This window comes from Aythya marila (assembly GCF_965140915.1).
Source record: "Aythya marila genome assembly, chromosome: Z".
Lineage (NCBI taxonomy): Eukaryota > Metazoa > Chordata > Aves > Anseriformes > Anatidae > Aythya > Aythya marila.
Window position 1 is genome coordinate 8,450,229 of NC_139080.1, and position 71,916 is coordinate 8,522,144.

At 46.1% G+C, this 71,916-nt stretch overlaps 2 protein-coding genes across 2 annotated transcripts; both read right to left on the minus strand.

The window, feature by feature from the left end:
- Positions 1-2,006: 2,006 nt before the first annotated feature.
- On the minus strand, positions 2,007-6,715 carry LYPD8 (LY6/PLAUR domain containing 8; the record flags this gene model as incomplete). The annotated part of the gene is given in 5 exon segments (XM_082782806.1): positions 2,007-2,233; positions 4,343-4,418; positions 4,422-4,457; positions 4,459-4,490; positions 6,712-6,715. Coding segments are annotated over 5 exon segments (375 nt in total).
- Positions 6,716-33,958: 27,243 nt separating this feature from the next.
- LOC309889995 (aquaporin-3-like) lies at positions 33,959-47,581 on the minus strand. Its single transcript, XM_082783317.1, has 6 exons — positions 47,418-47,581; positions 38,543-38,669; positions 38,235-38,372; positions 37,222-37,340; positions 36,283-36,500; positions 33,959-35,583 (listed from the first exon to the last, which is right to left on the minus strand). The coding sequence occupies exons 1-6, from the start codon at positions 47,523-47,525 to the stop codon at positions 35,415-35,417; spliced, it is 879 nt and encodes a 292-aa protein (XP_082639443.1). The 5' UTR covers positions 47,526-47,581; the 3' UTR covers positions 33,959-35,414.
- Between the last annotated feature and the right edge of the window lie 24,335 nt (positions 47,582-71,916).

Consider the following 71,916-nt stretch of genomic DNA (forward strand, 5'->3'; position numbering starts at 1 on the left):
GAACAAACTTATGTCAAATGCAGGACCTGAGTGCATCCATCACATCTTCCTTATCCTCCCCTAAATACCACCCCAGTACCATGGTTCTTTAGATACATCTCATCCAAGTCTTTTCCAGGCTGAATAAAACTTAGCTTTTCCATCCTGATAATACCACAGGTAAAAGGGGAGCAAACTCAACAAGGAGTGAAGGGTTGAACCACTGAAGTGGATCAAGATCTGCCATGGGGAATGCCACAGACAGCAAGGTCTTCATGAACATGCAGGAGATGCGTTCAGGGATAAGGTACTTACATGGGTAGAGATTTTTTTTAATTCCAGGGAGTTATCAGATCTGGAAAAATGCTGAAAGAGTGAGTTGCTCCACTATCAGCATATTGCTACACCATGAAGCAGGAGCTGTATTCCCTCTCTAACATCCACAGTGTAATTGCACAGCCTCTGTAAATAATTAACTGAGCCTAACCAGACTCTTTTCCCTGCATTAAATCCATATTATTAGTTCACTTCCCACCCCAAAATTTAATTTTCACTCACAGACTCACATCCCTTTATTATTATAGATAATATGAAATCCAAATAATTCAGTGGGAATATTAGAAAGAAGTTTCATCCTGTTTGAGAAGATAAAGTCTGGGGGAGACTGAAATTATGAGAACATTTAGTCCCCATGCTACAAGTTAAAAGCTGATGACATATATATTCATGCATATATAAGTGTGTGTAATCATCTCACTGCTGCCACATATTGTGGTCTGGTTTCAGCAGCCAAGGCTTTCCACAGGGCTTTCTGCCACAGCTTTGAATTAGGAGATAAAATTCATTTCTGATCACTGTAACTCCATGTCCAAAACACTGCACTGTGAGCCAGAGCTAGTAAGCACAGTCATAATCGTGCATTTTGCTTAATAATCCCGTAGTCTTCTCCAGAAATAGGCCACCCTTTTCTAGTAGGTTTCACTCATCTGGGAACAGATGGATAGCAAGATGCCGAAGTACACTCCTACATGCTACACCCCAGCAACTCCCAGAGCTCCCATCATTTTATCCTTCTGCCCACAGCCCATACTACTTCCCAGGCACAGCGTTGCTGCCCAATGTGCTATTTTGCTTTGATACCTTTGTGTGGGACCAACCTGAGGAGAGCTAGCAGGACAGACAGTGGCTGGAGCAGAACAGCTAGGTGGTGGGGAATGTAGAAGCAGGCGGCTAAGCCAACTGTGGGTGTAGTCTGACCAACAGAAGGCAATAGGCACTGCACTACAGATTTCCATTACTTGGACCACTGTAGCAAGTTGCCTGCTTTATGAAATCAACCCTTCTTAAGGTAAGTACTTATTCTGGATAATCCTGAAACCTAAAATAAAACATGATAGAGTGTCTGGTAAAGCAAGAACAACCACCAGGAGAAAGACTCTTGCCAGGAGCAGTTTGCTTGCAGCAAAAGGCCACTGATTCCTCTCTGAAATGGAGACTACTTCAGGGCTGCCTGTAGGCCACCAGCAGCCATCTGAGCTGAGGGACTCCTCTTACCCTAGACAAATACAGTATAAGGGAGGCAAAAAGAGGCAAGCTAGCTCTCTAATCAATTTGAACTTCTCAGGAACTCACCTCCAGTCCTTTCCACAGCTTGAAAGAGTGGTTACCCAAACACAGAGGACTTATCCTGAAACAGTGGATGTAGACTCTAATGCTGTCTTGAGAGGTCCTGTTGCCTGTAGTGTGTGAGCACGTTATGTACTCACCCTAGATCCCAGTGTGGACAAAGCACTCAAAGAACAAAACACAGAACCAATCAAAATTGAACATATGCAGATTTAAATCATATAAATCAATGAGGAGACAAAAGAAGTATAAGTACTGTCTCTATTCTGTAAAATTATAAAAATAAAAATAAATAAATAAAAGCTAATATGAAAAAAAACTCCCCATGCAGAAGAAGCCACAGCAAATGAGTTGGTGCCAACCACTGCTGGAGCTCATAGAAAGCTTTGCATAGGTCAGTCCTAGAGAGAGTCAGAAAAGTAACTTCTCCAAGATATCACGACAGGGAGAAAAAGAGTTTGTGGAGGGGCAAGCCAAGAAACCAGTCTTTCCAAAGCATAAGTTGGTTTGCTTTGGAACGGCTTCATTTTCATGTCCATCATCCCCAGATTGTTTTTTCCATTTCCATTTCCTACAACATTGTTTTCAGAAATGGTGGTGCAGCCCTTCTTGGCAGCTTTCAGAGACAGTCCACCCAAGCAGCAGCAGAAGTACATGCCACATGTCAGGGGAAACATTCTCCACAGCTATTCCCTCCCTGACCACTGAAGCCCCCTCCATTTCCACCCCAAGTACTGCCCATTCCTCCCCTGAATGTGTCTGAAGGTCACCTTGGTTATCTAGAAATACAAAGGGTTCAGGGTTTGTCTTTTCTTTCTTTCTGAGGAATAAAGACAATTTCTTTTTTTTTTTTTTCTTTTTTTTTTAATTTACAGATTTGAAAAAACTGAAAAGCTTTTAAATTGTTTTCTTCCATGTAAAGATTTTTCCCTTCAAACCTTGCCTAGCTTCCTAAAGAAGTCAGAGCTGTGTGACAGCACTGCAGCTGTTAATTGTCACCTTCTTTCTTTGACCCTCTCATGAAATTTGAGCTGAATGACTATTTTTCAGCCAAACTTGATACAGGGGTGAGAAGTCTCAAAGGCATTACAAGCTGAGCCATTTGTTTAGATAAGTCCAGCCTCTAAGGCCTTACACCATTTAGCCAAAGCAACAGAGAAACCTTTCTCTCATCCACGAAGGGAGAGCCTGAAACCTGAACTTGTCTTTTGCTCGCACCAGAGCATCTACCTGAGAAAGAGACTTTAAGAAAGAGACTTTAAAGTGTTATAGTTGCACAGAGATGTCCATGTCTATCCCACAGAAGACAAGTGACCTGAATCTCAGCCTGGAGAAAGCAAGGCAACCTTATCTCAAGTCAATAACTTCCAGAGCTCCTTGTTAAAATAGACTTTTTTTTCTCCCACTCTGTAAATGGTACTTTTCCAAAAGCTTAGGCCTGCTGTGCCAGACTAAACACCTGTGAAGAAAATTCCTGTAGGTTAACAATTCCAAGCAGTTTTGCAGTGAAATTACCTAACTGCCTACAGCTCTGGACACCCAGCAGGTCAGACAGGCTGCGTGTGATCTTCCGATCAGTGCTGGATGCCCTGCTCCCTGTTCAGATGCACTCACTCCCATTGCTTTCTTTTGCTCATATTTTCCAGGTCTGGCATATTCTGCTGGACATTTTTATTTCCAATACAAATAATGTATACAGACACTTCATTAGTTCCTCAGATTGCTTTGTTCTTCCTACACCATCGTTTCCTCTATGTGGCTCATCACACCACACAGATTTCCTCTATTTACAGTCAATTCAAGACAAGTTAAGAGCCTTTTTTAATTTCAGTTGTACATAGTTTGCACCAATCTATTTCCATTTCTGTGACTACAAAAATTGTTTTTTCTTTTGTGTTGACTTTGCAAAACACTTTCTAATTCAGAGTTTGGACAAAATAGATGTAAAGCACATAGCAAAGACCTTCAGCCCTCTTACCATGACTTGGCAGCATCATCATCTCAGAGTAAGGCCATAACCATATGCAAGTTTTTGTGGTTTTGTTTGTTTGTGGTTTTGTTTGTACGTGTGTGTGTTTTTCCCACTCTGCTTTCACAGCAGATGTTGCTAACCTTTATTTCCACATTATCTGTCTTGCCTGATGGATCATGGGTGGGACTGCCTGGAGATGTGGAAGTCTTTTACCTGCAGCAGGGAAGGGGTACCCAGACCCCAAAGGCTCAGCTGCAGTGTTCAAGGGGAAGGACCTGTCCCTCGCTCTGTAGGAGCACAGGCACCACTACAACAGTCTTGTCCCCACAATATCTATAAGCTAATGAGCTATAGCTCATAAGAAAGCCAATAGCTCTATATTGATTTCACCCAAACCAGCAAGTGGGTAACTGGTTTAAATCCAGATTCATCTTCACACATTCTAGCTTGGGCCATAAAATTCAGGGTGTTGGCCAAGTTTATTACACGTCCATATACCAGATTGCTTCACAATTCCAGTTCTGCTCTTCACCTCAGGTATGTCATATTACAGGGAATCCCAGCAGTTATCTGTGTGAGATGGGGAAAAAGAAAGACAAAAAATCACATCTTTTCCAACTTTAAACACGACCCTTTTCAGATTTGCATCTCTTGTTCTGTTTTCTCCTTCACACTTTTCACCCATTTTTATTTCTCTATGATTCTTCCTCTTAAACTGTGTTTACCGGTTCAACCAAAAATATGAGACAACCCCAAACAAAAGACAGTTATCAGAATTAATTAACCCAGCCAGATCGACACACTGGGTTTTGGATCCAGTGCAGTCTACAATTTTGTTACCTCACTGGAAGGAGTCCACTCTGTAGCAGGCAGGACATTGGGTGTCCATTGGACACGTTGGCCTCTGGTGGCACTGCAAGGAAAGAGATGGACCTTAATTGATTTTAATGAGGAAGGGAGAGAGAAAAGCCAGGTGATGGCTCAGCCTTATCTTGGGTCGAGCAGGTAGAGAGGGGATGCTGATAAGCCAAAAGGGAGCTTACGTGAGACAGATGTTGACCAACAGGTATCGCCCACACAGCAGGTCAAGTAGCTTCCATCCAATTGCCATCCCCCTGCAATGAAGACGAGGGCAGCACCAAGTCATTAACCACAAGGTAATTTCTTCCCCTTTCTTTGGTTCCTACAGCAGGAACTGCTAAGCAGCCAGTGGGTCTGAGGACAGCAAAGCCACCCAGAAGCAGCACCAATGAAAAATGAAATGTCTGTGTATCTTTCCCCAGCCTAGAGTATACATCCTGTGGGGAAAGACTGCTTTGCCTGGGGTCTATCAGGTATGTCTCCAGTTCAGACTTCATTTAAACAACCTTCAGCCACTGCCATACATATGGATGAAGGATAAGAAACCATTTGAACAGTCCCGTTGTGCTCTCACCATTACACCAAAAGAAGTAAACTGTAGCAAGGGCCAGCTGGGAATTTTCCTTGGGGTTGAGTTTTTGCTGGATAGCTTCCCATCTCCCTTCCCATCAGACAGTCAGGAGCTGTCATGCCTCAAGTACAGCAGCAGAACAGTGAGCTTCCTTCCCAAGCTGGCATGCAGCTTCTGTTTGCAAAATGACTGCCAATGTACACCTTGGAGCAGGCTCGGTCAGGGTTTCTAGGGGATGAATATGTCAAAGCTGCAGAGCGGGTCCTCCAAGGTGCAGGTTTTAATACCAAACATGTGGGAGCTGATAAGAAATTATTCTATTGTTCCTTTGGGCTTTAAATCAAACCACTTAAATGAGAGAAACCATTGACGTGTCTGTCAGACAGCCTGGTCGCAGCTTAGGTGATGTTCTAGCAGGTTTTCCGTGCCCTGGGATCCAAAGACAAACTAATGCTAAGCATCAGTGGCCAGTTTGCTATTAGTCCTACAGTTCCCTGTGCCATGAGCAGCTTTTATCAGGATGTGCTGCCTCACCCTACCCAGAAAACATCCTCTGTGCTCCTCTCCTACAGCAGGTAGGACACAGCCAGTTAGTTTGTGGTCCTCCAGGATTTTTCTGCATTGACAGCAGGCACACTGAAATGCTGTAGTGCCTCCTCTCCTTCACTACCAGCCCTGGCTGCTCTTTGCACTCCTTGCTCCAGGCAGAGTTTTTGCTGTGTGGCGCAGCAGGGCACTGGGATCATCTGGCCTCTAGACAACAACACAAACAAGTACTCCACAGTAGGAACATGCTACAAACATAGGGGGGTAACAAATCACAAATATGAGGTGCAAGGACCTTCCAGATCTCACCCAATAGAGCTGCCCAGGACAGCTTTAGCCCAGGGCAAGGGCTGCACCATGCAGCAGGAAAAGCCAGTTATCTGCGGAGGGAGTCTCACCTTGAGCCTGGCAGGGTTAGGTGTTTGGTGAAGAGCAGAGAGGGTTTCACTACTGAGGTTTCCTACCGCTGCATAAGTGAGCTAAGCACCTTTCCTGGCTCTACCAAAGACTTCCTGCAAGTCCGTAGAGAAAAAAACACAGAAGTCACAGATGTTTCTACTCACTCTTTTGTTCTGATTTTCTGTTTCTCCCTCCCACCTTATTGCCTGCTTTTCCCATTTGGGACTAACTTCTTAAGAGGAAAAGTGGTCTCATGCCACTTCCAAATACATTGAGTGTTCCAGTGGGGCCTCTTCTTAGCTAAGCCCAGGGCACTATGAAAATGGAAATTTGTGCAATTACTCTGGATAAAAGCCTAGGTCCCCCAGCACCCAGAAAGCTGGCAACACAAGAAAACCAGGGAGAACAGCCTCCTCACCTTGAATTTCATTTTCAACTCAGAAATGGTCTTATGCCACAGGAGGTACATAATGAAACCAAACTTCTGACTGCAGCCTGTCTAGGATTACAATTCATTCCTTGCTCATCTTAAACTCAGACTGGATATAACCCTGTCCCCAGACAGGCTGGGGTCCTTGGATCAACATGTTCGTGCCCTTTAACTATATGTGGGACTGCAGGTACAGATAGAGGGATGGGTGGATGTAGCTGGTGATTTTAATTTCATAGCCTTTCATTTAAGATGATTATTGAAGTGCCTGGGGGGTTCTCTGAACGACATGACTGCACTAGTCCCACTGAATTACATTGAACTCACCCATTTCCCATCTCCCACGGAGGGAGGGTGTGAAACTGCAGCCTCTTGGTGTGCATTTTTAGAGAGGAAACCAATGGCAGCAAGGAGCAGCCACGACCTACAGCAATAAAAGACCTAGCAAACGAAAGAAGGTGGAAACAACGAAGGTGCTCAGGGGACAGCTAGTCATAGTGCCATGTATCTGCAAAATCAGAGGCTGGATAGGAGAAACTATCACTGGCAGCTGAGGTTAAGCACCAGGGGAATCTTCTAACAGTGAGAACGGTGAAGTACTGCAGCTGATCACCTAGGTTCTCCCAAGCCACTCTGGATAGCTTGGGAAAACAGGCGAGGCAAATAATTATTAGGGAACTATTGAAGTTGATGGGATCCTGCTGTAGGGCTGGGAGACAGATTAGAAACTCTCTCTCAAGATCCTTTCTAAATCGGCTCCTATACTTTAATGGTTTAACGGTGTGCATGAAGCACCTGTCCTCTGTAGCATGCCCACATTTACAGAAGTGGAGGAGGGTGACAAACTGCTAGTTCACAGTGGTACTCTAGAGGGAGATGAGGCAGAGGCCAGAGAAATTTGGCAGGCAAAGTTAGAAATCCAAGACTGAAAATAACACTGGCAGGAAGGTGAGAAAGAGGGAACACATAGAAAAGACAAGTTCAGCAAAAGACAGATCTCAGTCTAGGCTAGAGCATTTACAAAACTCAACAAGGAACTTGCCACACAGAAAATGCCAGTGGTTTCCAGAGCCCAAACATAAAGATTGGTCATCAAAGCATTAAGCTAATGAATCTGGTTTACATCACAGCCAAAGAACCCAAGTCAAAAAGCCCTAGAAGAAGTAATAAAAGTGGCAAACGTGGAGTGGAAAATGGACTTGCATAGGAAGCTGGGGCTGGATGCGAGCACTGCAGCTGCCAGGCCTCCTTGTTCACCTTCACTGTGGCTCCAAGGGATGGTAGTGCGGTGACAGAGGCTGGGAAGCCAGCACACTGCATTGTGCAATTGCAAATAAAACCAAGAAGCAGAGCAGAGGCTTTTGAAATGCGGCTTCTCTGGTGGAGAACAGTACTGGTCCTCAGCACTCAGTGTCCACTTGTGGCAGTTTTGAGGTAGATCTGGGGCTGCATGTGGCTGCAGAGCCCTGTACCCACAGTGGCTCTAACATCACCAGTAGGAGAGAACAGGTCTAACAGCATCCCAAAAGCCCAGGCACAGTTTCTGTGGGAGAGATAGAGCAGAGGTGTCTCCCATAGCTCCTTTTACCGGAGATGCTAGAGAACAGAACCTCAACATGTTGGAACAATTCAACAGTGAAGTCATCTGTAGCCCATAAAAAAATAAAAAATAAAAAAAAATGTGGAAGAAGAATCAAACCCACCCATTTTCTGAGCCAACGGCTTGTTCTCCAGCCCAATGGGAGAGATTGGCAAAACCTGCCAAGCTGGTTCACCAGGCAAGGTCGTGCAAGATCGACACCCTAACCACACCATAAGGGATTAGTGTACCAGGGATTAGAGTGCCTGTCTCAAAGGACAAGGGCAGGAGTAATCCCACTGTTTGCTTGCTGGAGACAGACTGAAAAAGCTTTTAACGATTATTTGCCTCTGCTCTTCATTGTACAAATTAGTAAAGCAGCCAGGTGGTGGGAGGTCGATGTCAATCTAATTCCCACTCCTGATTAGGATCTTCCCAGCAGCCCAAGAAGCAGCCCCCCAGCTGCGTTTGCCCCCAGAATTTTACCACCCCAGGGCAGACCAGAGAGGTGGGGATCTGTTGTCCTTTCCCACCTGTTGCTGATTCAGGATCACTGCTTGATACTGGAGCAAAGGATGGAGGACTGGTGACAACCAGATGGTTTACAGGAGCAAAGCTATCCCTGCCTGTATGGGAGCAGCAACCAGACCACATGCCATCTCCTGCCAGACATTCGAAAGGAGCCTTTTTCCCTAGAAAAGAGCCCAACTGCATACACAAGCTTGCATCCCCAAGGATCCCCATATCACACGTGGGTGCTTGCGGTCCCAAGGGCTTGTCAGCGAGGAGGTTAGCATGTGCCTGGAGAGAGCAGCTGTAACAGGGTGCTAATTGATGCACATTAATTTCCCAAGAGGATTCCTCCGAGCACAGCCCTTTATTCTCCTTGGAAGTGATGCTGCTGTTACTAATGGGGTACCAGCAATGATGTAGGAGGGAACCAGGCTCCAAAACAGAGCTCAGGTGGAGCCCCACAGGGGGCTGCAATACCAGTCGGGTCCCCCAGGGCAAGGGGATCTCTGACAGCTCAGAGCCACCGCTGGCTGCACTGAGCCCTGTCCTGGCACCATCCCAGCCGTGGGCTCCCTCCTGCCTCCAGACCTGCCTGGAAATGTCCTTCCCTTCCCAGATCATCCCCTTAAGAACAGCACTCCCGACAGCAAAGGATTTGGTAATCAGGGAAGAGATGCTGGAAGCTAGAATTAATATGATCATGTGATTTTAATAAAATCTCTATTTAAATACGTTCTTCCATGGCTAAAAAAAAAAAAAAAAAAAAAAAAAAAAAACAAAAAAACAAGATATTTGACATTATCACACATGTGCAACAACACCAGAGTGAAAATATATATAATTAAATGACTGAATATAATCAAATTGCATAACTTCATTTTTTTCCAGAGATCTAGATGTTTAAAGGAGTACAGGAGACATTTTATTTTACCTTTGATCCAACACCATTTATAGTAACAAAAGCATTAACACTGATGGATTTTGGTATCATGGCTAGCAATTACCTTTTCAATTGAAATAATTACTAGGGAATCCAGCTGCTTTTCAGGCATCCTGGAAAGAAGATAGATTTGCATGCACGTTAGCATGTCGAATGAGTCGTCTGCTCCTGCAAGCAACATCATCATCAAGCAATCAAGACAACAGCAACTACTTAATCATATCCACTGGTGATGATGTAAAAAGTAAATCCCTATTAGCCATTTGTATTTCACCCTCCCCTTCAGCGTCAGCACATGACTTAGTTAATATTTGCCAGCAACAAAATCTCTTGTTTGCTTAGAGAGTTCCGGGCTGTTGGCTGAGACAGTTGTCTGATGGTCTTAACTGGTCCACTAAGATAAAGCTAAAGGTGCTCTAAAATTAGAACCCTCAAAATGGAATAGAAATCCAGAATTTTAGAATCATAGAATCATAGAATCATAGAATATCCTGAGTTGGAAGGGACCCTTAAGGATCATCAAGTCCAACTCTTGACACCGCACAGGTCTACCCAAAAGTTCAGACCATGTGCCTAAGTTCACAGTCCAATCTCTTCTTAAATTCAGACAGGCTCGGTGCAGTGACCACTTCCCTGGGGAGCCTGTTCCAGTGTGCAACCACCCTCTCTGTGAAGAACCCCCTCCTGACGTCCAGCCTAAATTTCCCCTGCCTCAGCTTAACCCCGTTCTCGCGGGTCCTGTCACTGGTGTTAATGGAGAAAAGGTCTCCTGCCTCTCGACACCCCCTTACGAGGAAGTTGTAGACTGTGATGAGGTCTCCCCTCAGCCTCCTCTTCTCCAGGCTGAACAGGCCCAGTGACCTCAGCCGTTCCTCGTACGTCTTCCCCTCAAGGCCTTTCACCATCTTCGTAGCCCTCCTCTGGACACTTTCCAACAGTTTCATGTCCTTAGGGATCCTTTCATGTCCTTTAGGGATCACTTCTACATGGGCACTCAAGTAAGTTGTGTCCACTCTGCACCTTGGGAAATTGGCTTGACTGTGAGTCTTATGTAACCTGACTTCACATGGATTAAAGGCTCTGGCTTTTCTAAATGGCTTTCTTGTCTGCTGCTTTCATTAAAAGGAGCCCCCTGCTCCGTACAGATGAAGCCTGGGTTTGGTGATGAAGGTCCCAAGTCCCGTGAAGCACAAGTAGCTGCCTTTTGCATCATGCTGGAATTTGTGAATGAAGCAATGAACAGAACAAGAATTTATAAACTTGCTCTAAAAGCCTAACTTTGTGGAGAAAAGAAAAAAAGAAAAAAAAAAAAAAGAAAAAAAAAAAAGCCAGCCAAAATCAACCTGGAGAGGAGGCATCTATGGATCACAGGCACTGGGCTGATCAAAGATTTATTCAGCCCTTGACTCATCCACTCCTTCCCCCCAGCTATCCGTTTCTCCCATCTGGACTCCTCTGGCACAGGAAGCCTCCTTAGAGCAGACTATGAGATACTGGTAAATAGGAGATGTGTAATGGTAAAGGGATTTGGGTTTGCTCTTGACTGCCTTTATTATTAAAAGTGTGACTTTATCACTTTCCCACACCTGTCTTCCCACTCAGTCAATTACGAACTGAGTCCCACCGGCAGGAAACAAGATCTTATCATGAAAAGTAGTAGTCAGAGCTGCGTAAGACCTGCCTTAGAAATGGGCAAGTGCAGCCAGATCAGAAATCCAAAAAATAAATGTGTTACCAATCGGCCAAAGACAAAAGTCTAGGCTGTGGCTACAGACTTTCCCCCCGGTAGGAAGTATTTGCATGTAGGCTTTTCTTTGAACCACTACACCGATGGAGCTGCTCTGTTTGTACTGGAGGTCTTTGAAGTCTGAAGACCCAGACAACCTCATTTCCCACCTGTTCTTAAATTGAAGTGATCTGGAACCGAGTGAACCCTGATTACAGGTTTAGGCATCATCTCTCTGAGACGTGTGACCTCACTCTGCCAGTGTCATTCCTTTCTATTGCAGGATTTTTCCTGTGTGTGCAATGCACGTGTCATTTCTAATAAGACCAGGTGTTGTGCACTTATTGGTGCCAGCCTTTTTCCAGTGCCTTATCACGAAGCATGGCACATTGCATAAGGAAAATCCCAGAAAGCCATGCCCTGCAGCACCAAGAGACATGCTCCCAACTCTCCGAGTGATGTTCATCTTTCCCATCACTTCCCATCCAACATTATTCATTGTGTGATAAGCATCATCCAGACGAGTGTGTCATACAGCACTAAGAGCAGGTTTGATCAAAACCTGCATTGGTTCAGGCAGATTTTCTAGTCAACAGTGACTTTCAAAAAACAAAAGCTGTTGCTTTTAGAGCTGAAGAAAACATATTTTTTGTTTTTCCGTTTTATTACACATTTATGGGAAAACATGTCTGGTGGGCCCCCAGGCAACTCTTTGACTAAGTTGTAATGCTGTGGGATGTTCAAATACTACATCAAACATGAGAAAAATATCTAGAAACAGCAAACAGTGAATGGCAAGAGGGAGAGATCCAAGTAAACCTCCACAGTACCCAGCATGGATGTGCCTGCAGTAGCTCAGCGTGAGCTGGTACAGATCAGAGCACAGCACTGTGCAGAGATGTCATGTTTGGGTCATGCAAGCAAGTTGGGTGTGGAGGTGCTACCCTGATCTCCAGGATCCACAGCAAGCAAAGGGAGCTGTCCTGTGTGGCGTGGAGATGCTCCCACAGCAGCCTTCTTTCTTGTTAGAGCAATGGTCAGGGAGTCAGGCACCAGAAGCAGCTGCTGGTGGCCAGTGTCCAGAGCTGCGTCAGAAACATAGCAAATGGCTTTATCGTTGTTTTCCATAAACTGGACAGATTAGAAAAGACCAGGCAGAAGTGATGGGTGGGAAGACATGAGTAAACTTGCTAGGGACAATTGAAGACTTCCATGGATGCCGTGCTCCTATGGGGTCCTACCTATTCATACGTGATCTGGGGTTTCTCAGTTCCTAACAAACAGCCTGGCTGTGAGGCTAACAATCAAGGAGCAAGGAGTTCTCTCCAGAATAATATATGGTAATAAATACATTTTCACACGTAAGCCCTCACTCTGCTATAGCAACCAAAAAGATACTGGTTTCAGCAAGTCAGGAGACTAGGCTGCAATTTATCCTGGGGTCCTTTCCAACACATTTGTTTATATGAAATTAAAGATTTACAACAAACATATGTTCCAATAAAAAGTTTCTTAACATATCAGTGACATAGATGCAAACAAAATCCCTCTAAACATGGTCTTTAATCAGTCTGCTCCACATCTTCAAACCTGGGATATTATAAATATACCTGATATGGGTGATGTACTGATAAATGGATGGGGTTTGTTTGTCTTTTAGGCCTCAAGGAACCATCTGAGAAACCACAACATTTTAATGAGCCTACCCCAAAGACATTGGGTTTTATGGAAACAGATTAGAAGAATATTACTTTACAACTTAATCATGCAGTATAATGAGTAAATAAAAAATAATAGCATACAGATAAGACATGGGAAATTCCTGTTATGGTGGTATGAAATGTATGGAAATGATAATTAGATGGATACAGAATGAAAGTAAAAACAAATGTGAAAGAAGAAAGGCAGAAATGTAAAATGGGGATTGTAAGATTATTAAAAGACTAGGGCAGTTCCCTATTAGGACAAAAATGTCCTCCCTAATATAACTTTTTCAAGAAAGTTTTTGGCATCTTTATATATGAACACACTCTGTTCATGCGAAGATGAGCTTCACCAGGGCAGCCACACAGTGCCTCAGGGGATGATGACACTATGGGAGCTCTGGCCATGTATAAGAAATTTTCATTGTGACCTGCCTGGAAGGTGATGAAACAGGGTCGGTACAGACCAGCCAGCATAAGCCAGGGCAGCGAGTAGCCCAACCTTCAGACCCAGCAGCTGAACTTGTGCTGTGGGGCATGGCTTAGGGGTCAGGTCAGGGAATGATTTCTGGAGACTTGTCTCTGGTTGGACTGAACACTGAGAAATGGTGCTTCTCTCATTACCACCTGTCTGCTTTACTGTGACATGGGAGTTCAGATTAATGCAAGTGGGCAAAAAGCTCAGAAAATCTTGACATGAAGAGCCAACACTTCATGATGCCTTAATTATGGATGCACCTGTATTTTGAAGGACTACTCTGAATATAGCTGCATCCTTAAAAAAGAGAGCAACATCACTGGTGACAAATTTGCATGTGCAGCTCCATCTGCAGAAACAAAAGAGGGCAAAAAGAAAGGTAAAAGGAAAGATGAAGCTGGGACTTTGAGAAAAACATATACAATGTTGCTATCAGACAACTCAAGAATGAATTAAGAAATAGATGTCTGTGCACAACCCAGCAGTGGGATCTGGACTTCCAAACCAGTACACAAGCCCTGTCTGTTTTGTGGCTGAAGATCAGGAGAGGCGTTATGTTTGGGGGCAGCGCAGTGGTGGAGATGGCATGGGAACGTGGACATGGCCATTGAGAGAGGGCTCAAATGCAGGTATCTGCTACGTGCACCCTTTGAATTGCCGCGCTAAGCTGCTGTTATGGGTTTGCTTAGTTCCTGTGTTGGATTTGACAGCCACATGTGGGTTTTTCAGACACCGTAGGGCATTTCAAATGGCATCTAAATGCATGAGTCTTAGCCTACAAGAAGAATCCCTGTTGCTCCTGTGCATTGTGTTATCCCCAGCGGCTCTACAATGTTCCCTGTGTCAGGTGATCCAAAGTTATTAAACCCACGGATTCACAAGATGCTATGATAGTGTTTTGCCTTATAATAATCCCTACAGAAATAAAACTGCAGCAAGATCCAGTCATGCCAGCACTGTATACATGTGTAGAAAGAGGCAAGACCAGGTCCTAAATGCTTTAACGAATAGACCTGAACACAAAAAACTAAGTGACTTGCTCATGGTCTCACAGACAGGAGAAGTAACCTGCTGAAAGTGATCCTGCAAAGGCACTGCTGCCTTTGCTTATAATGCTCATTCCCTGTGACACCCCCTTTGCAGTGACAATTCCTCACAGCAGGGTTAGAGACACCAAGACTGCTCTCCTGCTCTGAAAGCAAGGCACAGGTGAGGCAAGACACACAACATTCATTATGCTAGGGTTGATCCAGCTACACCAATCTAAACACATCTGTTGTTACACTACCTGTTGCTTTTGCATTCCAGATAGGTTTGCACCCATCAAGACCTGCTATTTATGAACGAGGTGGAAACTAGCTGCAGAAGCACAGGTCTTGACCTGCTTTTTGTCTGTGCCAAAGAACAGATGTTTCCTCCCATACTGTCCTGTCAGAGCTGAGATGTTCTTGTGGATGGAGATGGGTAGGCAGAAATCCAGCCCTCTCTGTACACATCAAAGAGCTGCGGCAAGGGGTTCAAGAGGGCTCTGAATACCAGAACATAAAAGCTGTAGCCACGTGAAGCAAAGCTCTGGCACAGCAGAAGTTGACACTGCTGTCAGAAATGTATTCCAAGGATTACCTCTGACCTGGCAAGCTTTGTCCAGATCAGACCCAGCACAGTGTGTCTGCACTATGTTGTCTCTAGGTCAGATCAGATGTCTCCTGACCTCACTGAGCCCATAGTATCACACCATGGCAGCCAAACCGAGATCGCTGCTTCTCTCTGCAATGCAGAGGGCACTACGGTAAGGCCACGTGGCAAGCTGGCAGGGACAGAGAGGACAAGGTTTAGCTAAGGTTTTACTAATTCTGTTTTCAATGTGGTGTGTGCTGTGTGTATAAAAATATACCTGCTGCCTAAAGCCTACATCACGCATCCTGGCTAATTGAATTGAAATTTATTCAGAACTCAAACCTGGTTTTGTTCAAATTCATGTTGTGTCAGGATCCAGCAGCACCCAGACATGGATGCACACTGCTCATCCCCATCATTCCTTGGCTCTTCTGGTGGCTGGCCTTTGGGGAGGTGCGTGCATCTCCCTCGTGGACAGGACAATTCAGTGGTCCTCCTGCAAGGGAGGTGAAAAGATCAATTTCTTGTCATGCAGGGCTGAACTGAAGTCACTCCACACTTGGAAACTCAAATAAGTGAGAGAACTCTCATGACATCCCCATTCCAGGAATGAACTAGTGATTCTGATTTCATAGACCTTCCTATGCCTCAGGCTGTCCAGGTTTTGGCTTTCTATGCATTCAGAGCTAAGAACATGATGGTTAAGCTTGCCACCAGTAACACAATGTGCATATAACATTGGCTCTCCTCCTGAGCTGAGCTGACATCCACATCAAGAGAAAGGAGGCCCTGGCTTCTCCTTTTGCTCCCCATGATGGTACCACAATGTCATGGCCAACGGAAACTTTTTCCTCTTACAGACTCTAAAGGAATAAACCACAGCCCTCTGCAGACAGAAGAACCAACTTCTGCGAGGGAGGATAAGGAACAGCAGCAAAAAATAAATAAATAAATAAATCAAAGCTGGGATTAAAACTCAGCAATCTTGGACAACAGGCCAGTGCCTACTGATCCAAAGCACTTTTGCCCCCAGGGAAAATTGCTGCCTAATTAATATCACTCATACGTGGCCTCTGCCAAGGCTGCAGCTGGCAAGATTGCACTTTACCACGAGCATCCTGCTGGCAAAGCCCCATGTTTTCCACTGCCCAGAAGGCCATGTCTCTCTTCATTTCAGGGATACCTTCCCCCACCAGTGGGCTGCTCCTGCCCTGTTGAGAGCCCCCACCCAGCACACTAACCCCTGCAGAGTTTGCTTCCACTTCCACTAGAGAAAGGAGCTGATTCTCTTATGCAATATTTAACAAGCCCTCGAAGCCAGAGATGTTTTTCTACATGCTTCAGCCTACAGCACAAGTGCAAGACTCAACTAGCCCAGAATTTTCACAAGGCATCTCCAAATGAATCATTACTACCAAGTTATATGATTACTTAACATACTGTACGCATAACTGGATGAAACCAGCTCTCTCCCCTCTCTTCTTTCTCCTTCGTCCAATATCCCCAATTATCTTCATCTATTGAAGCCAAGCTCCTTTCAATACCTTGAGCTTGCCAGGGAGAGCTGTCCCAGCTTGCTAGCTGAATTATAACACACCCTCCAAATAAGACTCTGGCTCAGAAATCGCTTAAGTGAGAATATCCCTTAAATGAATAACAAGGAGAGCACGGTTGGATGAGTAATTGATTCAATTTGGATTGAAATGGAAAAATCTAGTCGGGTCCCACTCTCGGTTTTCTCCTCCCATACTTGCACAGACAAAACACCTGCAGCAGGTTTGTTCTCAGGGCTCGGAGATGAGTTGAAGGCTCTGGGCTGTCTTTCCTTCAGAGGGTGACTGGCTTGGGGTCACCAAGCAGCTGTCCTCTTAAGAGAGAGCAGATAGCCATGGGACAGAAGCAAGGGAATGCACGGGTTTACAGGAGGTAGTCCTTCTGCCTGGGGGGATAGCTGGGGGGCTGTTATTCAGTGGGAATATGCTCAGACCTTCAAGACTCGACTGTAAGCTGTAAGACTGGGAATAACCCCAAGGCAGCCAAGCAATGGGCTGAGCGTCATCCATTTTCCCTTAAAATTCACAGGTTATCATGCTCCCAGGGACAGTGGCTGCCCTGGGACAGGGACTGAGCAGTCACAGCCTGGGCATGATTTTTGGAAAGAAGGTAGTGGCTGCTGTCAACTGGAGAAGGGGACAACCAGCAGGGAGTCAGGTTCCCCGGGGTGGGGAGAAAATAGGAGAACGTTGGCACTGCAAGGCAGGTGAGGAGATGTCCATTTTTCCACTTGGTAGGAGAATTGTAGTGGTACAATTCCTCATGCCAAAGGGGAGGAAAGATGAGATGCATCCATCTGTGCCTCCATGCAGCACACTAAGGATCTAAAAGCAAAGATAGGGACCTGGTATGGAGTGGCTGTCACAGACTTCTTGCCCTGCCTTGACCTACCTGGGGCTGTAGGATGTCTGGTAAATCTTTCAGTAAATGCACGTGCAGCACCTGGCAGAGAGGAACGCAGCGAGGCTGCCAATTTATTAAGAAAAATAATAAACACGGTAGATATGATCTCAAAGAACATGGAGCAGAGAGAACAAGCCTCTGCCAAGGCAGAGATCTTTCCTTCTGCACTTCTAGGGAGATCTCCAGCAAATCCAACCCATTTCAGTTTGCTTTAAGTGTGAGGAGTGCATAAGAATGAATATGCAATATGATAGGAAGTGTCAGCTTAGCCATGTCTAAGATGGGATAGGTCTTCTTGTCCCTGAGCAATAATATCCTGGCAATATTTCTGCTTCTTCTCTGCAGATCGTGTTTGAATACCTTATGCTGGACAGTAAGCAAAGGGTGTCTGTAATGCAGAGAGCCTGCACTGGCAGCCACATTACAAGACGGTTGTATGCTGGCATTGTTGATGCTTTCCCACCAGGGCTAGCAAGTTGAAAAAATTTCTTTCTCTAGGAGCAACAGCAAGCACATGGAAATGAAATGACACTGTCCACATAACACGTACAGCAAGGTCCACAGAGAACACAGGGATCTCCTTTGTGATGCTTGCATGTGCAGACCTTGGCAAACAGAATTGTGGCAGCCCTCACAGCACCATACGTGGTGTAATCTTTCCTGACATCATCCTTCTAGAAGAACCACAACTCAAGGTTTCTTTCCATACTTTGAGGTCTGCACAGCTTGGAGAAGGGAATTGGTTCAGAGCGTTCTGTGGCAGGGGAGGAGGGCTGTTCCCCAAACATTGATTCTCAGTGGATTTCCATCTCTGCTTTTTAGCTTTTTTTTAGCTTTTTTTTTTTTTTCTTTTTTCTTCTGGGCACTCCTGATTCCCACCTCTCATCTGTCCTGAAGGCATTCACTTCAGCGGTGCCAATCTATTAAATGTGGATTGAATTAGGTAGGAGGCAATTATCTGTGCTGGAACTTTCCCAGGGCATCAGAGCTAACATCCTCAGCAATATCTGGTGAGATCTTTACAGACTGCAAGCAATACAGGTAACATGCAAAATGATGGTGCTTCCCACACTGTTCCTTAATTTGTTTTTGGGACACCGTGTTGAGGTGTAAATCAGAGGGAAGAGTTAAATCACACTCCTTTTCACAAAGCCATTAGGATTTTCTTTGGGATCTCTTTAAGTGGAGGTCTGCTGCTATGACTTTTTATTTCCAAATAGCTGGGAAAAAGGGTCCTTCATCATGAGCTATAACACATATGCAAACTGAGCACCCAGATTAGCACTCTGCTGAGTCTTTGGGAAGGGTTCATCATCAGAGCAGATATTCATGAAGGATAATCCTGGCTGTCCCCCACCTTACCATAACACCTTATGGTCAGTGCCAGGCTGAATATGAGCCCACGATGTGCTCTCATCTCAAATTGGGTAAGCCACATCCTGGTTTATGTTAGGACAGTCGTGCCAGCAGACTGAGGAGTTGCAGCCTCTATTATTGGAGGCCAGATCAGGGGGGATATCAAGAAACAGGAGATGGAGCAGCGAAGGGCTGCCAAGAGCAGGAGACAGACCACACATCCCAAAAGCAACAACTGATGGAGCTGGGATTGTTTATCCTGATGAGGAGGCTGAAGGGGGGATAGTAGCCAACAACTAGTAGAAGGGCAGCTACAACAATGCTGTAGCCCAGCTCTTCTCAGCAGGGGCAGCTGATATAACAAGTGACAAGAAACTGGAGTTTGGAAGGGTTAGGGTGGACATGAAGAAAGCTTTTTTGCTAGGAGGGAGGACCAGTCCTGGGACAGGTCACCAAAGAGCTTTTCAAGACAGGAAAACAATTTCAGAGCCAGCCTACTGAGTGCTGGGGACAGCCCAGCTAGTCAGAGCAGGGGGCTCGAGGGGAGATCTTCAGAAACCTCTTCTGACCAAAAGCTCTTCTGGTTAGTCCTCCCATCAGCTTTGCCACCAGTGGGGCAGGGAATTGCTTTAGTTGAAAAGTAATCCAGAAAATGATTTGTTTCAGACAGACCAGTTCTGAATGTTCTCATGTCAGCCTGGGAACAGAGAAGAGTTGTCTGTGGCAGATAGTGGCACCACTACCAAAGAAACGTGCACGGGACCACCAGCCATCCAGGCTACAATCTGTCTCAGATAAGTTTATATTTTGAACCTAACACACCTCTGTAGCATCCTAACTGAAGCTGTCTCATGTCCATGAGTACAGAATGGGAATGAAGAACTGCAGACCTCAAAATCTAGGTTAGGGACAAGTCAACATCTGTCAATTCATCCTTGACTTACTGCTGTGTCAGTCGCAACTCAGAGCTTGCAATGAGCCACATTTGCTGATACATGTGGGAGAACAAGAGTACTGCCTCACCACACGGCAATGATTCAGCTTCACTAATTTCCCAGGGAAAAGAGTGCCTCCTAATCAAGTCAGTAATGAAAGAGGTCATTGGCAGGGAGAAGGAGCAAGATACAAATCTGAACAGAACTCTGCATTGGGTTTGGGTACTAAAGGAAAATGAATATTGAGATCTCCATTTGCTCCCATGAAGGACAATTTGTTGTTGCGGTTTGCATAAGAAAAGCACAACAGGGCAGGTAGAGAAATAGGTGCTGGGCATGCTAGTGAGAAGTTAGGCAAGTCTTAGGATGATTTGTACAAAGTGTGGTTTTCTCTTATTCATCTCTTCCTCCAGCTTATTTAACTCTTCTGTTTGTTTGGCTTTTATAGACAAATTCTTTATTTACTTTTATTTATCTTGGCTAACACTGCAGTTCTTGTTGAATTAATTGCCACTTCAGAAAGGCCAGGCCAATGGGTGTGATAATGCTCTCTCCTGCCCATGCTATCACAATACTCTAGGAAACTAGGGTGTTATAAGCTGTACTTCACTCACCTGCATGGACTACATTGGGTGCAGGTAATGCAGAGGGCACATGAAAGAGACATGAAAAAGCCAGGAAAGCTCTTTGCAATGGAGGACAGTGGGGAGAGCCTCTAAGGGCCCCAGGAAGGATGTACTATGAGTCTTACAAAGCCTGCAATGGCTCTGGTTCCATTTGGAACAGCATCAAGATACAAATTGTGGGTTTCTGTTCTCACACCCTTCCTTGCTGTAAGCCAATAGCTCTTCTTTTTTTTCCCCTTCTCTTAAGTAAGAGCATTGCCTGAGCCAGGAATAGTGGATCATTTGTAGGTGTAAGAGTCCACAGCCAGACAGCTACAAATGATGCCTTGACAGATTGGATGGGTTTGGATAACACAGCTCACCACAACTCATTAAGCTATAATACTTTGATTATTACTGTTCACGTGTCTGTAGCACAGGGTTCACCAAAAGGGAAAGGAGAATCAGGAAATTTGAATTCTTGTCAACCCTGAGTCTGCCACAAGACCAAAGGCCAACAGCAACACATGCTGCACTATACAGTGTTAATAACTGCTCCAGACTAGAGCTTTTCCAAACTAGATTCCCAAGGAAAAAGTATCTGAGCACGGCTGGAAGAGAAAAAGCCAGCAGTAAATGAATGGTGCCATACAAGTTCATCAAAGCCTTTGCATGGTAGCACCCATTCAGCACCTTCGAGGATCTTGACACCTATCCTGCCAAGGACTGAGCACAGAGCTGGAAGGGTTTACGAGACACTGGGGTGAGAGAGAGCTATTTCAGGTAACAAGACATTTACCTTCAGCTAGTCAAACCCCACCTGGGAACCCATCAGTGGTCACCATAAAGGAGTTGGCTCCCAACCCCAGGTAGCCTCTGCCATCACCTGCTTGTTTTCAAACATATACTTTCATCTTTTATCCCGTGCTCTCTATTCCTGGGATTATTTTTTCAAAAGATCCCCTGAAAACCTCACCTTCCTTGCCCCTCACATGCTTGCACCCCTCTGTGTTAAAGCCACTGCTTGTCAGGCTGATCCTCTGGGTCTCGCTCCCTTCTTCTTCCCCATGGCTCTTCACCTAGATGCTGGTTCTTGTCTGACATTAGCCGTAGTGAAATGGGTATGTGTCCCAAGGAACCATGAGGCACAGGGGAGCCCACATCCATGATTAGGTCTCTTGTTCTGTATTATGAAAACAGAAAGGAGGAGGGGAAGAAAGGCACAAGTGCTACAGTGATACTCAAGGGAAAACAGTCTTAGGAGGAATCTCAAAGCCTCTCTGGTTTTGGAGCCAACATCTAATGGTACAGCCAATATTTTTGCTCAAATCACTTTTCAGCCAACCGTGGACTTCTTAGGAAATTGGAAACTTCTGCAGAAAGCTTAATTATGCCCACATCTCTGGAGCTCAGTGCAGAGGGAGTCAGGTAATATCACTCAGGGACAGTCCTTCTGTCTGCCAGGTCTGGCCCATGTAGCCTTCTAGCAAGCCATGCTGGGAGGACAAGGGCTGCCTTGGGCACAGAAAAGGCTGGAAGAGGCAATGAAAGTCCCCTCATATCTGTCCCAGCTCTGTGTGTCACATTCATTTTCCACAGATATTGAAAGCTTAGGAACTGATAGATAAAAGATGCTTAAGAGACAGAGTCGGAGTTGCTTCAAGGGGAAACATGTCCAGCCTCAAAGCCAAGAAAAGAGAGGCAAGATCAGGCAAAAAAACAGAGGATGGGGGGAAGATGGCAGAGCACAAAGAATAGCTGCCACCTTACACCAGAGCACCCCATCTTCATAGAACCAGAGCTGTCAGCTAGTAACTAACTGTAGGCACCACTGTCTCCCCTCCTAGATCAGTCATGTACCTCATAACAAATGTGAGATCTTTGGCCAAATTACCCTTTGAGCTCTGGGCTGTGGGACACGCCTGAGACTCAAGCACTTGTAAGAAGAAGCCACAGGTTTTGTACCTCACACAGAAAGATGAAGCATCCTGGAGGTGCAGCTTTGGAGGCCGTGAGCTTCAGCATCCAGCAATGAGGAAAAAAAAAAAGTGTGGATTAAACACATTCCCCCACCCCACCCCCAAGAAAAAGTAAACACCCACACCTTTTTCTACTAGAATTTTGGTTGAGAAAGAGATGTGGTTTACACCCATGGCTTTTGCCTGCCTGGGAGACTGCAAGGCTCTAACACTAATCATGCGTTAGCACAAATACTATCTAAATTAAGGGTTTGTGTTACCCCAGCTGCACTCAGACACATTGTATAATGGCCCAGGAGAGTGACCCATGGACTCCACAACCCCCAGTCCCCCAGGCAAGCAGCACAGCAGGACTCAGATGAGGAAGCAGTAGCAAGAAAGTTACTTTTCTTCCCCACTCTGAGGCTTCTTTGCACTCAGCCTCCCTAGAGAGCTGGCCCCTTCCCAGCACGGTATCTCCAACACCTTGATGACATGATCGTGTTTGCCTCATGTCTGGAGAGGATCCATGTGATTCACCCACCGTTCCTCCAGGGCCTTGAAGCTTTGATTCCTGTCCTCCTTGTTCATTTTTCAGTTCTCACAAGAGAGAAAACAACAAGGATGACCGATAAACATGCAAGATAAGAACGACACCAAGTGCCAAGGATATGTGCTCAGGTGTCTCATGGCACCGGGTCCTGGGCAGGCAGGTGTGAGGCTGGGCCTGGATCTTACACCAGCACATTCTGCTCCCTATAACAGCACACATTTTCCTTCGAAACCAGAAAGGCCAATGTAATCGTCTTCTCCTTCCCAGAAATGAGTAACCGAACAGAATCACAGAGATTTTCCAAGCTGACTAAAGCAATGAATCAAGATTAGGTGTTTGGACCTGGTTTGCCTGAGGGGCAAACGACACCCTGAAGCAGCCAGGAGGCTGTGAAGACTGGAAGGGTTTGATGCTGAGCAGGGGCAGGCAAGTCAGCATAGACCCTCGCTTTTGTGGCTGAAAGTAAAATAAATTCCTTACCTAATAACATGAATAGAAGTCAGAGGTTTTACTTTACAGAGCTGCTGAAAAGCTGCCATCATTAATAATTTTTTCCATTTTTCCCCTTCTTTTATTTCCCTCTCTCTCTTCCCCAACCCCAGTGGATGTATTTCCATATAGGAGAAAATAAGCAAGAACTAAGCTGCAGCAATCAGTGGCTGGATAGGGAGAGGATCATATCATTGTATCTAACCAGATTGAAACTCTGTGAATGAACAGCCTGCTTAGCTAAAATAGGCTTTCCTCTCTGAAAAGCCAGACATCTTTTCATCAACTCCATTTTAAACAGGAGGAACTCTGAAAACCAATACAATACTTCAAAGGTAGCAGAGGAACAGACAGGCACCTGCACTCACCTTCTGCATGATCACATAGGTCTCAGCTCCTGGGGAAAACAGACAGAAGCAGATAATCATGTTCTCGCTGTGCATCTCCAACAGTAAAATTATCCCTGCCATGAGAGACCCCTTCTGTTGTGGGTCGACTTTCCTGCTTGTGGAGCACACATGCAGTCAGTACAGGAGATGGAGAGTACCACATTAGCTCAGGATCCAGGACAGAGATGGAGATTGTTTTGAAGCCGATAGCTTGCTCGCATGCAGATCACTCTAGAAGAATTTTCCAGGGTTTCCATTGTGGAAGCTAAACAAAACCTCATAGGAAAAAATACTGAGAATTATCTGTTTACCTATCTGGTCTATTCCTGATGACATAAGGTAGCCAGGAGCTAATCTGCAACCCAAACCTTCCACCAGAGACACATCTATGCCCTCACAAACACAGGACACTTGTGATACCAGAAGGAACAAAAATAGGAAGCTAAAATTAGTAGCAAGAACATACATCGTGAAAGAAGAATCCCCCCCTCCTCTTCTCTTCAGTCATTTCCTTTTCGATGTCTTCTCCTGGGTCTGAAGTGGAGTTTCTCAGTGAGGTGTTTCGTGATGTTCCCAAATGTGTACAGAGGAAAGAAGATACAAAAGGAAAAAGGAATGATATAGTAGAAAATAACAGAGGGCTCCTGACCTGCATGTCCTCTCAAAGAACCCTGAGAGCCTCTTGCTGTACTCATACCTGTGCAAGACTTCCAGACACAGTGACAGGAAAACAAATCTTTGGCAGGAGTAAATGAGGTAGAAAGTGGCCTGGGGACTGCAGGAATGTATGAAATGTGTTAGAAAATAAAGATACCAGCACAAGAGCAGAACCGCCTTCCAAAATGCTGGGAGGGTGCAAAGTGCCTAAATTGCAGACCGCAGGTGGAGAAAAAACAGCCCTAAGGCATCAGCTGAAGAAGATCTGGTCCCAGGCTCACACGGTACCCCCAGGCATGGCCACGGCATGTCACACATGTGAAGTGCACACAGGGGTGGGTGGAAGCTGGACAGATTAGCTCTAAGCTCAGCTGAAATGGCTGCGCAGGTGCATGGGAGGAGTGAGAGGAGATGGTGAGGGGAAAGGCTTGGGCCTGGTGGGAGGAGAAGTCCAGTCAAGGTCAAGGACCATGAAGGGAGAGTAGCAGCTGAAGGAACAGAGACCAAAGGATTTTTGGGACACACAGACTGTGTCCCTGATCCCCTGCCATGGATCTTTCCACTGGTGATCAGGTCCCTGATCATTGTCCTCGAGGGCTGAGCTCGGTTCCCACATGTTTAGGGCATAGGTGACCACAGAGCTGTGTTACCTTGGTTCAGGAAAAGGCTTTCATTATCCCCGCTCCCTTTGTAACTTACTTTCCTCCCAGGGGCTGACAGAGTAGCAAATATTTCCTCCTCAAAAATGAAAGGAAGAAGCCGTGAAGAGACAAATCCCCGGAGGGAAATAATAAACAAACCCATGACAGCATCACCTCTTTGATAAAATGCTGGGAATATTTTATGAGAGCACCTCAGAGAAATGTGGCTGGCTGCTAGCCTGGAGCAAGAGCTCCCAGCTCCCCTGTGGCCCCAGTTCCCTGCTTGCTTCATCAGGGCTGGTCCTCTCCGCACACATCCATCATACACAGGCAGACATGGGGCTGGAGATCTGCTGGGACACCAGGGCTGAGGGATGAGAATAGAGGGGGAAAAGAGTCAAGAGGAAGAACAAGAGAAAGTGTTTTAATGACAGAGAGGAGCGGGACGAAACCTAGAGGACAAACTAATCTCAGAGACGCTGAAATACGGAAGAGGTGCTTGAAAGGGCTGAGTGGAGAACAGGTCATGGGAAGGGAAAATACCAAGCGACTTAACCAAAATGATTGAATAGCAAATGTTGTGTACAGTCTGTCTCCATCAGTACATGACACTATCTTCAGCTTACAACCTCTCCCCGCCCGCTCCGGGGCAGGGTGGTGCTGCTGCTGCTCTCTCTACTTTAAAGGCACTCAGAGACTCATGCCCAGACCAACAAAGGGTCCCCAGCGTGGGAAAGCTCAGCGTCGCCGCTCCTCACTTCCAGGCAGCTGGCACCGATGCTGCCATGCATGCTGCAGGAGAGACACGCATGCCCTATAGCACAAACAGGGAGAGCCAGCCCTCCCCAGGCCAGCTCCCATCTCCTGTGACCAAGGGCGGTCCCACAGACTTTCCAATCTGGGTTATTCTCCCCTGGGTTATAAATACAAAGCACATTTTCCTCCCACATTTCCCTTCAAGCAGCGTCTTGACAGCTTGTGCAGAATTCAATCCTGTGTCCTAGCTGGGGGTTGTATAGCTCAGGGTAGACCCCAAAGTGCAGTTTTTGTTTGTTTAAACCCAGCCACTCACACTAAGAATGGGATTCAAGGCTTTATAGTCACTGAACTAAAATCAAGCAGAACTACTGCTTCAGGGCCAGAGTCTTGCTTGCTTTGCTGCTTTCCATCCCATGAATTTTTGTCCCAAAAAGCCCAGCCTCAAAAGGAGGGAAGGTGGGAGACTGTTACCCATACAAAATCCTTACACAGGATGCAATTACTGATCCCCATCCCTCCACAGTACCACTTAGCTTGTAGATCCTAGGAGGGCTAAGAAGCCCAGGCTCTTCTGGCCAAGAATCTTCAAGATTTGTTGGTCAGGTAGCAGCTGAGTTGGGATTTATTGGGTCATGACTTTCCTGTGGACCAGGTGCTAGCACTTCTGTTCCCCTGGCTCAGGGGAGATTTATCAATGTGACCTCTCCTCTCCCATCAGCACCTTCCCTCCCAAAGGGCCAATACAGCTGTAAACATTTCCTGAGTGAGCACAAGGTAAATGAGAGGAAAGGACTCAGACATGCAACGATTTGGCTGGAGATTACCTAAAGCGATGCAGCAAGGAAGGGAATGCAAAGTTAAAGGGCAACAGAAACTCTGCCCTTCTGTGCTGGGTGGAGTTCAGAGGTTGCAAGTGAGGCCAGAAGGTTTAAGTGAAAATATAATTGTTTCAGTGGCTGAGTCGATGCCAGCCAAGACACAAAATTTGACGATTACAAGTTGTCCTAATGACTCATATCTGAATGGTGAGCATTACCCAGATATTAGTCCTGTGAGTTAGTTCCCTGTGCTCTGGATCTGAGATTCCTGGCCAGGGACATGGCACAGTCATAAGAAAAAGCCTGACATGTAAAATGATGTGTTTGTGTGATGGATGCCTGACTGTGCTGTCTTCAGAGAGAGCAGTGAAACCTGGTGCAGCCTGCCTCCTTGTCTCAAACTATGGCTTTTTTAGGTCTGATAGCCCAGGCCAAGCCTTGACGGCTGCATCTGACAGGACACATCCAGTTGAGGCCACTTCCCAGTGACAGGAGCCAAAACATGAGCATTTTGTGGGGTTCCCTGCAAGATTGTCCAGAAAGGCATTACTGTACTCTCAAATACAGCTCAGAACAGTCAGAAATCTCCTGGGACAAGCCAAGCCTGTCAGGCAGGGAATCTGTCTCCCAGTGAGGAAATTAGAGAAAGAAAAGCGCTAATTATGAGACAACATCAGTGTTTCTCCTTAGGACAGAGAATGAAGTTGCCCTTCCCAGTAAAAACCAACAAACTCGTGTCAGTTATGATGCAAATGCGGTATTACTCTGGCTCCTCAAGAGAATTGGTTTCAACCAACTCTATCATAACTCAAACCAAACGAAGAAGAATATCTGGGAGCTCAAAAGCCACCTCACCTGTGTGGTTTCTATTGCTCCCTGTTGCAGCATTCCTAAAGAGGGTAGGGAGGTGTAAGAGGCTGTTGATGGAGACAGGGCACAGAGGCAGACAGACATTTCATCCCTGTGCCATTCTTATGCCACTATGGAAATAGGCTTCCTGCCACAAAAGAAATAGAAACAGGGAGATTTGTTGAGTTTCTGGCCCTGCCCAAGCCATAGTTTCATGGGGAGGAATTCAGCTCCAGTTAGGTGATCTCCAGAGCTTGACCCAGTTGTGCACACACAGGACACCCTGAGGTACCTACATGGGTCTTGCAGCTTTGGCACAGGGCCTTTGGGGGACCCGTGCCCTTCTGGAGTGGCATCTGGAGCCAGGCAGGACTCCCCAGGGCACCTCAAATGGCTCCAGACACATTTAGGCCCCTGAGTTGAGTACTGTTAATGAAGCAAGTCAGCTCACTGTTGCAGATGGTCTCATGGGCCGAACTGTTCTCTAGACTCCTTGATTGTGTCAGTTAGGACAACAGACCCAGAGGAAGTGGAGCTTGGAGACCCTATGAATGTGGTGACGCTGAGGACATCACTGTTTGTCTCACCCAATGCTCAAAGTTTGTGCTGCCACTTGTCAGCCTGAGCAGAGTCATGGGCTCACAGACTTCCCACAGCTGCCGTTTGCCCCTCTTGTGGTGCACTTGTCTCACAGCCGTGGGCCACAGGGCTCAGATACCATCAGCTTCTGCACCAGTTCCTTGTGCTGGGCCTTCTCGTGCACTTGTCCCTCCACCCTCTAGTCCCTTGAGGCAGTGCAGAGGTCTTTTCAGCTTCACCTTTCATACCTGGAGGGACAAACACCATCATCTTTGTCCCCATATCAGGAACATTCATCACTGCAATGTGTTTTTTACACTCAGCTGCTCACCTGGGACATCACAGGGCTGGGCTGCAGTGCCTGACATCTACTGAGCACTGGGAGCCTCTGGACTAAGGAGCAGCAGACACGAGTTAGAGGTTTGGCAACTCTTTGCTCTGTGCCCCTGCTGTTCAGAGATAAGGGAGGCTGAGTGCCCCACCTGTTATCTTGTATTCCCACCAGTGACGGAGTGATTAATTTCACAGAGTTTGTGACAACCACCTCACTGGTGTTCCAGGCAACGAGAAGTGGGTAAATAACGCATCTCCCAAATTAGAAGAGAGTAAATCATCACTGCAACAGACATATACCTACTCTACACTCAGTGCTTTCCTGAGGCAAAAGGGTGTGTAGGATCACAAGGAAAAGGCTCATGACAAGACCTGACCAGTCCCCCAGCTTGCTCTCCACCCCACCCCACCCCATTCCTGCACACTGCATGTTGCAGCTACAGTACAGTGCAACGAAGGTCACAGGACTCCAAGATTCATTTTGGTGGGACCCAAGGTGGGACCATCCTGTCCGTTCTTATATCTTGTGTCTTATATTGGGCTTCATGTCTTATATCTGGACTTTAGTTTTTCTGCAGCCACCAAGCAAAGCAGCACAAGAGGGGTCACAAAGTCACCCCACAGCACCCAGTTAACTGCTTGTGGGTACCCACGGTACCATCAGCAGGGCAGCAGGTGAGCTGTTCTCACCTCTCCTGGAGGCAGGTCATACACCAGGCTCCAGGCAAGGAATCTCATCCTCTGCCCTGGGGTCAGGATGGTCAGCTGCAGTTACAGGCAGCCTGGTCCCTCACGTGCCACCAGCTACGAGGGCTGGCCTCGCTTAGGCACACAGGTCCTGCGAGCCAGCTGGCCTGGGCTGGACACATGGGCTTAGATGGAGATGAGCTGTGTCTCAGTGCATAAATTTTGATGTTTCATGTGAGCAAACAGAAAGAAGTCAGACAGTTTAATCTGAGGCGTGCAAAGTGCAGGGGATGTTTTACAGAAGGCTTTCCAGATCCCAAGAAAGATGTTTCAGTCTGTTCCAGGCCAGCAGCAGAAATGAGTAGAAAGTTGTAAGATATCCAGGGGAGGAAGAGAAGAAGATGGGAACTATGCAAATCCCCTGCAAGGAGCTAAGCCAGTTTATGATCCCACAACCAGTAAAACCACCATCTCAGGCAGCATATTTCTTGTTAATTTTCAGAAGTATCTCCTAGTTAACATCTTCAGCCCAAGAGCTTGCTCTCCTTGTTGTCCATTCAACTCCTTTGTCAGATTCCGGATCAGCCCCAGCTGGACAGGTTCTGGTGGGGAAAAGCATTGCTAACAGCCCTTTGTCTTCAGATCAGCTGCCAGATGCACACTGAAGAACAACTAACTCAGGCTTAACATTGTCTTCTGCAGTGATCTCACACAGTATAAAAAGCTGCAGTTCAATGTGAAGGCTGCAAGACTATTTTTATGTTATGTATGTTTATACTCTCCATCATCTTTCTGGCCAAAGGGAAGATGTGCTGCAGCTGGTGGGGCATGAGCTGAACCAGTCTGTTCCCCAACACAGTTCTTAGGGAAAAATGTCCTTCTTCAGCTATAAATGCCACCCAGCCTCAGCCTGTAGGACAGTAGATGAATGGATCCCATTGCCCATGCTCCAGAAGAACAGGATCAGAAGCCCTACAACTAAGACTCCCACACCACTTGCGGCCAGATTTATCAAGATAGTTTGTAGGAGTGCCAGTACCCACTCAATGTGACTTCAAGCACGTGAAAAGGGATAGGGCCACATTCCCACAGGTTCCACAGGTGTAGAAATCTGTTTGGTGATATTTCCCAGAGGTTCCTGCTATTACCCAGTAAGGGAAAGGATCCAGAACTGACTCTGTCTTTGCGTTGATGTAACTTTTTTGTAAGTATAGTTTATGTTGGATTTCATAACCTGAATAATTCCATGTCATAAAGTTTTTTGGGTGTCTATATATCTAGCTGAATGATCACACTATGCAGCTAGTTTTACATCCAAAACAGCAGATACATCTGTACAGCTGCCATTTGTAAAAAGTAAACAATAATTAAAAAAAAAAAAAAAAAGGAGAAAATAAAAAAAAGAAACAAAAACAAGGGATACAAGAATATACGGACATTAGGCGATGCAGCAGTTCTAGACCTGGATGTGTTTTGGTAGTTTATCTGCACAGACCTGCCCAAATGCAACTGCAGAGCCTGAGCCATTCATCAAATCTCTGCTGTTTCTTTAAAGAGGAAGGCTTTGATGCTAGCGAAGACACTGCTTTCAACACACAAGACAATTTGATGTTAGGATGGGTTTATAGAGAACTGATGTTGATTCTTAAACCCATTAGAAATTTTAGGAATGACAGATCAAAGCCATTAACAAGGGAACTCCTGTTTTCATTCCTTCTTCAGGCTGCTGTTAGAAGGCTGCAGGGAAACCTTAAATAGCCACCTAAAGGTTGCAAATGAAAGAATACCATAAAAAACTTTCTTGACTAAAGTTTGAATCTACCTCTGCACTCTTAATTCAACAACATTAAATACAAGACACACACCACAAAACTTTGCTGCTAGAAAATCTCAGCAGCTTATTGAATAAAATCATTGCCTTTTAAAATGATTGACTCCCTCTGTGGTTTTTACACCTTCATGAAATTGACATTTCCTTTTCCAGTGTGGCTTTTTTTATTGTTATTATGTGGCCACATATGAAAATATTTTCAATCTGATAAGCTCATTTGGCTGTATAATCATTCTCCAGCCCCCTGGAGTGAGTTGGTTATGCTCACTTCTTCAGCCAAATTAGTATTTTGCAGCAGTGACAAGCCCCATGACAGCAGCTGGGCTGCAGACACATTTTTCTGGAGATCCCTGATGTCTCCCCCATGTGCACACTGCATCCAGAGAAACCCTGATGGGCGATATTGCTCCTCAACTGGAGCTGAATTGTGAAGCGTGAATAGGAATTTCCTGCTCAATAAAAAGTTTGTGCTGCTGGGAAGGATTTTTACCCAGTAAAAATACATACTTAAATATACATACATATACTTAATACAGTAAATGATCAGTAAGCAAGGTAGTTTGATAAGATGTGTGTCCAAGGCTCCTGCTAAGCTACCAAGGCCCCTAAAAAGTTGAAAGCCAACAAGCTCAGAGGCCCTAGACACACCACGACTGGTCATGCTGGAATTGAGCAGTGGGCTAAGACTTCTTTCCACCTCGAGATAAATGACCAAGGCAAAATCCTTGAATGCATAGGAGAGCTGGGAGTTCAAACATTGCACAAGCATGCAGAACTACCAAGGACTTAGAGAAGACAGCAGGGAATGCAACAGTCTTCATGGCCTGCTCTTTGCTGATGCTGTTCATCAGTGCTTTCCAGAGCAGGGTGGGCTCTGGGAGGAATCGGTGCTGCTGCTGCCACTGCATAGACAGACAAAGCAAACAGAGCTGGAAGAGCTTCCTGAGGCTCACCTCACAAGGTACCAGGAGAAATGGGAACCAAAAGCAGACAGCTCTGGGTCACAGCTGGTGCGCCACCATGGTACAACACCTGCAGCAAAGAGCTCAGACCCAGCTGAGAACCAAGAGGAACCAAAAAATTGGCCATTTTTCCAGCCTGCCTTATAACTTTCATAGGTTTTAAAGTCAGAGGTGACAATTCCTGTCAACTTGACCTTCTGTAATATAAAGGTCTGGGAATTTCCTCCAGTGGGACTTGCTCTTAGCGCGCAGCTTTTAGTTTAACTGAGACCTTTTTGCAAGACAGCCAGTCTCAATCCGAAACTCACACAATAGAGAATCCACAACTTCTTTTAACATTTTGTTCCAGTGACTAATTACACTCCCTGTCAAGCATGAATAGCTTAAACCGTGGATTTATTTCTTCCTACAAAGTAAGTATATTTCAATAGCTTGTCACAGTTCATCTGACCTAAAACCTAGCTGTCTGTTTTGGCCAGATGAATCTTACTTCTCCAACACTTCCAAAAGCGAAGCATTAAGAACATGATGATTCATTGTCTTTGATATTTAGGTATGGTAAGTTAAAAATAAATAATAAAGAATAAAGAAAAAAGAAAGGAGGAAAAAAGGAGGAAGAAGTCTTTTAGTTTGTGTGGGCTTGCCAAATGAACAATGCCCAGAAGCTCTTTCAAGGCAAGTGAGCTGAAAATAACCACAATTTCCAGCAATTTATGTGTGCCTGCTGCCAGGGAATATGCCATTTTCAGGTAACTCTCCTTCCCTCCCCACACTGCAGTAGCAGTTCCAGAGCTCTTGAGATGTGCCATATAAAACCATCCTATGCACTGCTCTCCTCCCAGGGTTAGCAGAGAGCTGCCCTGTACCTGTCTCAAGTGGGACAGACCCCTCTGGAAGAGGAGGCAGAACCCTGCACAGCTCCCCATCTGCTCAAGGAGGGCTGGGTCTGCCCCTTTCCACATGGCAATGGATCTGCTCAGCTGCTCTCAGCACTCCTCTGACAGATCCCTCCAAAAACAGAAGCCTTACACAGTGGGAACACAGTTATGACAAAAGATAGTCAATATCTTACCTGAAAATGGTACAGAATTTTGTTGCAGTTTTAAAAAGTGTATGGAGCAAGGCAATTACCACATGCCAGAGAGAAGCAGGAGGAATGGGGTAGGGAGTACACATAAAGCACACAGACAGCGCTAGCATCCAAAGGCATATGGTCAGTAGTAAGAATTTTAGTACATCAATCAAGCCAGCTGAAGACATTATGACAGAAGAGTGGGAAAAGGACTAAGAGTCCTGAAGGAAACGGGGAAGTAACCTCCGCAGCAATGCTAGTTAATTGTATTAGTATAAAACAGATTTTGAGGGAAAAACTTTCAATACAGAAATGGATAAAGCAGCATATTAATGAAGGATAGAACATACCAAACTCAGCAGCTTTCTTGCTAAAAAGTCATTAGATTTCTAGTTGGTGAATTGCAGGAAATCATTCATCCAGACTACACTGAATTGTTTGCTATGGCACCGTCTGGGAAGTTATGAGTTATTTTAGGGCTGTACAATTCACACAGGAAAAACACAGCAGGACACATCAGCTAAAGAGCAACAATAATGGTATTTCAGAATAGGCTGGAAGAGCTGTGCAATTCTTCAAGCATTGGGTTAAGGTCTGTAATACTTGTTAGCTAGGCCATGCAAGGAAAAAGAAATTACTAGTAAAATATGCCGGAACATACACTGGATACAGAGTAGGATTTCACAACCAGAAGAACTGTATTAATTTAAAAAAAAAAAAAAAAAAAAAAAAAAAAAAGAGAGAGAGAGATAGAAGAGAAGCTAAATGGTACAAAGGGCGAGGGACAAACACGGACTACTTGTTTCTTTTGTCTCTTGAAGAATAAGATGCCCAAGAGCAGGATGCCCCCACCCACCAGCCAATACTTTGGCCTTTGCACAGTTCTCCTCCCACCTGCCCCAAAGGGAAAGGAATAAAACACAAATGGAGCATGTAAAGGTACTGACTGGAAGGGTTAATTTCATTTTGCTACTGCAGGCTGAGGAGAGGAAAAGGTTTTAAGGAAACCTTTGCTATGGATGACTTCCTTTCCACAGCAAAGTTTGCTGACAACAGCTCAGAAATACAACTGGCGCTAACACTTTACAGTGTGGGTATTGACATTTTATTTTTTAAAAAGGCAAAAAAAAAAAAAGAATACATTATTTCAGTGATTGGAAATGTATAGAAAGTTACATATTTCAAGAAGTTTACACATTAAAGAAATTCTTTTGAAGCCTGTTTCTTTAACGCATTGCCATGGGACCAACAAATTCTTTCACAACTGATACTGCTTGTTTCAAATACTCTGTATGGCATTGCGATCACCAGAGATCCTCTGGCACACCAGCACTGCTAGTATAGGAGGTGCCTGAACTCAGGCTCTCATCAGAAATAATGTGTTAAGAGTGCTGTGAGTGCCAGGGATGCCCCAGCAATTCTGCAAGGTAGAAAACAAAATGCTCCAACAGCATAGTTCCGTGATCTAAGGCTATCCTGGGAAAATCCAACAGTATCTCAAAGCTGTCAGAGAACAGGCAGTTCCCACACATCTTTAAATTAACTTAACTCATCCCAATCCTGGTACGTGGTAACAGCTTTTTAAGGAGTGCGCTTATATATCTCTATTAAAAAAAAAATACTATTGTGAAATTTACATGAACACACACAACTTTAACACCACCACATTTTCAGTGGAACTTGGCTATTAGCTGCTTGCAGTATATATACAAAGCTGATTAATTGGAAAGGCTGCTACAGGGAGCCAAGCTTTCTTTCCAGGTTATCCCCAATGAAAACAAGAATTTCCTATTTTATATTCCATGAGTTGGCAATATTAAAAATTGTGATCAAAACACCAGGGTGCAGTGGCTTGTAAACATTTTGTCTTAGTATTCTGTTAAAATCCAGTGCATTCTCACTTTCCGCTCTGACATTATGGATCAAATGGATATGATCTTCTGGGAGTTCACGGGAGATATGAAAGGATTAGCCAATTAAAATCTTTTAGACAAGTCCATTCCTGGTGTCAAGTCATTGACTTCAGAGCAACACCAAGCATGGATTTGATCCATCATAGAATCACAGGGAATTTTTTTCAAGGATGTTGTATTTTCTATTTAATGCTAAAACAACAAAATAATTATATTTTGCATGGTCCCCACTCTGCAGCAGAGGGGGACACAGGTTTGGAGGGAAGCAGTTTGCCAAACTCACAGGCCAGGCCACCAATTTAGCCCAGGAGATCCCAAGTTCCTGAACATGAGGCCTGTGCCAGAGGTGTTGGATAGCAATGCCCACTTCTCTCCTGACTCCTACAGTCCTCAAGCCCCTTTTAGTAGGGAAAGATTACACGATACTGCACATGGGGAAAAGGCTCACAGGAAAGTGTCTAAAGCAAATGCATCAGGGATATAAAAAAAAAAAAAAAAAAAGCTATAATATCTCAAGACAGGAAAAAAAAACTCTTCCTGTTGTTCTTGAAGCTCTTCTCAACTCCTTCCTCCTCTTAGCCAACTGCAGTCCTGAGTAATGAATGTCTGCCAGACCTGGGTGGCAGCTTCCTCAGACCCTTTCCTTGTGCTTCACATTGGCCAATTTGACTGTTTCCTGCTCAGAGGCAGGTGGAGAAGGCTCATCGTGGCATCCAATCATCAGCTGATAGACCATCACTCCAGCAACAGCCCCAAGGAAAGGAGCAACAACTGGAACCCACCACCACTGCTTACCAGTCCTGGAAAACACAAAGGAAATGCTCAGGGTTAACAATTGCAGATGAGGCATTAGGATACTTTTGTCTGGATATGGAACAATGCAAGATCTAGCTGCAAGTCAATGGGGATATTTGGAGGCATAAGACAACAGCAACCCTGGGTCCACCACAACACCCAAGACAGAATTTGCCTCTTGCTGCAAGTTCTGGTGACAAGCATTACAGAGCAGCTGCTTCCAGGACTTCCAAAACTGTTTCCCCACAAAGAAAGGAGAGAAATCATTGCAGTGTCTGAACTTGGCACCTTCACTTCATTCCCACTGTTTGCAGGAAAGCGTCTCTTGACAACACGTAAGCCTGTATTGTTCATGACTTAATCGTCTTCAGTTACAACAAAATCCAATTATAACAAAGGCCTTACATTTCCTACCAATAAAAAATAATAATAATAAATAAGATTATGTTCAAGGTGCACTTGGACTTCTCATAGATGCCCTGAGGTTTCATCCCTGATAGCAAAATTAAGTCATTTGCTGGGAACTGCCCTACATGTATGATTTCTTAAGAAGCAACAGAGCAGTGTCTTTTTAAAAATGTCTATACGGTCCAGAGATACCTCATGGGTGCTAAGATTTTCTGTGATGCCAGAAGTACTACCTAATTGGACTTATAGTTGTTTTTTCCCCTTGATGCCTGAAGTCTTCATCGGCAAGCACTTACCAGAACACTTCAGAGCCCCAACCAGCAATGGCTGTGAAGAGACGAGGGCCAAAGTCCCTGGCAGGGTTGACAGCATAGCCAGAGTTGAAGCCCATGGAGGTTCCAATAACAAGGACAACAAAGCCAACTGTGAAAGCTTCCAGACCCGTGGGGACAGGGTTGTTGTAGGGATCCACAATAGCCAAGACGCAAACAATCAGGGAGGCTGTGCCAATGAACTGGGGAGGGAGGGGAAAAAGAAAAAAGCAAAGAATTTATTCCAGGCTGATCTTTTAACCAAGTTACTTATCTCCTATGAAATTCCATGATTTTAGGATTTGTTCTCTAAAAAGCTGCACTAAGTCATCCCATGGCATTATTAGACATCACCCTATTGGGAAAGGACAGTGGAGCTCACTCCTAGCAGCTGACAAGCTCCATCATACCTATACCTTTTTCCCTACCCACAGGAGAGCTATGAATAACCATCCAAGCAGCCAAAAGCAGCTGAAGACATCTTCCTGAACCTACCTCCAAGCTGCCACAGCCGAGCAGCTGCTCTACCTTTGTGGTTGGTGGCAACTTCAGGGAGGAGAGAGACCCCTCCAACACCAGCCAGCACCCCACACCCACTTGACCTCTGGGTCATGCAACAACCACAGCAGTGGAAGTAAGAAAGAGACATCCTTCAGGAGCTGAGACCAAGTTATGTCCTTTTCACTGGTGTCCTGGCAAGCGTTGGGTCTAACACTGGTTAGTGCCTTTAAGACAAGCTTGCTTGGTTTAAGCCTTTCCAACGTTCACCTTCCTATGGGCTAGTGAGATGCCCATACAGAAAGGATCTTGGAGCCAATCTCTCTCCTCTTGAAACTGCAATTCATTCTCTAATCAAATGAGAGGCCCAGAACCACCCCAGAAGATACCTCTTCAAATTCTGGCATCCTCCCAGCACCCTCTTACCTGGTCAAAGAATCCATTCACAATGTTCAGATGCTGAGATGGGTAGGTGGCAAAGATACCAGCAGTGGCATTCTGTCCCGTTACGTACAGCTGGTTGCTGCCAAAAGCCCAGATGGCATCTGGAGGTGGGGAAAAGGCAACAGAGTTAGAGCCCAAAAAAGAAACACTAATCTGAATCCTAATTCCTCCCACAAGGTGCTTAAACATCTGTGGTACTACAGAAGTCATAACAGATATAGTAATGGACCTGATCTGCAGCAAATATGATTTGGGCTAATCTTGCCATTTCCTCTAAGCCAATAAGCCAATACTTTCACCTCTTGGAGCCGTCTCGTAGAGCAGTTGCCCCCTCATCTACTGCTGTATAGAAGCTGAATAACTATCCTAAGCAGGTTGTATAGGTTCCCTCCATGGTCAGTTAAGAGAAAAATAGCTGCTCATCCCTGTTTTAGGCATCTAGTTAAGATGGGGTTAGTTCTTTTCTGCAGAGAATCTGACTTCAGCCCACCAAATTCTGGAACACTGCTTAGCTCTAACATCCATTAAATGCTGGGCAATGGTAAGTGCTGATTGATTTTACTTGTTTACCTTACACAATTACAGCAGTACTGCTTTGTTTGGAATTAGCAGCATTAAACCTTTTCCTGATCAGCACAAAGAGTGTTCAGTTCTCGTCCATTGAATATTGTTGTATTGAGGAGCACCGTGAAAGAGGAATAGACTTATGAGGAACTGGATTTCTGGGATGTTTTCCAAGATGTACAATCACCCTGATAAGGGCTGCCAAAGCTGCTGGAAGTCCAATTGTCTCACACTAGCATCCATACAATGCAGAAAAATTCAGGTGAAGTTTATCTTTTTTTTTTTTTTTGACAAGGGGAGTAAAATGGCTCTGGAACAATGCCCAGATATAAAGTCTCTATTACTACTAGTGTTTCATCAACATTTCTGGAAGATCTGTTTTAATCTGGATAATAAACACGTACTTGCACACATAGACTATCTGCACTTACCATAGTAGAGACCAAAGACTATGCCAGCTCCCAGGAAAGCTCCAAGAGTCTGGGCCAGGGCATAAATTGGCAGCTTGATCCAGGGCTCCCGGGCCAAGAAGCACATGGCAAAAGTGACAGCAGGGTTCAGGTGTCCACCTGCAGAAAGATTGGAGGTTAGTGCACTTTTGAAAGCAGAACTTGGGTCCCAGAGCTGAGCCAGGGCATACCAGTCTCCAAACCAGCACCACACAGGAAAAGTGCAGTTCTCTATGACTACACACCAGTTGTCACAAGTGAATTCCAGCCACCACAAAGCCACAACGTACCTGACACTTGTCCTGAGATCAAAATGCCAAGCATCACAGCGAAGCCGAAGGCCAGGTTAACAGTCAGGAATCCTCCATGAGACCCTCTGCTGAGCACGACCTGAGCAACAGAGCCACAGCCAAACAACTGAAAAAAAAAAAAAAAAAAAAAAGAGAGAGAGATTGAAGTTAGCCTCTGTTTCACATCAGGGCCAGCTGCTGACTGACACCCTTGACTGCTCTGCTCACACCTGCATGCACCACTGAAGGCCTCGGGTCAAGGATGAGCTGTAAAACTTCAACCCCCAGTCATCATAACCAGGGATAATAGGGAAGGAGAAAGGACACAAGGCAAGTCTGACACCTGGCTGGGGGAACTGAAACAAGGACCAAAAAGTCTGAAGAAAGATCAGCCCACAGCTCACATCTCTAAGAGACTGAACATCTTTATCCAAACATCTCATTTTTAGGCAGCTAAAGGTAGGCAAGAAGAGTCAGGGAGACAGCACCCCAGAACAAGGTGTTTGCAGCACAACTTGTTCATATAAGGGATCTGGGCACCTTGCTGTTGAAAACAGCTAATAACAGTCTGACCCAGTAGCACATAGATTGTCTGGGCACCATTTTGGTATTGCCTGAAATAAAGACATGGCTGAGGAAGGGTAGGGTCAGCCTGGCAATCACAGACACTCCTTCAGGCAGCCCTGGCTGATGGATTGGGGCTGCCTCCCTGAGCTGAGCTACCTATAGTTGTCCCGAACCCAAGGCACGCTGTGGGCCTCCAAGCCAACCACATCCCTCCTATGGCAAAATTATGTAGGAAAGGACCAGGATAACACAGTTGGCCTGTCTCTACAGTACCAATGTGCATCAAGCACTTAGGGCAACAATAGTTACTTCTGTTGGGTGACAAGGGGTGTTGCCTAATAGCTAAAAGAGGCACATGTTCATGCTCAAAGACGTGCTCTTAATGGGTGATTCTTGTGTTCCCAACCACATTCAAAAACCATGCTTTCTATGCTCATCCTTAACAACCCAGGCTAATTTCCCCAGGTGGTTCAGTTCATCACTCAACCAGCTGGATGCCTTCTGCCTGGCTGAGTCTTTGCACTACCTACCATGCACTTTAAGAGGCCCTAGTCCTGAGCTTCTCTTTGCTTGTATCTTCCTCTGACTCTACCTGAACTGATTCTCAATATGTACCAGGTATCACTTCACCTCCAGGTACTGTGAGCATCCTTAAACAAGGACAGGGATTAGAGCTTGCTCCTGGACTGCTCCCAGAGGACAGAGATCCTCCAGGTTAGGCATATAAGCTTTCCTTACTTCTACGGAATATGTGCCCATATCTACCCACCCATCAAGTCTTTCTGCTTCTGTAAACTTCATCATTTTAGAATTGCTCAATTGCCACACAGACAGCATCTGCTCCTAGGAGAGAAGCCACCAAATAGGGACTGGGAAGCAGGGGTGGATCTCTTCATCTCTCCTGCCAACGCTGGACATGCTGTTGAGCAACACACAATTCAGAGAAAAGGCAAAGCCAAAACACAGCTAACTCATCCCCTGATAACTGATGAATTACTAACAAAGCAAACACTGCACTCAGCCTGCTGGGAAAGGGGCGGCCAGATAGGCTGGAGGCGAGCTCACGAGGTGGACACTGCACACAGGGACCTCCTGACAGGGAGCCAGGTCCCCAACACAGGGTTTTGTGTAGAAAGAACAAAGGAATCTGCAGAACTTGCTAGTTAACAGGAGATGACATCCAGCACTGCTCTCTACTGGGTGCAATCAGAACAGCCCCTCCAGTGTCCCAACCCCAAGATTCCCCACTGGAAAGCCAGGGCAGAGAAGATGCCTGGCTGAAGGCAAAAAGTCTTGTCTGTTGTGCAGCAAACAGCCATCATTCCTAGCCATGTCCATGCTACTGAGGGGAACAAGTAAATACTGACTAATGACCAGGGTGACATCTGTTTCTTCTTTTACCCCAGAGGAGCCCCAGCACACTTCAGTCAGAGGTTTGGACAGAGTTTTTGGCTATGGTGTTCATCTCTAAGGCCACAAAGCAAGCACATCAGTCTGACCAGGGAAGGATGAGCCCACAAAAAGATGCACTGGGCATCTGAGTTTGGCAGGGTTGGCCCCAGTTTATTCCTATTGATGAAGGTATTTGTGTTATTCATGCTGAAAGAACTGGCAGTTCTGCAAGTGGATGGTGGTTGGCTTGTTAGCCACATATCTTTTAGTCACAGAAACCACAGAGTAAAGTTCCCCACCCTGCCATCCACCGCCTCATTTACCCACAAAGTTCTTCTCTCAACCTGGAGGAGTTCCAGCTCTGCCATTTCTCAAGAGGTTATTCCCCACCCTTCTCTCCCCTCCATCCTACACCTTGCAATCCTTCTCCAGCTTTTCTGCAAGAAGGAGTCTATGGGCCATGCAAAAACACCTCCAGGCCACATCACGGGAGCATTACAACTGTTTATCAGATGAGCCTTGAGCAACAACAGGAAACTTAACCCTAAGCAGATTTAAAAAAAAAAAAAAAAAAAAGGGTAGGGTGATATTTATGAACAAGTTTGAACTTCAGTATGCTTGTGTGCAATTCTGTCCCCTACCAATGAAGTCCTTTAAGCATAAACACATTTTTATACATGACATCCAACCGCAGCACTTGAACTTTAAGAATTCATTCAAATGATGCTCATCCCTGCTCTTGTGGCTCTTGGTTTTACATTATAGCATCTGGTACAGTCCATCAGCACTCAGCAGCAGCCAGTGGTACACCTTCACAAGCTAGGTGTAGCCTTGACACAAGCCGTACCACACAGTTATGTTGTCTGGAGGGATGCAGCTTGATGCATTTACAGACACAAAAGTTAAAATAACTATCATCATGTCTGTGCAAACTACGTTTACCTGGAGTGGGATTTTTTGCACCCTTGTGCATCTGAGTTATATGGTAAGTCTGATCTGGACATCTTGAATTCCTCCCTCACACCCAATGGAGAAAAATTGCAACATCTGGAAAGAAACCCATCCTCCCAAGATGGGCAGCCACACCAAGTAGTTCAATCTAGGGTCTCACTTCTCTCTGCTGAAGTAGTCAGCACTCGGCACAGCCAACTCTGACTTTCCTGTTTAAGTCTGGGCAGGACAAACCCCACTGCCACAATGAAACTTTTTTATCTTTTGGTATATTCTTTCAAGACTCCTAAAGAGGCATCAGTGACAGACACAATGCCTGGAGCACATACTGTCACTGTGGTCTGCCATGCTGCTCAAGGGAACAGAAATCAGACCATGTTTACAACCCTGTGGCAGATTTTGTCATGATCCACTTTTCCAAATCCTTGCCCTGCCAGGTTCCTATTATTTTGTTGTGGTAGTGACAAAACTTAATTACAACAATTTCCACTTCCTCTATACGTTAATTTTCCCTCCAATTCCCTCTCCCAAACCATGAAATACAGGATATCCTCACCATTCTTTTTTTTTTTTTTTTTTTAAAAAAAAGTCTTAAGTCTTCTTTTTAAATACTTAGAAGTTCAAGAGCAGTTAGTTTGAATTGAAAGGCAAGAAGGTCAAAAAAAAAAAAGTCAGCATTTATCTGTTGTTTTTTTTTTTAAAGTGCTTTAAGTCCATGCAATGGATGTAAAAGTCCTTAGTCAATATTCGACCACTATGGTCAGGAGATAGCAGTGCACACCCCAGGGGAGATGATCCCTCACTCTCAGGATTTTAATAACCTGCTGCAACCACACTGATTTTACATTACAGGAAAACATCCCAACCAACAGAAACCCAGGTTAGTTCCCCACATGGCACGGTGCGCAGCAGTCAGCTGTTATATCCCTGTGAGCCACTAGGCAAGCTCAAAAGCAAATTTTTAAGTGCTAATAAAATGATTGCAACAAGCCATTACTCTGATGTATTAAAGCTACTCTCCTAGGAAGTGAGGTCGCTGCACCCATTAACCAGGCTAATGGAAGCCAGCTCCCTAATTTCATCTCACTGGCTGAAGCAGATCTAATGGTTTCACTGCCAGCAGGGAGGATTCTCCCTCAGAGGCTGATCCAACTCCTTGCACTGCAGAAAATGAACAGGAGCCCACCACCTTCTGCAGTGAGTTCAAGGGTGAAGGGGCTGCACAAGGAAGGGGGCAGCCAGAGGCAGCAGCAAAGAATAATAATATAACAGGAGACGTGGCAGGTTGCTGGGTGTAGCTTCATACCCAGGGAAACCAAACCTCCCTGTGTCCAGGGCACATGAGGCTTTGTCACCTCGGGTGGCAAACACCCCGTCTTCTCCCTGGCTAGGGACAAAAAAGGCCTGGAGTTAGTCACAGCTGGTATGAAGGAACCTTGGAGGACAAAAAAATATGTTGAAAGAGCTAATGAAGATGTGAGGCCACCTGGGTTCACAGACAGCTTGTGTGCAAAACAGTTCTGTAGGTGAACTCAGGAGGGTAGCACCCGATGCCTCCCTGCACAATAGCCACATTCCCTCCCTCACTTGCCCTCTCCCTCCTTTGTCAGTGCTCTTTCATGCCTCCAGGTGCAATGCCTGGATGCATTTGCACTTGGACTTCAGACAGACTGATCTCTAAATCAAGATGGAAAAGTTTCGTTTGCATAGCCCAAGAGGAGTGGTGTTGCCCAAGCTGCAACTCTCCTCTTCGGCTAGCAAACAAACCAGGGATTAGGCAAGGATCCCACTGTAAGTCTACCCTAATCACCTTGGTGGATGTGAAATGTTGCTCAGCCCTCACTGTCCTCTGGTTAGGTGGGGAAGGCGCCAGAAGGGCAGTCATACCCAGGGGATGCTCTAAAGGAAAGCTATTGATGGAAGATTTTAAGGATCAGAGACCCTTTTCTTCATACTAGGGTGGAACTCAAAACCTAGGGCTTTCACAAAGTCCTCCCAAGGACTTCCCTGCAGCTCAGTGTGAGACTGGGTTAAGACACTGCAAACCCCAAACGTGGCCTCTTACTGCCCTCCCTGTGTAGTGGGGTGGATCACACAGCCAGAGGGACCTCCACCAGCCACAGGGACAGTGCAAGGAGCACCATTCATGCCCTTACTTGTAATCTCTCTCAAACAGATGGGTCACCATTTAAAGTTTGCAAAGCAGGGGAGAAACATCAGATCCCACAGTTTGGCTTCTTGTCCAGCACAGCTGGAGCCAGCCTGGGCAGAAACACCCCAGCAGGGAAGGGCTGAGGTGGATGGTCTGTAATGTTACAGCTCTCTTCATCACCAGCTGTCTCAGAGCCAGTTGGGGCAGCAGGACTTGAGAGATAAGAGGGAGTCTGAGGGGAGCTGCGCCATACACGCACCATGTGCTACGATAACGCTGCTCAGAGATGGAGAGAGACCGCTCTCAGCACACACCAAAAAAATAAAAAAAAAGAAAAAAAAAAGCAGCCAACAGTGGAGGATTTGGGCATTAGTGAGGAAACTTGTTATTTTAGCTTGTTTTCCCCCATATACATATTGAAGTAAGAACACATTGTGCTATTCCTGATGCCCCTCAGATCAGGAGGCTTCAGCTCTCAGGAAGACGTGGGTTTTCACAGGGTTGGGCATTGTTGGGGGAAAGCTGCCTCCCACCAAATAATTACAAAAAAATAAAAATAAAAATAAGGCTTTAAGAAAATAGGCACAAATCAGACAACGACACTGGGAAATGCTGTGCCACCCTGGATGGCTGTCGTATGAGCAGCACAGACTTTAAGCTTTGCACTGCCAACAGTTTAATGAGGTTCCCTCTGCCTTGATCATCCCAACTACTTTGCTATTTTGGTTTCTGTGGTCCGCAGCACACTCATTCCCCAGAAAGCTCCCACCTGGCCACAAAGCCAGGACAGCCTGAATGAAAAGCTATTAGGAGTAGTTCTGTTCTTTCCTCATGCCTCAGCAGCAGTGAATCATAGTTAGTCCAATTTGGAAATCAGTTACAGCAGCAAGTTACTTCTCTTGCAAATGTAAAAACCTAACAGAGCCACCTTTGGTATTTACAGCCAGCAGAGCAAAGCAAACAGACCCAGCCTTTAAGGAAAGCACAGAGACTTGCCACTGGAAATCTTGCTTTAGCGAGTTGCTACAGCAATAACACAAACAGCAAGTCACTCGGAAAATGCCTTCAGCATTTGCATTGCTTATCCACTGCCAGCAAGGGTGCTTCCGACACAGCTATAAAGTTCAAAACTAATGTACCATTCAGAAAGTATATTTTGAAGGGGGGGGGAGGAAGGAAGAGGATCGTCTTAATTATCAAAGGAAACAGAATCAGCATTGCCATTTCTGTAGCAGGAGGGACACCAGGCACAGAGTGCAACTCTGTTGTGCAAGGTGCCGTGATCTGCGAAAGCTGCTTGCAAGTGGAGAACACCTCGCCTTTGCACTGTTCAGGGTTTGGCTGCTTATCTGGATTATTTTTATCTTAAAAAAAAAAAAAAAAAAAAAAAAAAAGTATTTCTAGATCACGTTCTGCTTCCTTTACAACCCCTTCAAAAATAAGAATCAAGCACCAGGTTGATTCTTACCAAGAAAGAAACTCTGCAGGGGCCTGAAAAGATTTTGCTCTAGAAGAGCTTTAGAGAGTTGCAGTTGTGCAAGTGAGAGGGAGGAGAGAAGGAGCTGAAGTCATGCCAATATCTACGGTGGGACAAGTTTTACATTACACAGTGCAATCTCAAGTAAACTGCAAACTTTAAACAGTCTCACTCCCTCTGGGTTCAGGAAGTTGACTTCAGTGTGAATAGTACCAAGCCTTAAATCCATCCTCAATACTGCTCAGTTCTAATATATTCATCATCTGTGAATGGATCTCTCCATGCATCCCATGGCTTTCCTCATGTGTTTATTCTCTGAAGCCCATAACAGATGCTTACTGGGCTCAGATGCAGATCAATGCATTCACACCCAGCTCAGCCTGCTGGCAGGGCAGGCAGCAGGGACTATTGCAGGGTACAAATGCTCATTTTCCCTCCAGGCAGAATCCAGATCTGTGTCCTGGGATTAGGCAGCCTGAACCACAACCCAGATCCTCTGAAAAGGGGGAAAAATAGACAACTTCAAGGCCTTTTATGTTCCAGGTAGCTGATAAAAGAGACACAGGGGAATATGGGTGATAGGAAGCAAGAAAAAAGCGACTTCATATTAAAAGAAACAAAATCTCAAAGTCGCACTTCATTACCAGAAGAATTGACTAGGACAGCACCAAGGGATTCATTTCCCCATTTCTATATCCTGTTTCTGCCTGCTGTCAGCCAGGCAGTGTTTGCCATGCCTGGGATTTTTCCATTTCTCCCACCACCCACCCTGATTTCTCCCATATGAGCCCAGAGCTCTCACAGCCCTTCGTCCCCAGCATGGGAGCCTCAGGAGATCCCAGGTCACTCCTACAAGATCTGTGCACAAACACGAAGCGTGTTGCTCCCAGGGGCTGTCCCTGGCTGAGGGGCACTCATTTTAGAAGCTGGTTATGATTTTGGGACAAACCCTTCCATGCTCTGAGCACATCCCGACTCCTCTCTGCCTCACAGCAGCAAGGCTGTAGGGACAAGTTGTAGCAGTTGGAAGAAAGAATAACTTTTTTTTTTTTTTTTTCCAACCACAAACCTTTCTGGATTCATTCACATGACTAAAGGCTTGCCTTATTTCTCCACCAATACTAACTTGGCTATCAGGAGACACTCCTCCTCTCCACAAACACCACCTTGCTTCTATCCTGAGACGAAGCGCAGCAACATCAGTGATCCACAAACAGCAGCTTTCTGCTGGTTACTTTCCTATCAGCTTCTACACACCTTAATCCAAGTATAACCCTTCCCTAAGGAACCAGTAGGCTTGCAAGTCACCAGAGCTGGGTCATTCTGGAGAGAAAGCCATTGCACTGTGTAAAGCTGCTTTCTTTCAGGAGTATTAACATTTTATGGTCTCACATCAGATTCAGTAGTCCCCTCTTCTTCATCAGGAAAGTACATGCTACGAAAGCGTACGACAGTTTGTCAGTCCCTCTGCTGTCCCCAGGAGGGCAGGCAGCTTCGTCAAACCTTCCTCTGCTTTTGGCCCCTCCAACTATCAGTGTTTTCCCCAAACAACCCTGCTATCAGTTACAGCAAGAGGTAAACCCGCTGTCACTCCACAGAAGCCTGGAGGACTGCTCTGGATCCCCACCACTTCAGATGAAGTTTTTGCCTTTCAGCTCAAAGACACCCACCCCACTTTATTCCTCATACCCCATCCCTTTGGGAACCAAGCACTACAACAGGCAGAAGAGTTACGTTGCCATTCAGCACTTAGAAAAACACATGGAGCGACAGCTCAGCACTGCCACGCACACAGGATCAGCCGCCAGCAAGGGCTGCCCTGGTGGCATGCAGACCCACTGATAAGGTTTGAGGGACTTGCAGCAGAGAAAAACACTGCAACACTAAGTTCTGGCTTCTCCATAGGATGTACAGAGAAAACAAAGCAAGGAAAAAGCTTTCGCTGCCTGGGTGATAATAGTTGTACTATTTCAGTGCCAGGAAAATATTCCAGGGCCGAGAGGGAAAGGAAGTTTTGCACGATCTCCAGGAAAACTCCTGCTCTCACACGGAGCCTGCTCTGCTCCCTGCACTCCACAGGCACAGCACAGCCCCCCAGCACCTGCTGAGCACTACAGAGCCCACCCTTTGCCTGCCACCCTAAAGCTCACCCTACAGCAATTTGCATGAGCTTTTCCCTGCTCTATAGACAAGGACTTCTCCTCTAAAGCCCACAGAGCAGGCTGCACTGGAGCTGGGCTCATCCACGGGACAAATCCCAGCAGCAGCACAGCCCCTTTGCCAGGACAGTGTCCCCCCACCAGGATGGTGTCCGCTTCACCCCAGCACAGACTCACCACCAGGATCAGGGTCCCCAAGCACTCGGCCAGAGCTTGTCGCACTAATTTGTTTCTGATCCTCAGGTGCTCCTCAATAGTGGCGAGAACATCCTTTTGCCTCCCCATCACAGCAGAGGTGTCTTTCCAGCAGTGTCAGGGAACAGCAGCAGCTGACACAGCCTCAGCAAGGTTTCTTCCCCAGCAGAGCTGCCTTTGCTTATAAATAAGTTTGCGATGCCTGACACACCTCCCAGTGACCACACCCCTTCCACCCTCTTCAAAACCCTTTTTTCTCCTCCTTTTCAGCACAAGGCAGACCAAGCTGTTTTCTTCACTTTCTATATTGCTCGCATAGGTGAGCGAAAGATTCAGGACTTTCAGAAGATGGAAGAATTAAAGGTGGCAAAGATGTCCTGCCCCAAACCCTTCTGCTTTCACCGCCTAGTGTGTGGGGCTGTAGCTTCTTCTCTTCAGCTGAAGTCCAAAAGCTGGGCTAAAAAAACAACATCGTTGCCCATTTGTGTGATCATAGCACCCTGCTTCCCGCTCCCTTTTCCTCCCAAGCCCACCAAAGGATGGCAAAGGCTCTGCTGCCCCTAATTCAGAGGCCGTGGAGGTTTTTGCAGCGGAGCAGTGGGGCAGGAGGGTTGGTGCCCATAGCTGTGCTGTGGGACGGGGCCAGGCACCTCCTGCCCCAGTAACCCCCCACCAGCAGCTGGTGTTCAGAGCAAGGCCAGGCCTGCCCCAGCCCCCCACCCCAGCTGGAGGATTGTGGTTGGGTCCAAAACATTGGTGACATTGCAGCTTCCCCCTCACAAGCCTCTGCAAGCACATTTTCATCCCAGTCCCCATGAAAGAAAAAAAAAAATCCACAAGAGGTCCCCAGCACAGCCTCAGCAAGGAGACCACCGACTCACTGAGCCGACTCACTCATCGACTGTCGTTGCCTTCTTGTTCTCAGTGACATCCTGCATCACCCCGGGCTGATTTTATGAGACCACCTGAATGAAAAGCTGTCCCAGTCCCTAACATCTGGAGCTGCTGGCAGGACGTGTGCCACTTGCAGCATCTGGTTTCTGTTAAGCCAGCAATAAAAATTCCCCGGGCTCTTTGACTCTGTGGGGCTTGACGTAGCACAGCAGGATGAATGAGCAGGGCTGAGGGGACCCCTTTCCCGGATTTGTTCCCTCACCTCCTCTGCAAAGCCACACATTGCCAGATCTTCCTCCTATTTAACCATAAACTTTCCCCCTGTAAAAGCACGGCTCTCCAATGTGGTGATGAATGGGCTTTTATTCCCTACAGAAGCCACAGCCAGCCCGAAGATCCAAGTCAGGAAAGCAGTTAGGAAAGCAATAACGTGTGGGGAATTGAATGCAGGGGAACATTTGGGTCCAAATGCAATTACAAGGGATGGGAAACATCTCTCAATATCTCAACATCTCTTGGGCCTGGGCCTGGGCCTGGTTTGGTAACACAAGCATCATTGAAGTCCTCCAAACTCCAGCAACATGGGGTTCGCAAACCAGCCCCAAGGACACACACTTTTCCTTCCTTTCCCTCTCTCTCCCCATATCCCTCTCGTTGTGCATCATCCAAGCCATGGAGGACCCACAGCTGCACCTCTGCCTCACCTCGTTCTGCACTTCCCATCTCCTTTATATTCCCCTCTGTCCTTTTCACCCTGGTGTTGTCTGAAGCCACTGCAGCCAGAAGTGAAACCATGGTGCACTTCAGAGCTAACATCTTCTTTTCCACTTGTTGAGCCACTGGTGGGCAGGTGCTGTGGTGTATGTTTATAATTTGTTTAGACTGGGTCATGGATCCCATTCTTTCCCCATAGTGGGGACAGGGCCATAAGACTAGACCCATGCTGGGTGAGAGCCATAAGACCAGAGAGCCTGCAGAGGAGCAGGAGGGACGTGGAGATGCGATGTTCTCCAGATAAGCAGATGCGTGTCTCCCAGAAGTGCAGCACCCGATCCCCACTGGCTACGAGTAAGAGTCGAGGGTACAGAAATTTCCTCATGGCTGGTGAAGGGAGGGGAGCTGTCTGGGCTCCCAGGATGATGATAGAAGATAGTGGTAGCACCAGCATCAAAGCTGGTGCTTGGAAAAGTCTAGACAGACGCGAGCCCGAGGAGCCGGGGTGGGGTGGGCACTCTGACACCAGCTCCGTGGCTGACTCACTGCCCATTAATTACATGGCCTGACCCTGTGCAAAACCTTCACCTTTCCACACCTCAGCTTCTTCAGCAGTAAATTGGAGAGAGTGACAGTGGATTCCCTTCCCGGGGCGTCATGAGGGTGAGTCACTGCTGCCCAAGACCCAGCGACTTAAACTGAGCAATGGGGACTTATGCAATTGCTTTCCCAAGAACCACGTTGTTACCTACAAAGGAGCAAGGGGAAGGGACAGTGATGCAATGCTGGGGAAGTGGAAGATCTTTTCAGAAGCAATAATTAATCAAAGTGTGAATAAGGGCTGAAAGGTGCCAATTCTGGAGCTTCTCCGTGCCAAGGTAGGAATTGACCTGCCACACCGAGCAGCTGGACTCCAGGGACACAGGACTCAAGCACAAAACAACTGAAGATATGTGTCATCAGCTACAATTTTTCAAAGAAGACCATCCGACCTGTTACCTGGTGCACGAGGTACTGGCACCCATCCTCATGGTTAGCAGTCTGTGGGTCAGCAGGAGTAAACAAGGAAGGACACAGGAGTAGGACTGTGGTAAACCTTCAGTCTGGTAGACCCTCAGAGCTGTTGGCCTTTCCTCCTGTTGGGTGGACACAGCAAGATGTCCACACCTTTACCACTGCTTTGCATGGACATTCAAAGCCACACTTTCACAGCACAGGGGTTTGAACAAAGGAAATTTCCAAACCTCTGTCACAAGAACTCATGCCTCACCTCCTGGTGGTGGTGCCAAAGCTGTAGTCATTCACAGCATCAGGTGAACTAGAGTGAACTATCCTTATCTATCTGTACAGTGTCAAAAAAAAAAAAAAATAGAAGAGCAATGTAACACTTTAATTTATGTAAAATACTGGTCTCCCCAGAGGAAAGCTCAAAGATAAAAAAGAAGCTCAGCTCAGCAGGGAACTCAGGAGAGCATTGTTTGTTCTGTTTAGCTTGTTCCATAAATCTCAGTCTTCTATCCCAATATTTTCTGGGGCCCAAAAGTATGGGAGTACCCAGGGATAAACCAAGATCTGAACCCATGCCCTCTAACCGCAGTCCATCGGAGCACTTGTCTATAAGTTTGTCACTTTCTTACTCCTTCCCTTTCTCTCCTGCAGAACCTTGCAACATGCCATGACAAACTCACTGTGCTTGGGCTGTTATTTCTAGACACAGTCCAAAACCAACACCCAGGCTCCATGTTTGCTGTTTGTGTTTCAGCCTTGGCACTTGGCTCCTTCCCTCATTGCTCTGCTCCAGGGGAAAGACACAGGTGAAATTTTAAAGGAAGAACCCAATCCTTGGCTGCTTTCCTTCAGCTGTTTTCCTACCGGCTCTAGTGACACAGAATAAACCCAAGCTTATGAACTCCTTGGCTTCTGCAAAGCGCTGAATCAGCCTCCAGCAGTGTAATTTTTCTTATTAAAAAAAAAAAAAAATGCTTAACAAAGTAACCAGACTTATCCTCAAGCAGCTGAACAGGTAAACTTGGACCAATTGGTTCCACATCTTATCCAAGCCAAATTCATTCACCCATCCCAGGATACATGGTGCAATCCAACAGGGGGAAGAGCGTGAATCACACAAATCTGTAATGAGTCAGTCGCTGCACTGGGTCACCTGGTGCAAACGCCGTTATGCCAAGGGAGGTCACTGGGTCAAAGCATTACGGGATTCGTTCTTGTGAAATCTCCCTTTAGAAGACACCTCTGACCATCTCCTTCCCGTGATCTACCTGAGAGGAACAAGGCGACCTGTTCAGCAGATTTCATTAAAAATAAAAATTATAGCTTGCCTGGCAGGGCAGGGTAGGAAGTGAGTGAGTAGGAAGCTTTCTAAACGATTCTAGCTGGAGGGTTGAGTGCAGTTGTTTCAACATCCTGCCTTGAATCTCCAGATTGGCAGAGGCAGGTGCTCATTTCATGACTGGGTCTGCTCAGCTCTCCTTCTTGAGCTAGAAAATGGGAGAAATTTCTCCTGGAAACAGTGGTAGTCCACACAGCTGAGGATTGTTGATGGCATCTGTGTTTTGAGAAACTTAAGATGAAACTGCAACTCTCATTTAGCTTCCTTGGACATCTAACAGGCATACAAGTTGGCAAACTGGGTTTGATCTCTGACTTATAATATAATAATGGGAAAATGTTCAAAATTCATGAAAAAGGCTCTTCACGAAGTCCACTGCTTAGGACCAAGTGAAGCAAAAGTGACCGTGAACTGAGCCTACACATCGTATCACTCATAAGAATTCCATAGGGTTGAATCCCCTCGAGTTATTTCGGGGAACACAGCCTGTTCCCACTGGTGGTTCCTTGTCATGCCTCATTTACTCCTCACCCCAAAGCTGGTCCCGATTTACAGGAATAAACTTTGTTCATCACATGCTGTTCCTGTGGAGAAGCCATTTTCCAGTGTAAGCAGTTACATACCAGAAGAACTACTGTACATTGGAAGAGCACCAATTGCTCCAGAAGGAAGCTTTTTAATAACACATCTGAAAGGAAAGCTATCACAAACAGCTCTTCTGAAACAGGGTGTTTGGCAGGAACTTCCCCCTTAAACTGCTCTGTGCAGTCTTTCTTCCGAGAGCTGCAGAGCCAGGCCTGGCTTGGAGACACTGCTGCTACTGAACACCACAGCAGGCGAGCTGAAAGGCCTTGAAGGCAGAAGATGCAGAAATGGGGTGAAAGTCAGCCAGTGTGTGAGTCAGGGGCAATGACAAGAACTTTCCCTGCCAGGTGAGGAAGCGTCCATGAGTGAGGAGGGTGTCTGCTGTCCCACCTAACCATGGGTAGTCCCAGCGCAGATGTCCCTGGGGAGAGAAATGATTGTTTTAAGAGCCCACTACACCTGGATATCATTTTAGTTTGCCTTTTTGGTGTTTGCACCATGGAAGGGGTGAGGTATTTGTAAAATGAACATGGAAGCCTTTATTCTGTTCTACAAATCACAGCAGGGGCTTTCAACCACACCACCACATGTAGGTCAGGCCACCCATGCAAAGGAAAACTAACTAAAAGTGGAAGAGGGGCACAGAAGTATCTGAAGGACAAGCAGGTGAGTGGAGTCCCTCCATTCCCATATGGGCTAAAAGTGCTCAAATAAGGCAATGCAGCAAACCCAAAGCCAAGATGGGACATACCACTGTCAGTAAGTACATGAGGAGGTACAAGAACTGTTTGTGTTGGCACAAGTGCAACTAGGGATAAACTAGACATGGATAATTTTAGGCTGGAGGGTAGAAACTGTAAAAGCATGGGTGTCCTGTTGATATTTTCCAGGAAGGTATTTTCCAGGAAGGTATTTTCCGTTTCCAGGAAGGTATTTTCTTTTCCAAAGAATAACAAGGGCAGAAAGTACCAGAGGGTTAAATTAGAAAGGGGACAGCTTCCAGACAGGAGACATGGTGTTCCCTGAAATAGTTAATTCTTTTTCCCCTGTTTCTGTACCCTGACCCAATTCTAGGAGCCCAAGTCTTGCTTGCCCTCATACAGTCCCTGAACAGAAATTCCTGCTAACCTGCACCGTCACAGGAGAGAATCAGGCCACCAAACTGTAACAGGAGCTTTGGAGCAAGCTACTCTCTCTGTCTCTTATGACCTCAGGGCTGTCTAAGGACTTTAACTACAAATTCACCTGCACACTCCCTAAATCCACCCCTGCAAATGCAAAGTAAGCTTGCTTACATTTGCTGCAATCGAGAACAGAGCCTGCTGTCCTCCTTGGGACTTGCGTTGCTTCAGCTGGTTTTGCATCAGCCTGAATCCTGGGGGAATTTCCATCCTGGCCTCTTTTATTTTTCCCCTGGTTAGATTAAGTATTAAACATCTTCCTTAACCAAGCAGGCATTGAGGAACTGAATCGTAATGGGCATTTCTGAGATTCCATAATGCAGCAGGGATCTGGCATGGACAGGCCACCTGAGAGGAGCGCCTGAGGCTGTGGAGATAACAGGGCAGTAAAGAGAAGGGCTGGGCTGTTCGGTGGGTGCAGCTCTCCAGGTCTGAAGGGAGGGAAGCACCCACCTCCCAGATCACCTCTCCCAAAAGGAGAGAGAATGTCCTCTACCCAATGGCTCCTGTATGGGCATTAACAGTCATAGGACACAGGGTGGTTTGGGGCTGTAGCTTTTAAGCTGAATCTGGAGGCTTCAGCGAAGGCTCTGTCTCATGGGTGGAGAAAAGTAAAGGACTTGAATGGTGTTCTGATGACAGCCACTGTCTTCTCCTCCTTTTCCTTGGATGGAGCTACGCTGGGGCTTGACTGATCCTACCACTGACCTGGAATATCCCAAGGGTGAAGATCCAACATTTCCTTAGAAAAATGTCTTGGCCTCTTTTTCTTGGCCTGCCCAGAAGGAAAAGCAAGGCTTTGCACACCAGAAGCCCTAAGAGTCAGCAAACATAGATGCCAAAATAGGATGTAGGATATATTCAGAATTTCAGTCCTAAGCCAGAGCAGGGAATACATACAAAAATTCCCATGTGGGGACATGGGAAGCCGAAGTCCTGGGTTGCTTCAAGACCCAAGACAAGGATGAGATGAAAAATTTTCTTGAGAAACCCACTGTCAAACCAGAGTGGCTTGTGAAAGCAGGGGGGAGGACATGGCAGGGGCAATCCCCCCACCAAACAGGCAGCACAGCTCCGGCCTCCCTTACCTCCCCGTCCCTCCCTTATGGCCAAGGGCAGGGCTGGGTGTTGAGACCACCCGCACCAAGGCCACAGGAGCCCCAGTGCTCCCCCTGGGGCAGGAGAGCAGTCTGGGGATCAGAAACCTGCAGACAGGAGCCGGTGAGTCACTCGTGCATCCGTAGCTACCATTTAGCAGCAGCTCCCAAATCCAGTCTTCCTGGGATTGAATTTGGGAATCAGAACCAGAAAACCCTTTATCCCACAGCCCTGCTGGCTGCCAGTGCCCAGTGAGGGCAGGATAAGCCCTGAAAGCAGCACCAGGTGCAGCAAGCATGCAGTGTACTGAAGGGACGAGCAAGGGGTCCTCTCCCACCACTCTGGGGGGCCTTGCATCTCCCCCCACCCCAGGATGCAGAGGGGATGTCTTGCTTCATCCTTGCAGCCCCAAGCTTCCATCCCCAGGCCTCCCAGCAAACCCCAGTAGTGCAGTCCTGTCCCCACCACAGCTCCTGTTCATTTGCAGACTGGAAATAAGGAAACACCAGGAAGGGGAGAAGAGCAGCCCTGGGTCTCCCCCTCATAGAATCATAGAAAGGCTCTGTGCTTTGCCGTGTTGTGTGGTTTGTGGAGTGGTAAGAGCAGGGCAAGGCTGCCATGGTAGGAAAATTACCTCCTACAGCTCTGGAACAGCTGGTATCGTGCCACACACTGCTTGGGGAGATATTTACCATCAAAATCTGTTAATGATAGTAATGGGTCTTCCCATGCATCCTCTGGGGACAGGCAGCATCACTTCTGCTTTTCCTGTTAACCTACACACTGATGTACACATTCTTCAGCTCTGGGGTATCAACCCCTCAGGACCTCCTGGGAGGTGCAGGTGATGGGTCTTTCATGTCCACCCCCATTTCCCAAGCCCGCCACTCAGACATCACACCCACCCCTCCTGCCATCACATCCTGCAGAAAGCCCACGGGGACCTGAATCAGACTTGAGTTGGGCAACTGGAGTCAGCAAATTGGATACCTATTACTGAACAGTGAGATAAGATCATTTACACTCATCCCGCTTGTGGTTTGGGGAGTATCTGTTGCAGGCACCCAGCTGGGGCATTGGCTCAGCCTTGCAAAACCCTCGTGAAGAGGCACCAACCCAAGCTCCACACATGCTCTCCCACCCCTGCCACAATGAATACACTCAGCTGGCAGAAATGGTGGTGTGTGGAGAGAAGGGTTGGGGCTTGGCATGGCCACCATCCTGCTCATCCATCCCTCCTCCTGGCATGTGGGGGCTGGCAATGGCAAAAACAGGATGGAGAAGCAGAGAAAACCTGGTGGGATACCCCAGCATGAGCCATTGGGAAAAAATAAGACATGCCAGTCATTCGTGGGAGGTTTCCGTAAGGGATGTGCCAGAAAGACCTGGTCCCAGCTGCTGCCAGAGAAATCATGAGAAATCTGAACTCAAGGCTGTTATTAACCTATATAGAAATCTTCTTGCCTGGCTTCTCTTCCAGGATATCTAAGGTGTGTATGAGTGGGAGGAAAGGCAGACATCTTCCTGAGGTAAGGTTTACCACCCCAGCACACACGAGACCCCCGATAGTCAGGAGCTTTGCCACCTGCATGCCTGCTGCTAGCACAGAGCACCCTGCAGCTCTTCCAGTGTCACCCCCAGTGCCCCGTGGACACAGCATCCAAACTTAAGGGTGGTGAATGGGTTCACCAGGCCTCCAAGCACAAGTTCTCCAGAGCCAGCACATGTGGAGAGCCAGCAAACAGCAAAAAAATGTGTTTTCAGCCAGGGACCCTTAGGATCTGATCCCAAAGTATCCAGACCCAGGGCAGGTGGAAGGACCAAGTTGTCACAGAGGGAATTGCCTTGGCAGTGGAAGGACCTGCTTCTGGGGATATATCTCTTCTGGGACTACAGCTGGATGTAGCTTTCAAAAACACATCACATGGTGGATAACAGACCTGTGCCCTAGAGGAGGCCCCATGCCTTTTCACCAGCAGGAGGTGCAGACATGCTCAGGCTAAGCAACCAAGGGGTTACTTCAAGCTGGACCACAGCTTGGGAACTGGGGCTGACTGCTGGTAAATCTTCTTGAGGGCCCATATCTAGAAAATAATTAATCTTTACTCACCAAAATTGAGCTTCATCAGAGGCCAGGGAAGCAGGCTGCTCCCTTGACACCAGCCCTGATGGTTTTCTGCTTGTTGCCATTTACTGTAAGGTGCTTCAGAGATGTTTCTCGAATGTGCAGTGCCCTGAAGATGACTCCGGGCCATGAAACTCTAAACCAGCCCCTGGACCTCCACGGTGAGTGGTCACATCTGTCACTATTACCTCCAGCTGCTGGAGCCGTTGAGCTCAGGTTGCTGCTGTCTTTCATCACCCTTGTTTTTAACGCTTGGTAAACAGGCAACTTTCCATCCCCGTTTCTAGGGCAATGCATCATTGAATGGACGTGCTCCAAACCAACCAACACCTTCAGATTGTTGTTAGCTTATATAACAGGAAAAGCTGGGCTAAATCCTCTGTGTGTGTCAACTGGAGCATCTTCAGCTTTCAGCAGCAAAACATTTGGCCTCTAAAATGTGGTTGCCCTGGGTCCTGGGATACTTCCCTGATTGTGTTCTGAACTATCAGACTGTGAGTGACACCCCAGATGTTTTAAAACATTTTAATCTCTGCCCTAGCAATATAGAATCCCTGGTCACTGTCTGGGGTTGTACTTTCGGTAGTTCACAGAGGTCATCTGTGAAGGTCTGGAGGTCATCTGGTCTAACCCCCCTGAGCAAGCAGGGCCACCTAGAGAGAGTTGCCAAAGAACTTGTCCAGATGGTTTTTAAATATGTCCAAGGAGATACCTCCTCTCATGGAGGTATGAAAGATGGAGAAAAGCAGAGACGCTGTCTGTGTACCAAAGCTGAGTTTCCCTAGCTATGAATTTCAGCTGCAGTAGAGTTCAAAGAGCCCTGTTTAGGAGTCCATATGGAGGACATCAGATGCCCTTCTTAGTGCTGGGATTTAAAAAATAAATAAAAATAAAAATAAAAAATAAATATAAATATAAATATAAAATAAAAAGGATGGTCTGGTTCTGCACCCCTGTGTCCATCAGGACCACCAGTGCCACCAGTATGTAATTATGTAGTTGCCAGAGCTGGATGGTCAGAACAGAGCCCAGCTTGTCTGGTCACCTGGACCAGCTCTTGAAAGTCCATGGCAGTGCAAATGTTGTGACAGATAGTGCAACAGACAACTCCTCACCAGAATTGCTTGTTCACCCACCTCAAGAGGCTTGCTGGAGAGCACAGAGAGGAGAGGAGGGGAACCTCACATGATGGCAGGTCAACAAGGCTGACACAAGAGTATCTGCACCCAGCACTGAAGAGTGCAGGGCTGTGGGGTTTGGGTTTCTGTGCTCTTTTAAAGGATGTTGAAAATGTAAAGGTAGTGAAGCCAGCCACAGGAAAACCACCTGAGGGCTAACGCAAATACTCTTTGAAGGGAGAAACACAGAGCTCAGTGTGCTCAGCCTTTCAGAGAGAAGATGGAGAGGTAGCTTGATTACAGGGCACAAACACCACAGTGGGGAGAAAAATACAAGGTCCTTAATTTCCGGGGGAAAGACCCGTCAGGCCAAATGGCTTTTAGCCTTGAGGCAAACAAATACAAACGAGAAGCCAAGGCACAAGGGATTTGCACTTCCCCTGAGCAGTGGGGTGGGTGGGTGGGTGCAGCAGAGGGGTGTCTGGGTGGAGAAAGAGGACACAAGCTCACAGGGCTGGAAGACTTTTCTAGCTCCATTGACCACGGGTGCTGTTGCTCCAGAGCGTGCTCTGTCACGTTCCCCTTTGAAAGATGTGTTCACTTCAGTGGAGAGACGCAAGCAGAAGTGATTTGTTAGCCTGGGGCTCAGCTGAGCTGCTCCTTCCCCTCTGCTGCACTAGTCATGTTGTGTGGCATCCTTGAGCTCCAGGGATGCGGAGCCAAGCCAGAATAATTAATTGTGCAACACCTTCATGACTGGGAAACCTGCCTCCCCTCCCTTATCTATTGGCAGCGCCCGGGGGCGAGTCATCTCCTGCTGAGGCACTGGAGAGGCACAGCCCCAGTACAGGGCATGGGCACCCTGGGTCCCACACCTGAGGGACAGGATGCATTTGTAGAGCCATGCCTCGAGATGAGAGACACATCTCTGCTCCCACAAAGAGATGATAAATGTGGTTAAACACCCCGTCCAAGCTCAAAACAAGGATTTCAACTGATCCAGCAGGTCTGGCTGATATTTCTCCTTATTCCCTTGATTTGAGGCTCCTGCAGTCATCCCTCACCTATCCTCTGTTGTCCCTTCACACTGTGTGTGTGCCATTGGACACAGCCAGACCCCCACATGCCTGGAGGGTGCCACTGCATGAGCACACCCATGCAGGAGGCATGGCCATTTCCCAGCACATGCAGCCAGCACCCTCCTTTGTCCCCCTGTGCTGAGCCCAGGGCAGGGACAGGTGGGTGTCCTTGTTCACCACTCAGGTGTTCACCTCACCAGGAGTGTTTTCATTTCGCACAGCCTGTTGTTCTGCTCCCCAGCCTGCCCGTGGCATTGCCAAACAGGCACCACTGGGGGTTGAACGTTTTCTGCCTTGTTTGTTTGCCTAAAGCACGTATACACACCTCTAGCTGCCAAGACTTTTTCGAGAGCTTCCAGAAGTAGGCTAGTAACAAATCCAAATCTACTTTTTTTTTTTCTTTTATATATGTTAAAATCAGACATGTAAAAGCCGTGGTGGCCTGGCCTTGGATTTGGGACTCAAAATAATAGTCAGACACGTAGGTAACTGCTTCTGCCCGCTGGTGAAAATCCACCCTGATGTTGTCCAGGTGCATAGGTGGTGTCCTCAGGAGAGACTTGGTAGATCTTTGCTAACAAAAGATCTATTTTGAAATTATTTTGAAAATAAGATCTATTTTGACACATTTTGAAATTCCTCCACCTCTTTTCTGAAAATCCACCACATTTCTGAACATTTCTGCAGTTTTTAGGGAGAACAAGGCCACTCACCACACCATCCCCACAGAGAAAACAGGTCACCCAGGCTGGTGGCTCCTGGTGGCTCCATGGCAGAAGGCCCCAGGGATGAAAAGCTGGGACTGACCACCTCCCCCAAGTGCTTCTTCATGAGGTTCCCAGTGGTGTCTACAAGGAAGGAGTCTTATCTGAGAGGTGACAAACCCAGACAGGAGGGACAAGTGCTCCATGAAATGAACCCTAGTGACAACAGCACTGGTGGAAGGAAGCTCTGAGAATCTGAGAGGGAGATGAGGCTAGAAGTTGGAGAGGAAAGGGATGGGGATGGAGGTTTGGATGTGGTGCTAGAGCAAGCCTTTCTTGGAGAAAACAACTCATGGTTCCTCAGAGAGAAGCCAAGGCAGACAAGAAGGCAGTGGGGGCCAGGAGTGGCTGGACCTGGTGACAGTGACTGCCAGACTGTGGACGTGGTGGGAAGAGATGAGGTGGAAGGCAAATGGGAGGGCTCTGGGGAATGCTGGCATCAGGGGACAGTGCCTGCAACAGGGGCCAGGAAGGAGGCGTGCATGCAGCTGATAATGGAGCCAGGAGAAACAGAAAGTTGTGTGTAGAGGCATTTTAAACCAGGATCTGAAAGTGGGAGCTGAGGCTCAGCAGAAAAAGGGTCTAGGTTAAGAAAAGGAGAGGAGGGGGGGGAAGTCTATGCAGAGAGGCAGAGAGCAGAACAGAAACCAGTTTAGGGCTTGACAGACTGAAAGCCTTGAACTGGTCAAGGAGGAATGGAGGAAGGCAAAAAAACTGCAACAAATAGGAAGAAATGCTCCGAAAAGGAATGAATCCAGTGAAACAAGCGTTTAGCAATCATGACAGACTGCTGCTAAGCCCAAACAGAGCTTTAGCCTCACTCTGTCCTCTGTTGTCAGCAAATACTCATGAAGACTTTTAGGCAAAACATGTTTCAACCTCACTTCATGGCTAGATCAGTGCTCCCCACCAACCAGTTGTCCTGGCTTCCCTCTGCTCTGGTGGAAGGAGATGGTGGTGAATCACGAGGACTTGAGTAAGCACTGCGCTGTGATCAGTTATGTGATTTTTTTTGGCCACACAGAACTTCTCCAGAAGCATGCATTAAAAGTAGTTTATGAAAGCTTCCACTTCCAGCCCTCCAGCCCCTCAGCATTAAAAAGTGCCAACCCGAAGTTCACCCACACGACCTTGGCTGAGAAGGCTGCATCCCTAGGGGAACAGACCTACTTGTGTGAACCACACGCTGGACGTGCACTGACACAGCCCATTAAGCTGTACACCTGGGGCACAACTCAGCCAAAACTAGGTGTTTCTGAGGTGCCCTGGGGTACCCAAGCCAATTGGCAGATACATCAGGGGACCTTTAGGAGAGTCTTTTCCTTCCTTGCCTGGAGGTCAGGCAGGACACCTAAGGCATCTGAAAGGGTCCTAGACATCTACATTTAAACAACTAACCCTAGCCTCAGATGTAAGACATTGGTGTGAGTTTGCAAATCCGATACAATGTCTAGACAGCTCTTCCTTTACCTAAATACTTTGATCTATATCTGGACCTTCAGCTGTCTGTTAGACACTTTTGCAAGGACTTCAACTTTGCAAATCATTTGGATGGTTTGACAAATGTTATCTCTGGACAACAGAAAAAAATTGTCTCGAAGATATCAGGCCAGATCCAGCCAAGACCCAGACCCACCCCACTATTCTGTCTCTGTTAGATGCCTACCTTACCTGTTGCACTGGGGTCTTAGTGATTTGAAAAGAACAAACAGCAGCAAAAGTAGGAAGAGTCAAGGCACTGAAGAGGAACAACCCTACAGGAACTGAAGCCTCAGTTAACCCTGGAGGGCTCCATCCTGAGCTTTCTGAGGATACGGAGCAGGATTTTGCCTCCTGCATTTTAGCACCAGCTGCACCTCTGGTGTCTTCAAAATGTGATTGCAGCAGGGTTTAAGAAACACCTGGGAACTGCAAATCTTCCTGACAGGAGTTCAGCTTTCCTGGTCCTGCTATCCTTTCCTGCTTCAGTTTCCCCTTCTGCACCATAAAACCTTATCTACCCCATGTGGGCTATGCAATGATGACTAAATAATGCTAATTAAGTGCTTTCAGATTCTCCAATTCAAACAGCTATACAATTGCAAAATATTAATTACTGTTTACTTATTATCATGAAGCCAATAGCAAAACCAGCTGCTTATCTACTTCTGCCATGACTCAGAAAGAGGATGGTGGCTGATAAAGATAGAGATGTAGAGTCCAGTTAATCCTGTACAGTGACATGTGTGTGTATGCGTGTGTGTGTGCATGTGCAAAGGCACCTGACATCCCAGGGCCAAGGCCAAGTTAGGCCATGCTCATGCCAAAGCCATGAACACTGAAAGTCCGTGCAGATGAGCAAAAACCCATCTTGCCAAAGAGATCGCTGGGGAAATGGATGTCTAGCGATGATTCACATTTGTGAAAACGTGTTCGTGAGAGAGAGGCCTTGTGTCATAGAGAATTGCAATAGTCAAGGCTGTAAAAAGTACTGTGAATGACTAAAAAGTTGTTGTAATATAGGCTATTCTCACAGTGTGCTCGGAAACCTTATTGTCAAAGATAACAGAACATGTGTGAGAGCCAGGAGAGAAAGAGGCAGGGAAAACAACATCCAGGAGTGAAGTGATAGACAAGCAGAAAGGAAACTGAGCTGAATATTTTGTCATTAGTATGAATTGACGAATCACTGCAGAATGATAGAAATGAGTTTTGAGTCTAACTTTGAACCAGCTGGTGGTCAGAGGACTGGAGCAAGGTGGCTGTTCCACAAACAAGGGCCACATAGATTATATGCTCCAGCTGATGGGTCATTAGGGCTGACAGTGTGATGGAGCAAAATGGATTGACTCTACTGACAAAGAGGCAAGTCTTGGCAAACTCTAGTAGACACACACGGGATCCTGAAAAGGTACGAATGGCACCAAGCTTGATGCAAGTTGTTGAGGCCTCAGTGGAGGAGTGAAGAGCTTGCACTGCTGGAACAAGAGGAGTTGTGCTTTCCAAGGGGCACTGGGGAAGGGAGGAGAAAGCTTGGAGGACCATAGATTTGCAAAAAGGGTGGACGGGGTCTAGAGATCTGTGTAAGAAAGAGCAAGCTTGGTTTGGGAAATCTAGAAACCAAATTGCTATCTGACCTCAGAGGACCTACCAAATCGCTTACATGTTTTAGCATCCCTAAACACCTCAATTTGCACCCTAGCATTTACACTGGTGTAAAATTACCTTCCCTGTGAGGACATGAAAGGGTAACCTGGGAGCCTGTGGCTGTGGCTCCTGCCCAGCCACTTGCAGAGCACCGGGTGCCTCTGAGCTATGGGGACTTCCTCTGCTGGTCTGTTCAGAGCAGGTGCATGTATTGCACACAGCCTTTGCAGCCTAATACTTACATACCCAGGGAAGTGCATGAGGTAGACAGATAACCTTCTCTGAAGACATCCTTGGGAGAACAGAAATGGATCTGACCTACAAGAGGAGGATCCACAAGCACAAACTCATTTGCTTGTCGGGGTCCTTAGTTAATACAAGCAACTATAGCACTCTAGTCCAAGGGAATTACTCAAGATGATGCTACTCTGTAATGCGAAAGTTGGGGCAGCTGAAGTGACATGAAACCAGATGCAGATAAGGACTGTGGAGAAGATAATGGCAACAGCTAACAGCATTCCTCATGGAGAAGTATCAGCATGTCCCAAGTTAGCTTATGGCTGAGGGCCCATGTGGCCCTCAAGCAGCTTCCTCTCTTCCTTCCAAACCCCAAAAGCGATCAAACCCAACCTAAAAAGTGCAGTGATCCAATGTCCTGCACATAGTACCATCTACAGAATGAGGCCAGAGAATACCTTAGAGCCCATGTGTTGTCACCTGGAGAGGCAGTGACACAGCTGTCATCACAGCACTCTGCAAACCTTTTTACTTTTTTTTTTTTTTTTTTTTTTTTAAATCCTGCTAGCTCCCCAGGAGAAATGTAGAGCAAACAAATGTGTTCTGTGAGACGCAGTGACATAAGAACATCTCCTCTCAGATCCTTGTGTCGGGATCTAGCTCCTGATTCTATCCCCATCTCCAACAAAGAGGTCTACCCTAAGGAAATATACTTAAGCCTCAGGGTGTCTGTGTGATATGATCAGTCTGGAAGGCCCCAGTCTGATGGGGAAGTCTCCTTCTTATGGTGCAGACAAAAGTTCAGAGCATTTGCCCAAAGCTAGTCAGAGTCAGGCACTCAGATGTCTCTTGTCTGGCACCTGAACCACCACGCTGATACCTTTTGAGTCATTGTGTACATTCTCCTCTTCATAAAGGACTTCCCAGTCACTCTTGGCTATTTCAGAGTCAGCTTGTGCAGCCTGAGCATCACAGATGTTTAGGTAGATGTTCTGCTGGTGACCTTGGTGCTTTCTGGATCACTATTTGTCTTTAGTTGCAACATTGCTTTTAGGAGCAATACTCTTCCTCGTGACTTTGTGGCTACCGATCCTCCTTCATCCCCTTGAGATTCTGTTGAGTCTCCTGCACTCTCAGGATCCCATTGAATGTTTGGAATGAGCTCAATAATTTGGAGAGAACAAACAATTTAAAGACGGCTTGATTTTTTAGGGATATTACTTTACATGGCTACAACCCTTTCTTTTCCCATCCCTCAAAAGCTCTTGGAACCATATTTTCCAAAACATCTCAAAGAAATTACTTTTAAGGCTTTCCAAACATGTCTGGGCCAAGACCCCTAAAAGGACCAACAGTTATTACGCTGTCTTCTTATGGAAACCATATGCTTACCTTCATCCTGTGTGCCTTGACGGAAAATCTGTCTTAATAAGCATAATTCATTCTTATAGCCTCTTGCAAGATCTGTTTTGAAGGTGTGAATAAATCTGGTTCATGTCCACATTATAACACTAGCTCAATCATGAAATGTAGGACAACAACTTTAATGACTTCAGTATAAATAGGACTAAACAGTGCTAAATAGAAATAAATGGATTAAAAGGTAGGTGTTATGCCCAACTCTAGGCCTGGAGTCTGATCTTCTGTCTGTTCTGCCTGGGGGTCCTCAGAGGAGACATACCAGTGGCCATAAACACTTCTGACTCCAGGGTGTGGATCTTGAGATTACAGTAGAGATCATTAAAGAGAGAACTTGCCCAGTCCCCCAATGAATGCAGAATCAAAAAGTATATTGCAGACATCCAATCTGTCTCTTACTGTCCAACAAGAAGCAACAATAAATAAATGATGAGTCACAGCATCTTCCTGTTTATGCTTCCTCAGCTAAGAGGAGGCAGATTTCCATCTGAACAACTCCACCCCGTCTGCATCTATTGTCTCATTTGTCCCGGCTCCCATAATCCCTACTTTTACACTCTCTCACAGCCCCCATTCCACCTTATCTCGTTCCCCATCTCTACGTTTGCCAAACAGCTGACCTTACTTCACTGCAGACAAGCTAGGACACCCCACCACCCCTAGTACAGGGATCCCACCAGAAACAAGGTCTCAGCAGTGCTTCAGTCATAGCAGTGAACCTCCTTTTAGAATTTCTGGGTTCCCTGACCCAGATCTGCTTATGAGGGAAGGCCAGACCTTGCCTTATTTTAACAAATGACACCTGCAAATTGTCCTAGACCCTTTGGAGCATGCACATAGCTGAACTACTCACAGCACGTATTGTGCTCTAGCTGGGTTTCTTGACATGGTGAAAGTTAGGAAGTAAATGCATGCCAAGAGGAGGAAAGGAGAAGAAAGTACCAACACTGCCTTGTTAATATGAGGCCACTGAATCCTCATCTTCCACCATCTATCGGATCCCACAACTTCCTCCTCTGTGAGATTTCTTCTGGCTGTGACCAATGACTTCACACTGGAAGATGCCTCTGTCAAAACAGACAGGACAGACAGCCAGGGGTGTCAGGTAGACAGTCCTCTGCATGTTCTGCAGGCTGGAGGTTGCAATGGCAGAAAAGACAACGTGGTCTTTGTTTTTCTCCATGCATATGTCAATTCAAATTAAACTGTTCTCTGCCAACCCTCCTGTATCACTTGTACTGTTGGATCTTGTGTGCCGGTAGAAGAATAAGGACAGACAGCTCCAAAGAGAGGATTAAATATGGATAATAGCTTTTTAAAAAGGAGCAATGAGCAAAATTTAGGAATTTACCTTGGAGGGATGAAGGAGGAAAGAAAAAGAAAAAACCCTAAGTCAATAACACAAGTGCAAGAGAGCACTGTTATGTTATGTGCTAACATAAAGACATTACCGATGGTTTTACATCATCACAAGTGATCAATTAGTTCATCAGAAGTCATTACTGCCAATAAGCTGATGTGACAATTGACTATATGCAAAAGACTAGACAATTGCAAATGAAATTAAATGGGTTTGCTTAAGCCAGACATGGAGGTGCTTGAACTACTCCGTGTAATTTCACAATCAGAACAGGCTCCAACACAAGGAGAGAGTCACTTACTATATTTCAGCTGACAGGTAATAATTTCTTCTGATGTGTTGGCTTAATTCTCTTGCAATCACATGAGCATGCCTTTAGTTAAGCACAAAGGCAAAGTGTCCTGATGTAGAGAGAAGAGAGGAAGTACAGTAAGAGATTACAGTGACTGCGTCAGGCGCCATTCGGTGATCTGGGAGTCAGAAAGGAGTTGTACAAGTGGAAATGCTGTCATACAAGTAATGATGAACACGAAGGAAAAGCCCAGGCGAGCAAGGATTAACTCAGATAGGTTAAAGTACATGAAAAGGGCTATAAACTACTGAGATATACAAAGGGCTGCATAGAGAGGGTTATAAAATTACACTGGAATAAGCAGAAGATGAATAAATGCTGAAGACCTACTATTTACCAAAAAAAAAACAAACAAACAAACAAACAAACAAAAAAAAACTGCTAATAACAAGTAACTGAGTGAAAGCTGGTACAGCCCATGCTGTGCTCCAGACCTAGGAAAAGGTTAACTGAAACAAGCCACCAGCTACAGAAATTGTTAATAAGGGGTGGGAGAAAGGTCCAGAATAGGAAAAACACAGGTCAGCCAGTGTGCAGAGTCTAATAAACCGGGGGTACTTAAGGAAGCAGCTGGAGACAGTTCGGACCCATTAGCAATTATCTCCGAGATCTCTTGGTGTTCCCATAGGACTGCTGCAAGGTAAACACAATATCTATCTTTAAAAAACAGGCCCGGGAGGACACCAGGAGCCCCAGCTCCATCGAGCCACCTTCTGTACCCGGGAAGCTGCTCTGTTCACCGCTCCATTTGTAAGTGCTGGGAACGCAGTGAGGTGACAGCTGCATCAAGATGAGTTTGTTGAGAAGAAACCACGTCAAATCAAACCTGTTTCCTGGCAGATTACCCCATGCTCTGTGAGGAATTGGGAGATGAGATACCACTCTTGGCACTGTCCTGCATGAAATCCTAATATAAAATCAACAGACCACAGCTGAAGTTCTGGTTAAAAAACAAATAAATATGCACTCAGAAATATTGTTGTGCAACACGCTCTCAAACCTGGGAGCATCTCTAAAGAATGCAATGACTGGCCCAGAGGGGCTAGCCTTTTGTGGTTTTTGTTGTTGTTGTTGTTGGTTGGTTGGTTGGTTTTGTTTTGTTTTTTAATTTAAAGGCAGAAAAATAGGATGCTAACAACAGAGTCTGGGAGAGCTTTGGAGAAAAAGTTCAGGTAAAATATAAATGACATTAGGAAACCAAATGAAATTCAGGAAAATCAAATTTCTACTGTCAGAGAGGAGGACTCAGATGCAAAACAACAAAAGGAGGGTCTGGAGACAGGGTGGGCTTGCTCACAAACTTAAAGGCTGTGGTTCCCAGGTAAAAAAGGGTAACTATTGTGCAGATGATGTGGTCAGGAGAGACAGATCTAGGGCACAGGGAGTAATTATTTTGCTATACCTGAGGCTGATGAAGCTGGGGTTGGAGTTTGGTGTCCAACAGCATGGCTACATCTCCAAAAATGCACAGACAAGCCTGGAGGAGTTGAGGACAGATCAACAAGAAGGGCTGAAGGTTTCAAAGGGAGAGGTTTGGAGGGATGTACAGCCTGCCTGGGGCCCAGCTTCCAGCTGCCCAGAGCCCAGCATGAGGATCACAGTGGTGGATGTGCAGGCAGGGCTGGGGCACCCACACAAGAGGGGGCAAGTGAGGATCTGAAGTCACCACTAAGGTGCTGGTGCCAGCATTTGTGGTCTCCCAGCTCCAGCACATGCTGGCATCACTTTTGCAAGCAAGGACTTTGCAAGTTGCTGCAGATTTAGGGGTAAAGAGCACTGTGCATTCAAGTGCTTTGTATGGGAGAGGTGTTACCTTTGCTCAGACACAGACACAGTGGTTTCCACCACTCTGTTAAAACACAGACTTTTCTCCCTGTATAAAACCAAGGGCATGAGGAACCAGAGAGCTGCACGTGTTCAGCAGCCTGCGTCCAGCAGAGGCCATGCAGGGGGCTGACAAAGCCTGCAAGAGAGAGGGAATCATGTTGAAGGAAGGAGCAAGGAATCACCACCACCCTGTCAGTCCTGTTCCTGACTAATGCCCGGGTGACACAACACAGGTGATTCAGCAAGGAGGACAGGGCTGCTCTTGCAGGCTGGAAGCAGCACCCCTCTGCATGGAACCCCCACAGGGCCCGCATCCCCCTCGTCCCTGCCAGGCCCAGCCTTCACACCACCATTCCCTCACCAACACTGCTCCATCTCTCCTTCTCCTCAGCCACCTCACGCAGCAAGGCCCCTGCCAACTCATGATGCAAGAGTGTTATTCATCAGCAGCTGGGAGAAAGGGAAGTTGGGTTTTACTTTCACAGTTAATGTTTTTTTAGTGCTGTCCCCTCCTCCAGGGGGTGCCTCCACAGTTGACGTTGGGTTGGATAAGCCAGGATACTCGGGGAAGATATGGGTCCTTGTAGGGCTGAAGAACATCTCCCCAGGCTGGGACTGCTGAGCAGTCATGTCAGGCTGCTCCTGTAATAGTCTGAAGGGGCTCTGGAAGGAGACCTACCCAACAGATGGGCATGGTCCCAAGGAATAGGTTCATGGAGCAAAGGAACAGCTTTGCTGAAGCAGTGTTCTTTGGGATGGGCCCATCTTTCAGACAAAGCCCCTCAGCCACAACAGGCCTCTCAGCACAAAGCTGCATGGCTTGCTGTATCTCTGTTTACACAATTACCCCCCGAGTTCCCTAAATTTGCATGTAGAATACGTAGGACATCCTTCACATCAGCTCCACAGCTCCTTGTTCCTGGATTTGGATACTTCTTCCTCTCTCTTCTTCCAAAAGTAGATGGTTTTGGTCTTTAGCTGGAAGAGAAACTTCATCCTTACCTACCCAGCTAGCTGGGCTGCTGGAATCTCTGTCAAGTAACAAGCTGACCTGGGCCACTTCCGCCTTCGTCGTAGTAGATCTTCATGCTCAGTTCAACCTCCTTCTCCTTGTCCCACAGGGTGGCAGGACTTAGTGCTGCCAGCCTCAGTGACGACCAGCAAGCTGCTTAAAGAAAAGCTGATCTCAGTTCCTCCAACAGTGAGCCTCCGCCACTGTTCCTGCCTCCTGGGGCAGCCTTGTTTCCAGCTCCATCCAACCACACATGGCTCAGTGAGGTTCCCTGAGACCTCCCAGCTCCATAGCATTGGGTCCACCAGGACCTGACACTCACTGGGTCTCTGGTGCTGAGCCTCCTGAGACCAGTCTTAAACACAGCTCAGAGGTGTGTGCAAACCAGGACACATCTGGGAGAGGCTTAAAATCCTACTGCTTTTGTATTGGTGGGGTATTTTGGAAATCATGAGAAATTCAAGCTACTTTGTGCCAGGGTGGAGAAAGAAACCCAAATGACCACAGGTGGCTTGCGATGTGGTTTAGGAAACTCTCACTCAATTAACTGCCACCTCCTAGCTGAGACGTGGAGCTGGAGCGTGTATTAATTTGCATGCGAAAGCAAAGAAAGATCAAGACACTCACCTGTATTTGGTCACAAGCCAAAAAAATGATCTTTACATGCAACGTATAAAGCTGCTTTTCATAGCAGGTTTTAAAACCAGGGACCCTTTGGTCCAAAAGACAAGGAAACTATTAACGTCTACTTATGGGAAGGCAACACCTACATATACAAGACATCAGATTTAATATAGACACAACATCTACATAAGGAAAGCAAGCTTTGTAAGATATTTATGTTTTTCAATGAGATCCTATTGTGCAAGAAATATTATATGGCTTGTTGGCTGGGAGCAAAGATGTGGGAGGTTGTTATTAGAGCCATTAGCTGTGTCAGAAAAACACAAGCCCACGTTCTCCTTGAGAAAGACACTAGTTGGATAAAGACACTAATTTAACTAAGGAAAAAGGCACTGTGATTTTGTATGAAAACTATTTTCCTCTAGAGGCACTTTATAGCACCCAAATATCTCAACCTATAAGTGACTGGAAAATTCTCTATAGATGTTGATTATCTTTCTGATTCAATGCTCTAACTAGCTTTGGTTATTCCTTAACTGATTGTGACAACAAAACTCTTTGAAGAACTTTAGTGTGGATTTTTTTTTTTTCACCTGATACAAATACCTTAATGTAATTAGCCTTTCATTGCTAGGTTATCTAAATCTGGGAGTGTTTGTGTTGCATATGGCAAACTCCCTACAAAAACAATTGTTAGCATGATCACTGCCAGAATACAAAGTATTTGTGTGAATCGGGAAATTATTTGTCTGGCAGCACGTAGACATCTTAGAAAATTCAGAAAGATCTGAAGGATGTTAGGAAGGAAAGTTGGTGAAATTTTTAAGAAGGTATTCATGTCAATATTTTATTCAAGAATTAATGACATTAAAAAGACGATATGCTTGCTGGAGAAATTCTACACAAATAATAATATTCAACCAACTTATCTGGTGTAAAATATCCACTCCTGTATGACCCTAAAAGACTAGAATGACATGTCACCGAAATTAAATCCATTCAAGCAATTTCTCTACTTAAGAAGAAATAGAAACAAAGATTGTTTCTGTAAATGAAAGAGTCTGCAAAGCCACAATTAAAAAATTTCAACAAGTTTTTCAACCATGGGAACACTGGATCCTTGTGGAGACACTGAGGGAACATACCAGCTTGCTTCAAATCCAGACAGCTATAAAAGAATTGTATTTTCTTTCTTCTATGAGTCTTTGGAAAGAAGTGATTGTAAAAAAAAAAAAAACACTCTGAACTGAGCATAGAAATGTGTCTTCTAACCTCATCCTCATCCCTCAGCACTCATCACACCCTCTGCAAACAACCCTGGCAGGAGAAACAACAGAAATAAAAGAGTTTATCTCATAGCACAATTGTCAGACTCAGCAAAGTTTCAGCAAAATGACATATCAGAGACTTCTGCATTATAGGTGGGGCAAAGCTTTTAAGCCACTGCCCAAGAATCACACTGACACCTTTCTATATGATAATGTGTTTTTTAGACATTCCAGTTAATTCAGTATATTCTTGTTAAGTTCCTGATTGTTTGGGACATGTTTTCCTGGATGTGAAACATAAACAGAATTTTAATGAGAAAGAAAACTAGTAGGATTTGACTGCTTTGGCTTGTTACTGAGATTTATTATCACAAGACAAGACTTTAGATAACTTTTTCTCAATAATAGGATAAGAGAACTTCTTTGATTTCATAGGGTTGATTTATAGCACTTGTGCTTGTCCATTGAACATAAGAGTTTGTTATCCTTGACATGCCCACAAGGATTCTCTGACAAGGAAATGTTACTGCTGTTTGTGCACCCTTGTAGATGACACCATGCAGCAGCTCTTCTACTAATTTGGGCAAAAAGGTGAGCCTGCTCAGAGCTTTAATCCCTGCAGAGCCTTTCTGCAGAGAGCCACTCCAAAGAGATTGCAGCTAGCAAGAAACACTGTTTGCTTTCTGTCTACTTTAACAATAAATCACCCTACAAAATAACTTTACCTTTGATCATGTGCCCCATAAGTCTTGGGCAATGATAGTCATGAAACTCTTTGGAGTGGAAATCCCATCTCCACGAATCAGAAAAGAGAGTCTGTTAAGAAAAAACAGTCTGCACGTGGAAGTGCCTCAGGTGGTGTCCACACTGAGGTGAGATCCACTTGCACCAGCGCTGTGAAGTTAATGGAGGGCAATAAGTTATCACATGCTGGAGACATAATGACCACCCCATTTCTAAATTGTGCTTCAGCTTCTCAAAGCCTTTCAGACTCAGCAGTCAAGGACTGGAGAGAAGAAGCTTTTAAAGCCACGAATGAACTGCAGTGAATGGTACTAGAATAGAATCAAAAGAGCAAAGAAAACAAGCTCCCGCCCTTGCACTGCAATTACAGAGGTCTTGAATCTGCCCTTGTGAAGTGCAAGTGTCTCACCTCACCTGTCTTGTACCCATTCAATACTCTTGTCCTCAAGCCACCTTACAGATCCATCAGCTCTTCCTCTCTTTCTTCTGCCTCTTGGTAAAGTCATTTGCAAGAGCTGTTGCCTCTGTAACATAGCTACATGTGCAAAAAGGCTTTTACTGGCTTTCAAATTGCTCTCCTCACTAGCAAATAGAGATAATGTTAATA

Bases quoted from the DNA above. Each gene is read 5' to 3' on its own strand.
- LOC309889995 (XM_082783317.1), bottom strand. From the start codon at position 47,525: ATGGGGAGGCAAAAGGATGTTCTCGCCACTATTGAGGAGCACCTGAGG. The intron at 38,373-38,542 runs GTACGTTGTGGC...ATCTTTCTGCAG, and splicing joins GATCTCAGGACAAGTGTCAG to GTGGACACCTGAACCCTGCT. The intron at 35,584-36,282 runs GTAAGTGCTTGC...TGTGTTTTCCAG, and splicing joins TGGGGCTCTGAAGTGTTCTG to GACTGGTAAGCAGTGGTGGT.